Source organism: Hipposideros armiger, unplaced genomic scaffold (assembly GCF_001890085.2).
Source record: "Hipposideros armiger isolate ML-2016 unplaced genomic scaffold, ASM189008v1 scaffold_1059, whole genome shotgun sequence".
In the NCBI taxonomy this organism is placed as follows: domain Eukaryota; kingdom Metazoa; phylum Chordata; class Mammalia; order Chiroptera; family Hipposideridae; genus Hipposideros; species Hipposideros armiger.
In genome coordinates, this window is record NW_017732409.1 from 100,569 (window position 1) to 156,666 (window position 56,098).

A 56,098-nucleotide genomic window follows, 5' to 3' on the forward strand; every position below is an offset into this window, starting at 1 on the left:
ATATATATATATATATATATATAGTCATGGGACGTGGAGTATAGTGTGGGAGTGGAGTCAAGGGAATTGTAATAGATATGTATGATACTGGGGGGAAGTGGGGTGGCAGATTGGGGGAGAGGGGTTGTCACTTGGAGGGGTAAAAAGTATAACTATTGCACTGTGTTGTACAGCTGAAACTAATTTTAAAAAACGTGTATTTCACAATAAAAAAATATAATAAAAAATTCATGAAAGAAAAAAAATAAAATAAAATAACATATACCAAATAAATGACCAATTAATCACACTATTGTCCCAGGTAAGGGGAGAGGGAGAAATAAAGCCCAAATTTAACATGAGGTGTATTTTTTAAGATGAGTGTGGACCCCGAGAAAGAGGATACCTACTAAGAAGGGCTCCAGGCAGCTAACTAGGCTCATCTTAAAATAAAATAAAATTCAGTCTAGCAGTCATTTCTACAGAGAGGTCTCTTCTGCAGGCTGCACTCTGGGTAGAGACCTTCACTAAGCAGCCTGCCTCCTGCACTAAACTGCCTTCCCACACTGTGTCCCAGCCATCTGAGCCAGCCCTTAGAAAGGAGTTCCTGGAATAGTATTTCAACTAATAGGACTGAGGCTTTCCCCATCCAACTAGAGCCAGACAGCTACATCACATTAGCAACTTACTGACCACAGTGGCTCCATTCTGACCAATTAAGACAGTGCCTTCAGAACCAATCAAACTGAGAATTTCAAGTCTCCATTTGAATTAGGATGGACCAACAGGGATCAGGGGAAGGAATTTCTATCTATATAAGGCAGCTCCCCTCTAGCTCAGGGTGGACACTCTCTTTCCAAGGAAGACTGAAGGCTGCATATCCCCAGCTGGAGCTGAAACACCAAAAGACCTCTCCAGAGCAGAGCAGAGGGGAGTGGACCGGCTCAGAACAGAGTGGAGTTAACAGGACCAGAGAAGAGCAGAGCTGTCTAGCCAGAGAGGGGCCACCTCACAGCTATGCTGTTTTCCAGTTGAGCTAGAACACTATTGAGCTTTGCTTGCTCAATATTCAGTTTGCACTGAATAAAGTTTTCCGCTTCACTGCACCCCAAATTGGGGATTCCTGTTGGTGTTGAAATGGCACCAGTGACCATCAGTTGACAAGAGGCACTCCTGACAATCAGCAACCAGGACCTGATTTCCATCATCCAGCACAAAAGTAAATGTCCCCTGCTGCTAGAACAGGTTGCTAGGGAACAAAGTGGCCAGTGTTTGTAGGCTGGCTGACCTCTTTCACAGGGCTGCTCTGAGGTTTAGCACCACTAAGAGGGGTTTTTCAACAAGACAGGAAGGAATGCCCCAAGGGTCTCCAGAGTTTTTACAATAGGTTACTAGTGAAGAGTCACCTCCTCCAAACTGAAACTCTCAAAAAACTGCTCACAAACTCAATATTCATACTTTAAATGTCCCCTTGTCATATGTGCTTCTCCACAGGCTCTAGCTGATAAGCTCCCAGGGGGGGGCCCTCTTTTACCAAAGGAAACCACATGTAGAAGGATGACATCAAGAAATGATTTATTTCAGTGATATAGGAATTTTTTTTGTCTTTGCCATAAACAACTGGGTTAAAACTTCACTTATATGACAAAGAAGTGGATTTCAAATCATATTAAACCAATACACCTAATGTACTGAGAAAACTGGTTAAAAAAAAAGAAGAAGAAGAAGGAATGCCTACGGGGTGCTGTATAGTATCCAATGCTGTATCATAGTGAGGCCAGGAAAAGCCTCTTTTAATTGTGAAACTGACACCAATGCCTCCATCAGAGTTAGAAGTAGCCTTGGGGTGTGATAGCAAAGACTATTCCAAGAGAGGACAAAGTGGGGAGAAAGTGCAAAGGTGCTGAGGTGGGAACACATTTGGCAGCTTCTGTGAACAGCCAGAGGCCAACGTGCCTACAATAGAGTGTGCATGGGACAAAGTGACAGGACAGAGGTTGCCAGGGGTCTGTCCACTTTCAAAACGCAAAATTCAACCCAGTAAATTTTAAGGTATAATTAGCTATACTGAGCAATTCATGAATCAGGCAGCATCTGATCAGGAACTACAAGGACTGTCTGAGGAGTTGTACAAAATGGAAAGCTGTACAGAAAGGAGGGTGTGGCAGGGGACTTATTAGCAAAAAATATATATACATATTTAGACAAGGATATATTTTTCCAGCAAAGGAATGGCAAGGGTTTTATCATGCAGATTGCCTCTTCTCTACAAGATAAAACCCTTGCCATTAAGAGGGCCCAAGTAAGATTACCTCCTTGGTGTTGACCAGAAAATTCCACACTAGTTTTTCAACATTATATTCTGTAACTAGTTGAAATTTCAATTAAATCACATAGTAAAATTTAGGTGTGGCATCATGGGCATTTAGAAAGAATAATGCAATTTAAAGACTATGTAGGGTCCTGTAGGACAAAGAACAGATTTGGAATTCATTCTAAATGGGATGAGAAGTCAGATGGAAACTTTGAATAGGCGAGTCTCATAATCTAATATGTTTTTAAAAAATGATCATTCTGGCTACTGGGTTGACAATGACAATACAGGTATGAAAAGAACAGAAGCACAGGGATCAGTGAGGAGGTATTTCTCCGGCCATGAAACAATTCCTCTTTAAAACTTCAAAAGCATCATCCTAAAACTGCATTTTACCATCCAACTTATAATGACGAAAGAAAGTTCAAACCTACAGAAAAAATGTTCAAGGATTTATTTGAGCCAATAGCTGAGGACCGACTCAAAGCAAAATCTCAAGGAATGAGAAAATGTTACCGAGAATGGCAGTTTGGTAGTCCTTTTTATATATTTAGAATTTAAGGAGAAAACATAAGGAACGTTACATGAAATCTATTAGTGGTAGATTAAGGAGGGGGGAGAAAGCAAAAGTGGAGGTAGATGAGATCTCTCAGATTGGATACCAGGTAAAATGGAGAGATACAAACTTCTTTTGCATTGAAATACAGGATAGGTAATATTTAACATTTGTACTAAATAGAGATGGTATGTGAGCAACAAAACAGCAATGAGAAACTTGTGGTCATTGTGCTAGGGTGCCTACAGTTACACTTTTGAGGTGTCTGGAAAAGAAGTTATTCTGATATTCTAAAGGTAAGGTATCCTAGGTGTATAAAAACAATGGACATGCTCCCTTAAGGTAAAGATTAACCTATAGTCGGCCTGGGATGTGACTACTCACCAGGACTTGCACAGTTAGGAACTTATGATCAGATCAAGCTGCATGGTTATTTTTGGTCATTGAACTTGTCACGTCTGCTATGTAGATCCTTTTTCATTCACACTTATAGCCCTTAGAAGGGTTCTAGCATTTGCTCTGCTAAAATGACATAACTTTCCCAGATTATCTTCCTTCTTCACTTTATAAAATACTTGTCATCACAAAATTCCAATGTAAAAACCAGACCATTTATGAAGACCCAAATGAAAATAACTTCTGCAATTCTGTGACATTTATTTTGAAACATATGTATGAGACTTAAAAACCTTTCATGGGAATAATATGCTTAGGCAAATTAACTTCCTTTCAATGTTGGTGTCTTTTTGGTTTCTCCTTTAGATATAAAAAGAACGCCATGAAATTATCGAGAATTCACCATGATCAGCCAATGAAACCTCTAGATCGAGCAATCTTCTGGATCGAGTTTGTCATGCGTCACAAAGGAGCCAAACACCTGCGGCCAGCCTCCTATGACCTCAACTGGTTCCAGTACCACTCTTTGGATGTGATTGGGTTTCTGCTGGCCTGTGTGGCAACTGCTATATTTGTCATCACAAAATGTTGTCTGTTTTGTTGCCAGAAGTTTGCTAAAACAGGAAAGAGAGAAAAGAGGGAGTAGTTGTATCTGAACTGAGGCTGGTGTGCCTCACAGATGGGACTTCTCCAGAATAATCCAGCAAGAAGTTGTGAAGGAAGGATCCCTTCCTCCTGGGACAGAACAATGTTTCACCACTCAGCCTGTCAATTCAAAATCTGTTTTTGAGTGATTTACTACCGATTTAAGAGCTAGATAAATATGTCATGCCAGAGATACAAGCTGGCAAAAAAATAAAACAAAACTATACATATATTGAAATGTATTATTCTAAACAAATGTCACAACAACAAAAAAAATGAAGTACACTGTGTTTCAAACATTATACATGGACACGAGAACACATGTAATACGTAAGTCTATTTACATAGCAATACTATTTTGAAAATAATCAGAATATTTAAATTTCATTCTGGTGCAGAATTCTGTAGTTTCATCTTTTGCTAAAGAAATTATTCAATGGTTAGAATTATGTACAAAAATTCACCCTTCCATTTCATTTTGGGAGACTAGTATGCCCCTTGGTTTTACTGTGCATCCAGACTCAACATCATTCTTACCTAAAACCATGTCAAGCCATTTATCTTCATCCAGTTTAGGTCACTTCCCATCAAAATGTATGTAATTTAGAACTATAACAACAGCTATAGCTGCTTCTTATTATCTCCTGTGCTATTTACAGAAGACTTGGGTTTCAGTAGCTAATTCTCGTTACTTCAAGCCATTTAAAAACATTCACTTGACTGCCTTCACTCTCATCTGCCTTTGATAGAGGAAGTAAGGGAACCCCACTTGTAGGTTTGATAATGTACAACCCATACCCTAACGAAACTATTAAATTTTCATTCTCTCACTGTGTGTGTACATATATATGCCCACTTCTTCAAAATAGGCACAGCATCACTTAGCTACTTACACATATGTTTAGCAATTAAATGTTTTTGTTGAAGGCAGTTTGAAATAATGATTATTATTCTATATAACCATACCAGATCAGGTGTCTCATTTCTTCTCTCTTTCCTCAGAAACTTGCGGTCTCATCACTTCCATTAACCTAATATGAACACATTAAATCCTTTGGCACGACAAATATAATACAACCATCATTTTCTTTTAAACCTAGGCACACTATGAATGACCATAATCAATAACAATGCAAAGAATACAAAAATCATGCAAATTTTATGAAATAGACAAATAAAATCACAAGAACTCTCAAGGCCCTCCTAAAACATACACACCAGGATCCAAGTGGTCTAGGTGAGTAAAACCTTCCTGTCTTTAATGGTCAAGAAGTCCATCATCAGTTTCACCACAAACATTCTCCAACATAAGGCATGAACTCATTTTTTAAAAAAAGTTAAACTTTTGATGCTGAGGAAATTATAGAAAAAGTTTTCCACAGAATTTTCCATACAACTCCTGTAGAAAATTGAAACAATTTGAGAGAGGCCCAAGATGGCAGATTATGTAAACACTATGCCTACTTCATCCCAGAATCAAAAATTACAAACAAATTATACACCTACCAAAATTACAAACAAATTATACACCTACCAACCTTAAGAATCATCTGCAGAGTAGCTGAACAGAACTCCTTTAACAAAGGATATAAAGAAGAGGCCACATTGAGACTGGTAGGATGGATGGAGTTGCAAAGTGGACTGACGCAAGCCCACATATGGTAGTTAAACACTGGGAGGGACATATTGGTGACAGAGGTCCCCCATGAAGAGGAAGGGGTCCCAGTCCAACACAGAGCTTCGCAGCCCAGGGGTCATGTGCCAAGAAGAAATGGTCCCATGGCATATGGCAGTGAAAATCAGAGAAGACTCTGTTTGCCCCTCCCAGTGTAATTTAGGAAAGCTGGAAACACAGACAACGTCTTGTAGAGCCAGTACATGGATTCATCTGCTAGGAAACACTCACCTGGTCTCAAGAGGTGGGGTGGCAGCTCGGGAGGCTCAAACCTGTGAAACAGTTGTATAGCTTTGTTGCTATAGCTGGAGAGTCAGGAGCCATTGTTGTGCCTGTATCAAGCCTGACACACAACGCAGATGGGAAGGTGCCACATTTTCAATATTGAGCGCTTCCCCAAAGGGCCAAGTCTGAGACCACACTGGTCTGCTGGAATCTGTGCGTGCACACCACCTTGGTGACATCCTGGGTCTCCACACCCATGCACAGCTGGTGCTACATCTACCAGGACGCTCTTCACTACTGGGCTGCTGGCCCCACCCCTCAGGCAGTTGAAGCCTTTTTAAAGTAGTGAACATCCTATGATAACCCTCGCAGATTTTGGAGGACAGTGTCCCATTATCTGCGCATGGCAACTCTTCAACAGTTCTTCAGAATTTGTGGGCCTGAAAGCAGTGACTGGCTTTGGTGTTCTTAGGGTATTTCAGGAGATGGTCACAGGACAGTCACTGCCCTAAGGCGAGCAGTGACTGACGGCGGTTCTCAGGGCGCTAGGCGATGAGGTCACAGTATGGACACTGGTATAAGAACTGAATCTGCATTAACTTTGTGAAAACCACTGACCATATCGCATGACACCCTGGGATTCCACCTTGCCAGGAGTGCTGCGTTGCCGTGGGCACTCTCAACACCAGGTCACCTAGCCCAGCCTGTACTCCTAGGAGGCTCTTTCAACTGGAGTCCCAGGCTATTCACTGATATCCTAGCCCACATATCGCCTTTCCCAGTACATTAATGTTTTAGCTGATACCTTACCAGCTGGCATGGTGGTGGCCTCTCCTTTCTGGGCCCTGCCACAGATCAGACAGTTCTTGTGGCCTTTTTTCTCTTTGGAGGGGCAGGTTGCACTTTGGAAGTCAGGTTACTTCATTGCTTTGTCACTCTCTTTTCTGATGGGCTCAAGAAAAATTATTTTGTGATTTATCTGGCTTTTTCTCCTTATAATAGGAATGATATTTTTTTCAGCTTTCTATATCTTAGGTGTAAAGCCAGACTTATTTAAATAAAATTTCCTTTATTCCCCCAGACAGAGTTCTTCTTTTCTTTCTCTGAATGTCCACAGATCTTTACTAGGACCATTATTAGGCACTTATACCTTTTTACCTATAATATTTGTATATCTGTCTTATCTCCCCTACTAAATGTAAGCTTTGTGAGGCCTCATTTTAATAATTTTTATGTCCATAACAGTGCCTGGTACAGTGTCTTACACACACAGCACAAGCACTCAGTCAAGTGTATTAGTGGATAAAGGGTTTTGTTAAAAAGTGGGTGGGGAAGTCCCGAAGAGGGGAACGGTTGGGAAAATTAGGTTATTGTTCTAAGCACAGGGAGGCAAGAGTAGATGTAGCTTTTCTTTCTCTGCACACAGGCATTTGGTGTGGTAGCCCTGTCCAGAACTAGACTTTTGACTTGAGTTTACAAGAAATCATCAGCTATGGCCGAAGGAGACACTGTTCTTCGGTAAGCAGCTGAACCTAGGAAAACATACATGTCTCCAAACCAAGTTTTGACTTGACGCAAACACATTCTTGTAAAGCAAATTCCACTTTTTCTAGATTTTATTATGATGTTAAGGAAACACTTCCACAAGAGAAAATCCTCAGTAAAACAAGCAGGTATGAAAATGTTCAGCGAGTAACAACAAAGGTGGTTACACAGGTGTGTGGGCAACAAGCAGAAAATGATTTTAGTTTTACAGTTCTAGGAGTTTCTGTATGTCATCAGCTGTCTTGGCCTCCCAAGCCTTCCAAGGAATTTTCCTCATACCTGAGGATTCACAGAGTCCATACTGATGGACCCAGATCTCCTCTCTGCTCCTCTTGTCTGGGACAGTAGGACTCTGGCTGCATTATCACACCTCGCCAGCAGGTGCTACCATTTTTAGGTTGGAATAGACGATGCTTCCTGATGTAAAATGCCCTATCCTCTAGTTTTCCAATTATTAAGTTAATACACATATTTACCTAAATTTTGGAAGATACCTTTATTAATATGACCACATTTGTTTTATCACTGTTAGTATACCACATGAAGGTAAATATTTATCGGAGGTTTTTACCTTCCTTATTTCTAGGCAGAGTTAGCATCTTTCCTCTGTTGCTGACCAGGCAAAATTGGTATATGGTTTTGATTTTTGTCACTGTGCTACTTTGAGTCACTTAATTTCAAGGAGATGAATTGAGGTGTCTTTTGATTGGTAGGTCAGGAAAGTTTCATTACCCACACTAAATCACAGATACTGGAAAACAAAGCAAAATTCTTTTGTTCTTGTGTATATGTTGGCATTTGAATGCTCAATCAATTGCTGCTCTATTTAAAATTCTTCATTTGGGGAAAATAGGCTAATTAATCATCTGGCTGTTATTTTACTTGAGAAGTGGTCAGAAGGAACCACACAAGAGAAGGAACCAAAATGTGTAAAAAAACCAAGAGGAACATCTACAGTTTCCCAAGAAGCTACACGGATGGAAAAATCTACAGACACAGAGGAGGATAATACAACTGGACCACTGTTTAGCAGCAAAATCACTCAGTTCCCATCAGTTCGTGCAGAGCAGCTCCCAGAGCCTGAGGAGAACAGTGAAGCAGTTCGCGGTCCTTCAGAACCATCCACCCCTAAGATTACTACCCCACCCTCAGCAGCAGCTTCCTCACTCCCCTTGCAGGATGGACAAGAACTTCCTGCTTATGCTCAAGCTCTTGAGGTCCCTTTGTAGGCTGGTACTGAGGATATGTCAACCATTCATAAAACATCTATCTATAAAGATGAACTTATGACTGAAGGAATTACTTATGTCAAGAAAATTCCAGAACAAATAGTTATCCCTTTAACTGATCACATTGCTTTTCTAAAAGAACATGAGTTGTTACCACCAGGTAGTCTCATACCTGTAGGCAAGAGAGCCCCAGGCATGCCTGAAAAATGTGCAGGTTCTACTAAATTTGCACAGTTGGAGCCTGCAAACTATGATTCTTCAGTACATATGACAGGAAAAAGAATACTTCTGCTCTCTTTCGCCTCTGTGAAAGGTCCACCTGCACAAGCCCTGGACACAGATGCCTGTACCAAAGCAGAAGGCCATGAAAAATCTCTGCTCCTTGAAGTGGAGGTCACTTCCCTACTCCCTGAGCAGCAAGAGTCGGAAAAGCGCTGCATCCCAGGAGGCATATGTCCAACTGTGCTCCCTCGGGAAGCTGCTAAAGCTGTGCCCCCAGCTCTCTCTGTAAGACTGTCTAGTGGCCCCCCTCCTCCTGTTCCAGAAACCAAACCAGAATGGGAAGCAGCACCTGAGCGAGGTTTGGTGGAGCCAGGTAAGAAAATTAGACACTTACCAAATGAATACATTTCAGGTGACATCTGTACTTCAGGTCACCATCTAGGTAGGCTCTCTGAAGCTTGGTCAAAAGTCTTTATTTTCAAAAGTTTTTAAAATGCCAAGCCTATTTGAAGACTGATTTATTTGAGAGTTTACTCTTATGAGATAAGTGACTTTAAAGTGACCTCGTCAAAACTTGGACTCAGGTTTGCTCCTCTAGCACTTTTGTGTTATTCTTCTGAACATATTATGTAGTGAAAAGCATTAGAGCCTGATGTCAGGTACAAATATACGCATGTGATCTGAATGTTCCAACTGAAAAACTGTCATTAGGGGACGTTGTCTTGAAATTTCTCACTTGCGAATGTAAAGGCAAACTACAGCAATGCCTTTATCTGGCTGTGGCATTTTAAAAGTGAAAGAAACGGTGGTGTGTTCCTGCTTTCCCATGGAGTCAGGAGAGCTCTGCAGCCAGGTTTGGGGAGCTGGTCCAGCCCTGATTTCCTGCCTGTGAGCTTCCTGCAGCTGAGGGAGCAGCTTCATAGCTGCATGGGCAGAGGGCAGGTCAGGTTGCAGGTCTGTCTATCACACTGGAGCAGGGAGGTAGCAGCAGCGGAAAGGACAGGCAGGCACTTGAGCCATAATGGACACGGCTAAGATGACCGGCTTCCTTCATTAGTTCCCCCACAGGTGGGCACATCAAGCTGCCTTTTGGCTGCTGAACCTACCGCCATGGCTTCCAAATGACACAGATGTGGTTTGACCTCTACCTAGACCTAATTATGGCATTTGGTCTGTCCACCCTCCTCCCCCATCTTGATAAGTGCAGGGCCCTTGTCCCTTTAGGGATAGATGGGCCCAGAATGAGCCAATCCCTCCCATTCCAAAGGGAACTCTCTGAACTTTGACTCGTACTAGAGCCAGAAGAATAAAGAAATGTTACCAAAGCAGGTGTTTAGAGATCAAATTCTGTCTGGCAGTGTGACAGGGATTCTGCACAGCTGAAAAGGCAGAAGCCAGTGCTAGGAGTGTAATGTGTAGGACTGGCATCACATTTGTGGCTAAAACAGCACTCCCATACCAAGTGACTGTTCTCCAGTGCTTAACTATTTCTCAAGCAAGTGCAAAGAGGACATTTAACAAGAATCCTGAAGACATGGCTATGCATATTTATTTGTTAGCTTCAAGAAAGATCAACTGAAAGTATCTGAAGCTATTGAAAACACATTGCTCAACTGTGTGCATAGTGTTACCTTTTCTGGGGAAGATAAACAGCTGTACCAGGGATAGATGGTCCAGCCCATGTTCAACACAAGCACTGGGCACGTTTGGGCAAAGTACAGCTCTTCCATCAGGAACCTTTCGCCTCCATCACATCTTCCAGGACTCACTCCTCCAAGACAATCCTGCCTTCACTAGGAAGTCAAATTTGACATAATAGAGTCCTTGGAGTAAGGATATAGATGGCATGCCTAGACCTCTTTGTTCCTAACGGACCCCTGTGGGACCAACCCACCCTTACTGTCACCTAGGACATATGATTTCAAGCCTTGCCTAAAGAGGCTTTCTGTAGAGTTATGAGTCCTAGATTATGTGATGTTTTGTGTGTGGTGACAAATTAATGGGCGATAAGGGTAACTAAAGGGCCAAAGATACTTGATTCATTGATCAAAAGATGATACCTAGTGCGGATTTCTTTAGTAAAGAAAAAAATCACTGCGTATATGCATTAACCCTTTTTTCAATGGCTTAATACAGTCTTCCACTGATTTTTTGGTAAAGCCAAAAGTACTGATTTCCCATTTCTTCTTGAAGACCTTGTAGAAAACATGTCTAGGTTTAAGTACCTGGAAACAGCAACTTAGAACGAAACTGTTTCTTTGCCACAACTCTAGTGTCCCTGCCACTTGCTATCGCAGTGCTGTTTCATTCTCCAACTGTAGAGGATCTCTTTCCCATTGCCAAGCACGATTTACTTAGCTCTCTCTATACCATGCTTTATGGTGCATATTACTACAAAAGTTTATTTACATGTAAAAAAGTATACAAAGACATTTCTGTGCATAGCACCTGATGCAGAGACCAAACCTTCAATGCCTGCAAAAAATTTTTATAGCAATACCTACAAACAAAACAGGACAACCACCAACATAGTCTAACATGTGGACCCTTCATTGTCTAACTGATATGACTCAACAAAGTTGCCCATCACTGCCACCTGCACCTGGGCCTTTCCCCCAAGCAACCCTCTTTTTATCCAATCCTAAGGACCCACAGTTCCTGCAGCATCCACCTAATGTTACTTTTCCAACTTATGTGATGATGGATGACAGACAGCAAGAAGACCAGTGCCCCGCCTTTTATTCTAGTAGACTCGGATGTACAGGAAGCGCAGGATACGAAACCTCTTCCTGGACATACAGTGGTTTCCCAGGCAGATCCCTTGAAGAGATATGCTGCAGTCCAAGTACCCACTTTGTTCCTGTAGATCAGAAATTCCAGAAACACTCCCCACAGCCCTAAAATTCTAGTCCCCCTACAAGTGGACAAGATGTCCCCATTCCACAGAGCCCAGATTTTCCTTCTGTTGCTTTCCAGTAGAAGATGTAAACAAAAAGGTTCAGGGTCTGGTGACAAGCGTACTCCCTTTGGAAGTGATGGTGTTGCTTAAGAAATAACCATCACTACTGCCCATGTTTGCAAAGCAGAAACTTAAAACTAGCAGGTAAATCTTCCTACCATGATGAGTGGGCCTTAACACACTTCAGTTTTCAGCATTTTAATTTGTTGGCCTGGAATCTGAGGTATTTTTAAAATTAAATTGAACTGCGACATGCAGTAAGTTGGGGTATGCGCTAATTTGATGAGGTTGTTATCTCCAGCTTCCTTACCACCAATGAATGTACAGCTGTGCACTGCATGCATCGTGATGAGTTACACCAAGGATCTGCTGCCTAATACAGGAATCAATCAACTAACCACCTCTGAATGCCTAGTTCTGTGTCTAGCCATGGAAGATGCTGAAGGCGGAGGGATTTGAAAAAAAAAGAGACAGCTTGGCTCAAATAAGCTCCTATAAGTTCAAGAAAAAAAAAGAAAGAAAAAAAAAGAGACAGCCTTATGTGTGAATTTACAACCTAGCTGGCATGTTTAAGGGGTAGAGAGGAGCAGAGATAAGACATAAGAGCTGGGAACGACTGGAGAGCAGTGAAATAGATAAGAGGTTATATACGGACTACCCAATCAATGTAGTAAGAGTGCTCCCTCTTACACTGAGTACTTACAGCAGAAGGAACACATTGGAAACACATTAAAGAGCTAAGGGACAACTGGAATTAACCATAGATAAGTTTTATCACTTAATCTCTTTTAAAATTTTTGTTCAATCAGTACTGAATGCATTGTACCTTGCTAGCCCCTCGTCCCCACATTTGTATAGAAGAGTGAACAAAACATGGAGCCTACACCTCAATGGGGGAGATGGACAAAAAACTAAGTTACACTGTGTTAACTATTAAGTATTATGAAGAAAATAAACAAAATACTGATACAGCCCCTCCTTTTTCTAGGTGCAGATGTAAAATGAAACGTGAGTCTCAAAAGAGCCAGCCTTGCAAAGAGCCCAGAGACAGAGGCCTAGGGCAGGAAAGAGCACGGGAGTTCAAGACACTGCAAGTAGGCCAAATGGGACTGGCTGGAGGAGCTGGGAAGAGGGAAAGGAAGCGAGGTATGGAAGAGGAGGTTGGAGACGTGAAGAGGGGACCATAATTCTGCATCCCTGCATACCAAGGAAAGAGATGTGGACTGAAAGTTCAATGAGAAACAAGAAGAATGAGAGATCCTGCTGGCTGCTGTGTGGAGAAGAAGTCAGGAAGAGGTAGTGGGAAGATGTGCAAAGAGTATGTAACACAAGTGTATTAAGAGTATATAATAGCTACACACCAATAAGTTCAGTTCCTCAAAACAATGTGTGAGGATTTCAAGCTGAACATCTGATGGACAAAAGCTAGATTTCACTCACAGGCAGGTTCAAGTACTACAGTTACTGTATTTCAGGGGACAACTCTCAGTTATCAAAATGTCTTAAGGCTACGTGCATTTACTTCCTATCTCCCTTTTTAGACTTCTAGTGGAATTGTCAAAGTGGCTGTTTTCAGCATGAAATGCCAGGATACCTTAGTGCAAATACACAGGTAACTGATTAGATTAGTTAAGAACTTAGTGACAGCGCAGGAGGGGAGACCTTGCATTTCTGCTCTACTCCTTTCACATGTTGCTTCATGATTAAATTTAAACATTTCGCTCCTTACACTGCTCCTATCAGATGCTGAAAATGAGTCTGTTTCAGTCCACATTCAAGGTGGAATCTGCCACCAAGCGTTATGTATCAATAAACTTCATACAGGCATAAAACCTCGTATTCTTGCTTATTTTGTAATTTAGGAGGTATACAAACAACCAAATACAAAAACTCTTTACATCTTTTCAGAGTTGTGAAAATGCATTTTCCAACGCTTGTACACACTGTAAAAAATACATAAATAGGGCCGGCCGAGTGGCGCGATGATTAAGAACTGGCTTGGGATGCCAGAGGGCCCCGGTTCGGATCCCACATATGAGAGCCAGTGACACTGCCCTCTACAGCTAAGATGCTGAAAAACAGCTCAACCTGGAGCTGGGCTGCTGTGAGTCGCTGGCGATGGCGTAGGCGGCAGCCCCTGTGGCAGTGGGTTGCCATGGGCTACCGTATGTAGCCAGCAGTCAGCGTGAGCGGCCATCAGCTGCAGTGAGCAGCCGTCCAGGAGCCATCGACTGATCTGCCTCACCTGGGAAGAGCGCAATGATGGTGCCAACTTGGGCCAGTGAAGCAACGTCCTCCACAACTAGACTGAAGAACAAAAAACAACAGCAAATTTTCTGTTCCCCTTCCCCCACTTCCCCAGCACTGTTCCCATCCCCCCAATTCCCCAATAATATATATATATATATATATATATATATATATATATATATATACACATAAATAAATAACCATTCCCACTTTAGCATTTCTAGCCAGGTAGTCCCACTTGATAATCTGTATTTGGCATTCACAACCAATGAAGAGCAGGACCTTGCTACAATACTATACGTATTGGGCTGTAGGAAAAGTCATGACGTATTTTGTCTGGGCTTTTCAGAGGTCATTTATTTATATAAAGAATAAAGATGAATCAATGATATATTGCCCATTTTGTTCCATAACCTTTTGCTATCTTTCAGTGAGCATCATAATTCCTTGTTCATAGAAGGACATGTCTTTATTTGCGAAAAACTGAACAAGGTGCTGATTTACAGCCTCATCTGAATTGAACGTTATACCACACAAGGGGTTTTGAAGACAGCGAAACAAGTGGAAGTCTGATGGTGCAAGGTCAGGCAAGTATGGTGGGTGTGGCAACACATCCCTTAGAAGCTCCAATAATCCTTGAAACTTGTGTGTGGTCTCGCGTTGTCACGATGGAACACAACTCCTTTAATAACTCCTTTATTAAGCTCTGGATGTTCTGGATTATGGATTCATTTAAATTGTCCTCTTGCTGACAGTGCACATTCGAATTGATTGTTTGGTTCTTTGGTAGGAGCTCAAAAAACACAACACCTTTAAAATCCCACCACACTGAGAGCATAACCTTCTTCTGATGAATGTCTGCTTTTGATGTCGTTTGAGGAGAATCATCACATCAGGACAAAGACCATTTCTGCATCACATTGTTGTAAACAATCCACTTCTAATCACCAGTTATCAGACGCTTCAAAAAAGGATCGTTTTCCTCACCCTTAATGAGCATAGCATATTGCAGCTGTTTATATGTGCCGTCAAATGAACTTTTTTGAGTTCATGCATTACCCAAATATCGAGCTTGCTTATGTATCCCAGCTTCTGCAGGTGGTCGTGAATGCTTGAGTGATGGATATTCAATGTTTCTGCAATCTCTCGTGTCATGTAGCATGGGTTTGGCTCGATCAATGCCTTTATTTTGTCACCATCAACCTCGGTGGGCCTCAATGACCAAGGAGCATTGTTGAGATCAAAATCACCTGCACGCACGGAATTTTGTGAACCATCCTTGGCACTGACGTTCTTGTAAAGCATTGTCACCATAAACTTTATGCAGCTTTTCATAAGCTTGATGCACATGCTTCCTTTTATGAAAGTAAAACAGTAAAATATGGCAAAAATGTACACTTTGGTCTTCCATCTTCAACTTGTAAAATCTGTAAAACTCAACCAAATCGCTCAATTTTGTTTAAAGAATGAAGCTACAACTGTCAGCTGTCAAATGACATAGCAATAACATAGATGCGAATGACTCTAGTACTTCCAAAAATAAACTTGTGCCATCTGTCACAAACATGTGTCATGACTTTTCCGACAACCCAATATATCCCCAAAGAATACTTAACTAGGACCAACTGCCTACTGACAACTGTGCATGACAGGCAGATGGTGTCTCTTTGGCCCTGGGGTCGGCAGCACCACAAGGACTTCTTTATATGAACATTCTTGATGATTTAGAATAGTACAAAGTGGCAACATTAGTACATTTGAAAATTTGGTAGAAATAACACTTTTTAGTTGAAAATTCTGAAGCCTTTACTTAGCACCAAGTAGATTATTTCATTATAACACTTGTTAACTTCAAGGTAGCTTTTACTCTCATTTTAAGCCTTTGATAACGGATGTAAGGTCCCAAGAGCAGGTTTTATATTATAGAAACTGCACTCTAAAGGAATTTACTAAATTTTCATTCTCTCCAATGTTTGTGGACATATATATGTCCACTTCTTAAAAACACGCACAGCATCACTTAGCTACTTACAGATAGGGTGAGCAACTCAATGTCTTTGTTGAAGACAGTTTGAAATAATGATTAGTATTCATATAACCATACTAGATCAGCATGTCACATTCCTTCTCTGTCCTCAGAAACCTGTTGTCTCATCCCTCCCATCAACCTAATATGGAAACATTAAATCCTTTGGCATCTCACTCACACACACACACACACACACACACACACACACACACACACACATACATACACACACACAAAATAAACACACACACAAAATACAGTAATCATTTTCTTTTAAACCTAGGCACATTACGAATGACCATAATCAATAACAATTCAAAGAATACAAATATCATGTAAATTTTATGTACAAAAGGAAGTCAAATCACAAAGATGCCCAAGGCCCTCCTAAAACATACACACCAGGATCCAAGTGATCTAGGTGAGAAAAACATTCCTGTCTTTATTGGTCAAGAAGACCATCATCAGTCTCACAACAAACATTCTGAAGCGTAAGGCATGAATTCATTTTAGAAACAAGTTAAAACTTGGATACTGGGGAAATTATAGGAAAAGTTTACCACAGAATTTTCCCTAAAACTCCTCTAGATAATTGACACACATTTGAAGAAAAATAGGACTAATATAGCGCCATATTAGATTATGTTAAGTCATGACTATAGGCTTAATTTTCCTGAAATCTATCCTCCAACACCGATAACAGAAACATTAATTGGTATCCACCATATGGCGAGAAATCCTAACAAATCAAAACCAGAAATGTCCAATATGAAAATAGATGGAGGATATAAACAGGCAACCCAAGCAAGTAAAATGGCCTATAATGTATATAACACATGACAAAAGTCATATACTGAGGGAAACATACATTAAGCCACCAAATTATTTTCCCAAGCAAGATATATCAAACATAAGAATCTGAGAAACTATTCTTTAGGGTAGTATAATGTGGAATAACACTATCAAATAACATTAAACATACTGTTTAATCCTGCAATTCTACATCTAGGAAACTGGTATGCAGAAATATGTACTCATCCACACATTCTGTGCATGACATTCCCTCAAGCACTTAAATAGCTATTCATCAACAAACATACTTACCTCCAATGAAATTTATTAGTATATAGCACTTACAGAGAAGAGGTAGATCACAGGCAACATTCTTAAATTGCTCTTCACGTCATACTGCTAAACAAACAAGTTCCAGGTTAAAAAAAGAACAAAAAATGCACTGTAAGACAAACTCATAGATACACAGACCAATCTGATGGTTGCCTAAAGGGAGACCAGTGTGAGGATGGGCAAGGAAGGGGAAGGGGATTGACAAGTAGAAACTTCCCGTTTTAAAGTAAATCACTGGGATACAATATAAAGCATAGGAAGTACAGTCATTCATCTCATAATTATCTACAGTAATAAACACTTGATAGGTATAAAAATGTTGAATCACTGTTGTTCACCTGACCCTAATATAATATTGTATGTCAACTTCAGTTACAAATAATTTTTAAATAAAAAAATAAGTTTTTATCAATTAAGCATTACATTCTTATTTGGAAACAAAATTAAATTAATATATAAATTTGCAAAGGAAATCATTTGAAATAAAATAGAATTTACAATGATGGGAATTTAAAACTTTTGATAGGTCTTCACTGTTGACCTTTCATACTATTTTTTTCAGATATTATGTAGTTTAAAAAATTACTTAAGTGAATATATTAATTTAAGATAAAAAGTTCCAAGATTGTGATAAAATATTATCAATTATTTAGCATCATTCAGGATACCTGAGCTGACCAGAAATCTGGTATCAAATTAGGGATCTTTTTTCATAATAATAAAAAAATATTTCATTTAAAATATTTAGAAATAAAATATTTAGAAATAAATATATTACAATGTTTATTAAAAATTATAATGCATATGAAAAATCTAAACTCACAGCTCCTAATGATGTTACTGTGTTTTGACTGTCAATATTTCATGAATTTTACAGTAGCTTAAGTGTTCTCTGCTGGCTTATATTTTGTGGTGATTTTGAGAGATAATTACAAATACTTTCACAATCCTCCCATCATGTCTCCTCTCCTTGAACCTTGGCAGGCCTTGCAGCTGTCTCAACAAAGAGAATGCAGTGGAATTGACGCAGCTTAACATCCAAGGCTCTGATAGAAAAGGCTCTGATAGACACTGTCTCTGTCTCTTTCTCTCTCACTTTCTTTCCCTCCTTCTCTCTCTCTTCCTGTCCACTCATTCTGGATCCCTGTCCCATACCGGATGTACCCAAGAAAAGGAGATCATATGGCAGAGAGATTACAAAGATGTACCTGAGAGTCTCAGTTGCTCAAGCTCCCCAGCAGCTTGAGCTTCTCAAACCCATCACCAGAGGCATGAAGGAAGCACCTTTAGATGATTACAGCCCCAGCCACCATATGACTGTAACCACCTGAGAAACTGTACAAGAATCAACTAGCTGAGCCATCAACCAGCAGATTATGAAAGAGAAAAATCAGTATTATTGTTGTAAGTCCCATATTTGAGGACTGCTCGTTATGTAGTCATTGATAACTGAAACAATATTTGTACATATTTTAATTATACATTTGTAGCAATATTACAATAAGTTATAGCTGCATGAATGAGAAACTATATATGTTACATCGTGTAAATAGGCTAACTCAGAAAAACAGTGAGAGTAGCATGGTGGGTTAAGAGCATGCTCTCTGTGGACCCTGATACCCTGGATTCAAGTCTCTGAAAAACTGCTACGAAGTTATGTGGGGTTGGGTAAGTACTTAACCTCCCTATGCCTTACTTCCCCAGTGAAATGGAAATCACTGATAGTATTATCTTCATCTTGAGGTTGTTGTATGGATGAAAGCAAAACATGGTAAAGTGCTAACAACATTTGTTCTATATGCTTGCTCTATGCAGCAGAATTCAATTTAATTAACTATCACTTTACATGAAGAGACATATTTCCATAATTATCCTACTTTCTATATAAATTACCTAATATATTTTTAAATGTAACATATTTCACATGTAAATAATAAAAAATAATAACAATTCCTATTTCAACAAATTTGTCCCAACATCTAGCCAAATGTTTTTTGGGTTTTTTTTGTTTTGTTGTAGGTATATTGACATAACATAAAATTCATCATTTTAACCATTTTAAAGTGTGCAATTCAGGAGCATTTCAATTGCATACATTTACAATGTTGTGTGATATACCACAACTAAATCCAGAGCATTTTTATCACCTCAAAAAGAGACTCATTCATCAATCACTTCTCACATCTCTCTTCCCACAGTTTCTGCCAACCACTAATGTGCTTTCTGTATCTACAAACTGCTTATTCTGCACATTTAATATGAATGGAATGATAAAAACTGTGGCCTCTGGTGTCTGGTTTCTTTTATTTAGCATGTTTTAATATCCATCAATGTTGTAGCATGTACTATTACTTAATTCTTTTGATGGTGAATTCTATTCTATTGTACGAGTACAGACATACTATATTTGTTTTTCCATTCATTCACTGGTGGACATCTGAGTTGTTTCCACAAGTAGCCTACTGTGAATGATGCCTCTATGAACATTCATGTCAAGCTCTGAATTGAACTCCTATTTTCAACTGTTGTCATTATGCAGAAGCCTAAATGTAGAATGGCTGGGGTACCTGGTAATTCTGTTTAACCATTTGAGCTACTGCAAGACGGTCTTCCAAAATGGTTGTACCATTTACTTATCAGCAGCAATGCATAAGGTTTCTAATTTCTCCCCAACTTTGTCAAAACTTGTTTGTTTGTTTTTTCTATTTTTTTACTGTAGTCAAGCTAGTCATTACAGTGATATGCCATTGTGGTTTTAACTTACATGTCCTTGATGACTAATGATGTTAAGCACCTTTTCATGTTCTTGTTGACAACTTGTGTATCTTCCTTGGAGAAATGTCTATTATGAACCTCTGCCCATTTTTTTTGTTTTTATTAAATTGAGTTGTTTTGTCTTTTTGTTGTTGAGTTGTAGGAATTCCTTCCATATTCTTGATACAAGCCCCTTCTCAGACTCATGAGTTGTATGAGTTGTATATTTTCGAATTCTGTGGGTTGCTGTTTCACTTTTTGATGGTATCCTTTGATGTATAAAAGTTTTGAATTTTAATGAAGCCAAAGTATTTATTTCTAGTTTGGTTGCTTGTGTTTTCGTGTCATATTAAATAAACCACTGCTCAACCCAAGGACAAGAAATTCACTTCTATATTTCCAAGAGTTTTAGAGTTCTATCTCCTGCATTTGGTTTTGATCCACATTGAGTTAATTTTTCTATACAATATAAGAATCCAACTTCATTCTTTAGCATATGGATATCCAATTTTCCCAGCAGCATTTGTTTAAAGGGCTGTTCTTTCCCCCGTTGAATTGCTTTGGCACTCTTACCAAAAATCAATTGAATAAGGTAAAGGTATACTTCTGGATTCTTACATCTATTTTATTGATCTATATACAGTGCTATATTGTCTTGTCTAACGTGGATTTGTAATAGGTTCTGAAATCAGGAAGTGTGAGTCCAACAACTTTATTCTTCTTTTTCAAGATGGTTTGTGCTGTTTAGGTCCCCCTGCAACTCCACGTGAATTCCAGGATCAATTTTCCACTTAGCAATAAGGGCCAATGGGATTTTGATAGGGAATTGCACTGAATATGTAGATTGCATTGGGGGTTATAGCCATCTTTACAATTTATTGTCTTCCAGTCTGTGAACATAGGATGTCTTTCCATTTACTTAAGTCCTCTTAATTGCTTTTAGTAAAATTTTGTAAATTTGCCATACAAGACTTTCACATCCATGGGTAAATTCACTCCTAAGTTTTTTAAATTCTTTTTGATGCTATTATGAGTGGAATTATTTTCTTTTCAGAATTTTCATTGCCAGTGTAGAGAAATACACCTGATTTTGTGTGTTCACCTTGTATCTCAAAATTCTTCCAAATTTATTTATTAGCTCTAATAGTTTTTGTGAATTCCTTAGGATTTTCTATAGATAAGATCATATCATCTGTGAATAGAGGTAGTTTTACTCTTTCCTTTCCAATCTGAATGATTGTTATTCTCCCTCCTCTCTAATTTCTCTGGCTAGAACTTCCAGCACAATGTAGAGTAGATGTTATTTAATAAAAAGCCATCTTTGTTTTGTTCCTGGACTTAGGGGTAAAGCTTTCAGTCTTTCATCATTCGGTATAATGTTAGCTGTGGGCTTTCATAGATGCCCTTTATCATGGGAGAAAATTGCCCCTGATCCTAGTTTACTGACTGTTTTCACAAGAACAAGGTATTTGATTTTTTAATGTTTTTATGTGTTTACTGAGATGACCATATGATTTCTCCCCTTCATTCTATTATGTGGTGTACCTTAATTGCTTATTGTATATAAAAACACCCTTGCATATCTGGCACAAATCCCATTTGGAAATGCTGTATAATATTTTTTATATGCTACTGGATTCAGCTAATATTTTGTCGAAAAATTTTACATCTATTTTCACAAGGGACATTAAATCAACATCAGAAGTTCATTTATTGTGATGTTTTTCTGGATTTGGTTGTAGGGTAATGTTGGCCTCGTAAAATTAGTGTATACTTCAGACTGCATTAAAGCCTCTCAGCATTCAAACAAAGAGGCACCTAAGTCTGCTGGAGAGGAAGTGAAGGCTACATAAAAGATTGGTGTGTTTCTTGGGCCTTAAAAAATGAATACAAGTTGCCAGTGGACAAATTGAAAGAGTATTCTGGATAAAGAAAAAAAAAATGAGTATGGAAGAAAACTGGGGAGGCATGTTAGAATATATTCTTTTAATGAAATAATAAAGCCACTGAGTATGATAAGTAGTCTGTCAAGGCTGCAGGAAGTATGATGTACAGGCTCATGTACAACTAGTGGGTCAAAGAAGAAATCAAAAGAATAATTTTAAAATATCTCGAGAAAAATGAAAACACAACATACCAAAATTATGTGATGCAGCAAAAGCAGTATAAAAGAGGGAAGTTTATAATGAAAAATGCCTACATGAAAAAAAAAGAAAGATTTCAAAACGTCACTTAACTTTATACCTCAAAGTCCTCAAAAAAGAACATGCAAGCCCAAAATTAGCAGAAGGATATAATGATGATAACAACAGACATAAGTGAAATAGACAATAGAATAACAATAGAAAAAATCATCACAATTAAAAGTTGGGTTTTTTTAAAGATCAAAAAAAAATTGACAAGCCATAAGATAGACTAGCTATAGAAGAGGGCAGATCAAAACAAAAAAAAATCAGAAATGAAAGAGGATACATTACAACTAATGCCAGAGAAATAAAAGGATAGTAAAAGACTACCATGGACCATTATACACGAGAAATTGCATAACCTTTAAGAAATTGATATATTCCGAGAAATATAAAACCTACCAAAACTGTATCATGAAGAAAAGGAAAACTGAAGAAACCTGTAACTGGTAAGGTCATTGAATCAGTAATCAAAATCTTCCCAACAATGCAAAGCACAGGACCAGGTGACTTCACTGGAATTTTCCACCAAACATCTAAAGAAGAATCAATGCAAATCCTTCATGACCTCTTCCAAAAAAAACTGATGAGGAAAGAACATTTCTACTGAATTTATGCAGCCAGCATTATTACCCTGACACCAAAGTCAGAGAAAGACATATAAGAAAACTACAGATTGATATCTCAAATGAATAAAATGCAAAAATCCTCAACCAGGTACTATTAAAGTTCAATAGCATATTAAAAAGATCATACACCTTTCAATAGTGTGAATATTTGATTTCACTCTCTAAATTATGAGACAAGAATAATATATCCAGCAAAGATATCCTTTAGAAACGAAGGAGGAATAAAGACCTTTGCAGACATACAGAAGCTGAGGCAAATTTCTAACATACAACCTGCATATACTGAAGGAGGCTATTCGACCTGAAACTAAAAAGCAAAAGAATACAAAACCATGAGTAATATTATCAAGAGACAGACAGAAGCAGGAAATGGCAACCCCTACAATAAAAAAGATACTATACACTTAAAAATAACACACAGAGTAAAGAAGGGGGGAAAAAGCACTTAAAAAAAAACATCATACACCATAACCAAGTGGGATATATCTCTGGGATGCAAGACATGAAAATCATTTCATGTTATACACCACAATAACTGAAGAACAAAAAAAAAATTATGATCACCTCAACAGATGCAGAAAAACCATATGAGAAAATTCAACACCATTTCATGATAAAAATCCTCAACAAACTAAGAATAAAAAAAAAATGATCTGAGCATAATGAAGGTCATATATAAGAAGCTTACAGCTAACATCATAATTAATGGTGAAAAACTGTAACCATTTCCTCTAAGATCAAGAACAACGCAAAGGTACTTACTCTCACTCCTTTCTACTTAACATTTTACTAATGTTCTAGCCAGATGATTAAGAAATAGAATAAAATAAAATGAGATGAGAAGAGAAGATAAATAAAATAAAATAATAAAATATATCCAAATCGAAAAGAATGATGAAATAAAATGATTTCTGTTTGCACATGACCTGGTCTTAAAGGTAGAGAGACTTAAAGGCTCCAACAAAAAATATTAAAACTAACAAATACAGTAAATTTGAAAGATACAAATCAATATACAAAAATCAATTGTGTTTGTATATACTACATATAATGGATTATATCCAGAATATATACATTTTTTAAAAAACTCTTACAGTTCAGTAAGACAACAAATACACAATTAAAAGTAACAAAGTTTCTGAAAAGACAATTCTCCAAGGAAAATATAACAACTCATCAACAAGGTATGTACAGGTACTTAACATCATTAGGCATCAGGGAAATGTAAGTAAAAACCACAGTGAAATACGACTTCATCCCCACTAGCTTGGCCATAATCAGAAGCAAATAATAATGTGTTGGCATGGATATGAAGAAATAGAAACCATCATATATTGGCAGCTAGTTTGGAAAAGTCTACCAATAATTAAACAGAGTTACCATATGATGCAGCAGTTCCAATTCTAGGTATATAATCAAGAGAAAGAAAAATATGTTCGCTCATAATTTACACACAAATGTAAAAACAATGAACATTACTCATAATAGCCAAAAATTGGGGAGAAACTGTCTATCAAATGATGAATGAATAAACAAAATGTGCTTACAGCCATATTATGGAATATGATCTGGTAATAAAAAGGGATAAATCCTGAACATGCTACAATATAGATGACTCTAAAATTTGATGCTAAGTATATGAAGCCAGTTACCAAAGACCACATATTCCATGATTCCAGTTACAGAAAGTACTCTATTTCTATAGAGAGGCAAACTAGATTTGTGGTTGGATAGGCCTTGGGGAGTCAGAAGCTAGAGTACCATGTAAAGGGTAAAGGTTTCTATTGGGAAATGAACATGCTCTGCATATGTTCATCATGATGGCAGCACAATTCTGTGAATATACAATGAACCATGAATTGTACATTTTAAATTCATCAATTGAATGGTGTGTGGATTAGATGGCAACCAACTTTTATGAAAACAAAAAATTCTTAAACCATCATCCAGGAAATTCTGAGTCAGCTGTATAAGAGTTTTATCTCTAGTTCTTCAGGGAAAGAGATTACAGACATAGTCACCTCTCGCTTCTTACAGTACTAACACTTATATACAGTTAGTGCCAAAAGAAAAATATATATTTTAAAATGGAAAAAACTGTATTAAAGTTGTAACACTCAACATATACTGATAACAGAAGATGAATACAACTCACTTTTGACTTCTACAATTACAAGGGGTGCTCAAAGTGGTTACCATCAGTGTAATTTTAATACAGTCTTTTCCTTTCTTAAATACACTTTTTGGCACGTTCTGTATATTACATAATTCATGGGTATTGCACATGAAAGGTTAACTCTTAGCTAGATGATAGCACTTGTAGACATTAAACACATTTGTATAAAGAAAGAGATCATCTACTTCATGTGTTTGTCTACTTGCCATCAAAATGTTCTGTTTTATAATATTTACTTTGAGGTGTAAGGGTTATATTTTAACTTTCTGATTGATTTCTCCTTGTATATAAGCATGAGCAAGGACAGAAAGGATCAGTGATTTGAAAAGAACCATTACATCCACCAGGATGTCTATGAAGGGGATTTCAGTTCTGCTGCTGCTACAGCTGAGTTGTTACTTTAGCCCAGGGAATTGTGGAAAGGTGCTGGTGTGGCCCACAGAATACAGCCATTGGCTCAATATGAAGACAATCCTGGATGAACTTGTCCAGAGAGGCCATGAAGTGACTGTTCTGGCATCTTCTGCTTCCATTCTTATTGGTCCCAACCAATCCTCTGCTATTAAATTTGAGATTTACCCCACATCTTTAACACAAGAAGATTTTTTGTTATTTCTCAGGCGAATTCTTGACAAATGGATATATGATCAGCACAAAGATACAGTTTGGGCATATTTTTCACTAATGCAAGAAATCTTTGTGGAATACTCTGACTTTATTGAAAAGCTCTGTAAAGATGTCATTTCTAACAAGAAACTTATGACAAAACTACAACAATCAAAGTTTGATATCGTTCTTGCAGATGCTGTGATACCCTGTGGTGAGCTTCTGGCTGAGATATTTAAAATACCTTTAGTATACAGTCTCCGTTTCTTTCCAGGCTACACAGTGGAAAAGTATAGTGGAGGACTTCCAACCCCTCCATCCTACGTACCTATTGTTTTGTCAGGATTAAGTGATCAAATGACATTCGTAGAGAGGGTAAAAAATATGATATATGTGCTTTACTTTGACTTCTGGTTCCAAACATTTAATGAGAAGACGTGGGATCGGTTTTACAGCGAGGCACTAGGTAAGTCATGTTTTTAGTTGGTAGCATGAAGTTCTTACTTCCCTATTGCATTGAAGGTATTTGTATAAATGTTAAGTCACAGGAATTTGTCTTTTATATGCAAAATTATAAAACAAAATTATAAAATGATCTTTCAGTCTCACAAATACTATGGAAATGCTCAAATTATAGCGTCATTGAGGAAATATTGACTATTGTATAGTTTAGTTTCATTTAAAAAATACTGTTTTGCCATATTGCCTGAAGGATTCCTTCATAATAGAGAGATATAGTGGCTCTATCCTGACTCAGGAATTTATAATTTAAGGTTTCTAATGATTTTACATTCTTTCACCAAGAACTTACAAATCACATATTCAAAGACCTAAAATTTTGTCAAAAATGGACATATAAATTACTAACCCACACTTTTTGAAAACTCTCCCCTTATTAAAGACAAAATGACCAAAATTAAGAGTCTGCAAATCTATTACTATACTTCATGAAAATTTTCCAGCTGCTATTTAAAAATATTTTTATCAATGCACAATTATTATTAAGCTGCTAATATGAACTAAATGCAGTTATAGCCTTCACAGTTTACAAGGAAAATCTGGGATCAAGGAAATAGCTTGCATAATTGTATAAACTAGACTAAATAATCCAGGGAAAAGTGTTTCTTTCTATGGCTATGGTAGGGTTAGTTGATTGAGGGGTTGAAATCATCATTTACATTTGCATCTGTTAGTTTTGTACCTTACAGAGTACACACATGCACGTTTAATTCTATAGTGTGTTCAATTTAATCACATTTTTAAGGTTGTGAATGAACTGAAGTGAGGTTAGAGATGAAGGACTCATACTTTATCATAAGCCCATGACAAAGGTCTGACAATTAAGTTCACGAACTTGCTGAATGATGTTGCTACCTTTGATATCAGGGGGGTTATTCATTATGAATTTGTACCAACTAGACAAACAGTTAACCAAGTTTACTATTTGGAGGTGCTAAAAAGTCTGCGTGAAAAAGGTAGAGGACCTGAACTTTTCGCCAACAATTCAAGGCTCATGTATCATGACAATGAACCAGCTCACATGGTGCTGTCTGTGAGGGAGTTCTTAGCCAGTAAACAAATAACTGTATTGGAACACCCTCCCTACTCACCTGATCTGGTCCCCAGTGATGTCTTTCTTTACTCGAAGATAAAGAAAATATTTTTTAAAAAGGCATTTTGATGTCATTCAGGACATCAAGGGTAATAGGACAACAGCTCTGATGGTCATTCCATAAGAAGACTTCCAAATTACTTGGACGGGTAGACCGAAAGCTGGCATCGGTGCACAGGTTCCCTAGGGGAGTACTTCAAAGATGACCATAGTGATATTCTGCAATGAGGTATGTAGAACTTCTTCTAGATTGAGTTTGTGAACTTAATTGTCACACCACGTATACGTTGTTTGTACATATATATATATATGTTCATGTATATATGTATGAACAATACATATATATGTATATATATGACATGTTTATCCTATTATCAAAACACAGACAGTTTAAACATCTTGACTGCATAATCCTAAGCTATTTTTACAAAATTACGTAGTATGTTCACATTACAATATTCTCATTTCCTCAACCTTTTGTTTGCTTTATTCCCTTCAGGAAGACCCACCACATTATCTGAGTTAATGGGGAAAGCTGAAATGTGGCTCATTCGAACCTATTGGGATTTTGAATTTCCTCGCCCGCACTTGCCACATTTTGAATTTGTTGGAGGACTCCACTGCAAACCTGCCAAACCCCTTCCTAAGGTAATTCATGTATGTTTCGCTTTGTTCATTTTGCATTTTCAGTAGGAATGTATCTGTGTTCTTTATGTAGAATGCCTGGTCACACTGAGATACAGAGATGAGAATCTGGGTAGTGACCTGCCTATTCGATACTCACATATTTCTGTCTATGACAAGAATCTGAATTTCATTATCACTACAGAATAAACATGTGCTCAGAAGGCTTTGGAAATAGTCTCAGTTGAATTAAGACCTTCATTATTCAACACATAAGAGAGTCATCAATTAATTCAAAGAAAAACGTAAAAGTCACTAGCATAATGCAGGAGTTAAGTACTGGATATGCAGAAAAGCAGTGTGCACACAGTTTTTGCCACACACACCCACAGACACACACCAGTATTCTATTTGGAAAGATATGTGTAGAATATAAGCAAGTGTAAAAAGTATTACAGTAAGGAAAAAACAATGTTAGTATAATGCCAGAGAACATCCCATGGGAATGGATCATAATACCGCAGGAGGGACGATGTAATCTGGCATAAGTGAGCATAAACATCCCTTGTTTTTGTCCCCCTGCAAGTCAAAAATTTGGCATCTATCCATGAATTAAAGTGCCTCTGTGGGAGTTTTAGAATCCAGCATATGCCAAGGGACCTGGAAAAAGTCTTGCCAACCTGTGCATCAGGTAATAGGGAGAAAGACCCCAGTACCAGGAGTGATACCTACAGGCAATAATGAATTGGTTCAGCCCCTCATGCCTGTAGGCAAAGAGCAGCTACAGAACCCTTAGTTGGGCAGCCGTCTGTGGATTAGAGAGCCTTAGTGGAAGTCCAGAATTCCAGAGAAGTTCCAGCACTCTATCGGACCGCAAAATACTATATGAGTTTGAATGCGTTCTTGTGGGTGAGAAGAAAGTTTGACTTTTCCAGCATCACAAGAGCCTCCCTTAAGGCAGCATAACTTAGGGATAAAAGAAGGACTACAATTTCTCCCACAGGAGAAAGGAAGAGCAGTTGAGTGGATGCCCACCTTCCCCAGCTGTGCAGGATGCTTCCAAAGGCCTTATTTCTCACAGCATCCAGAGTATTAAATTAGGAGCTCAGAGGCTGGTCAGAAGGAGCAGATGAGGAGAGTGACATACAAGATTTCCAGAGGGCATTGAAGAGACATCATTCCTCCTGACTGCATTCTGGACTCCAACAGGAAGGCCTCTGGACACAAACCACAAAGAAAACCTCTCCTACAGATCCCTCCACTGGCCTGTGGGCACTTACAGCATACTGCGTTCCAAACACACACCTCCTCCCCTCTGTGACCAGCTCCCTGTACATGCGGCCAAGGACAGCCACAAGGAGATAGATTTGATAGGAGTCTAGGGAGCATGACCAGAAAGCAGGCAAGGGTTTTCTGGCAAGAGAAAAACTACAAACTTGAGCTGTAGTGCCACCTTCAGGAAAACAAAAGGGAGGCTGTCAGCATCTGACCTACTGCTGTATAAGACAGGAGTAGGCATACAGGCTTAAGAATTCTATCAAACAAAAGAGCAAGTAGCAATCAGAAGGTATGTTCACACAAGGTCTGAGAAAGCCTTATGTACAGCAGGACTGACAAAAGGCATTTCGACCCTGAAAGTAGATACCATAGTAGAGACACAAGTAGGTGACTGCTAATTCAAATGCAAAAAACAGCAACACAAAGCTCCAAAGAACATGAAAATGCAAGGGAACATAAGATCACCAAATTTGCTATAATCTTACAGTAACCAAATATAGACATGGAGATATGTGATTTGCCTGATAAAAAATTCAAATGGCTGTTTTAAGTTAACTCAGTGATCTACAAGAAAATATAGTACCCTTATGCAATGTTGGTAGAATGTAAATTTGGTGCAGCCATTATTGAAATTAGTTGCAAGGTTGTTCAAGAAATTAAAAATACAGCTACCATATGATCCAGCAATCCCACTTCTGGGTATATATTCAAGAAAAACAGTATATCAAAAATACATCCACAATACTATGTTTTTTGCAGTATTCACAATAGCCAATAAATAGAAACAACTTACTGTCTGTCAACAGATGAGTGGGTAAAGAAGTTGTGAAACACACACAAACACACACACACACACACACAAATATTAGTCAGCCATGAGAAAGAGGGACATTCTGCCATTGGGAAAATTTAGAAGGAACTTGAGGGCATTGTGCTCAGTCACATAAGTCACACTGAAAAATATACATAATGTATGATAACACTTATATGTGAAATCTGAAAAAGGCAAACTCATAGAAACAGAGGGTGGAATGGTGGTTACCATGTGCTGGTGAAAAGTGGGAATGGGGAAATTGAGAACATGTTGGTCAAAGGGTACAAACATACAACTCAAAGATGATTAAATTCTAAAAATATAATGTACACCATGGTGATTACAGTCAATAATACACTATTATATATATGAACGTTTCTAGAGACTAGATCCTAAATGTTCTCACAACAAATACAAACAAAAATTATGATTATATGATATGATAGCAGTTTGCTAATGCTAAATTGGTAACCTTACTGCAATATGAATCAATTCAACACAAACAACTTAAACTCAAAGAATGTTATATGTCAATTATATCTCAATTTTAAGGACAAACATGAAGCAATGATTAGGATGAGAAAACAAACATTTTTTAGGAGGGTTATGACATTATTTACCAAAAAGAAAAAATAAAGTTGAACAATAGAAAACACAAAGACCTAACTGAAAAAAAAAATAAACAAAAAACACTAGTATGAAGTTTGGACCGGATAGCCATGAAATTTTTGGTTCCTTACATATTTCTTTGGAGCTAGGGGGGCATTTAGGAAGCACACTGAGCAATCAGGAACTTTTCAAGTACAAAAAGACAAAAAGTAATAAAATTTGAAAACTGACAAGCATCAGAAACCAAAAGTCAGAATAATTCTGAAACAATTCCAGGTGAACATGACATCACCAGGACCTTTATATAATTTGAACTAAGCTACTCGAGAGGGTAACCACATCTCTGCTAAACAAAGCCAAGCTATAACACTCACACTGTGACTGAGGTCCTCCCTGGGGGTCTCAGTGAGGTGACGATGAGGGTCCCTACAGCCAGTTACACACAGCACATTCTACTAGGACATCCATTTTGCAATATGATTTCAGGGCAAAAGCTGTCATATGTAAACAAACCAGAAAGATACCTACTCAAATAAGTAACTATATAAGCACATTTCTGAATTATAAATAGGAATCTTGGGGCTATTTCTTGGAGGAGCCAGACAGTAATACCAGACTCATGAATTACAGTGATTCTCTAGCCTATAAAAACTGATTTAAGGAGAGGGTCCCAAGCTATCAGCATAGGAAACCCTGAACTCACATCCTTCCATGAACATACCAAATATACATCCACATATAGAGAAATTCCTCCAGAAGAACAACTAAGGGTTGAATGAACAGCTTCTGCACAGCAAATAAGAGAGACACTGCATAGAGATGGTTGGGGAATTACAAGAACTTTCCACTCTATGGGAACTCTGTGGGAATTCTGTGGGATTGAAAATGCCAGTGAGCATCAATCCTTATGTTCCCTCTCCACATAAACAGCATGGGCAGGAATGCAGTTCAAATGCTCTAGTCAACCTGCAAGGCCACCACAGTGTGACTTAGGCCACTCACCCCATGCCCACTGTAGGCTCAGACAGCCAGGCTGCCATAGGACCACTATAGTCGCATCCTCCTGGCTGCTCCAAACCAGGCCAGCCAGCCTAACAAGGTGCCCCCAGAGCCATGCTCCCTGGTAAACCTGGCCCTTGTTCTGTCCCAGCTCTGACTAGCCTGCCAGCTAGAGAACTGCTGGTTCCTCAAGTAAACACTTTGGCTCCAGCCAGCCTGCCAATGCCACCCAGCATGTGCAGCATACACACAGATCGTTCCTACACAAGGCCTCTCCATCAAGTTCGAGAGAGGTAGCTGTTCCATCTAATTTATGGAAACAAATACAGAAAGTAAGACAAATTAAGAGAAAAATGAAATATGTTCCAAATTAAAGTACAAATAAAAAACCCAGAATAGAAAAAAATCCTAAAAACAAAGATAATTTACCTGAGGGAATATTCCATGTAATAGTCATAAGGATGCTCACTAAATATAATACAGGGATACAAGAATGCAGTAAGATCTCTAAAGTGTTAGAGAAAACAACAACATCAAAAAAAACACAAAAACAATGAGAGCTGAAAAATACAATTAGTGAAGTGAAAAAAGTGTTAATCAATAGCTGGTTAAATAATAGCGAAGAATGAACTAGCGACTGGGAAGACAGAATAATGGAGATCACAAATCAGAGGAGCAAAAATAAAAAAAAGAGCTTTAAAAAACAAGAATAGTTTAAGGGTCCTTGAGAACAACATAAGACTATTAACATTTGCATTAAAGGGGTCTCAGAACGAAAAGAGAAAAAGAGAAAGAGAGAGAGAGAGAGAGAGAGAGAGAGAGAGAGAGAGAGAGATCCTATTTAAAGAAATAATGGCTGTCTTTTTTGCTAACCTAGGAAAGGACATCTAGATACAGGAAGATCAGAGAGCCCCAAACTAGATGAACCAAAAGAGAGCCACACAACGACATACTATAAGTAAAATGGCAAAAGATAAAGATAAAGAATCTTTTTTTTTATTTTTATTAAATTTACTGGGGTGACACTGGTTAGTAAAATCATATAGGTTTCAAGTATACATTTCTGTAATATATCATCTACATATGGCAGTGTGTATGCACCACCCAGTCAGTTCTCCTTCAATCACCACATAACTGACACCCTCTTCCCACTTCTACCACAACCCTACCCCCTGTTACCCTCTGGTAACCACTGAACTGTTCCCTGTGTTTATGAGTTTTTGTTTCTTGGTTTGTTTATCTTGTTCTTTTGTTGCTTTCAGTTTTATATCCCACATCTCAGTGAAAACACATAGTTCTTGAATTTTTCTGTCTGACCTAATTTGCTTATCATGATAATCTCAAGATCCACCCATGTTGTCAAAAATGGCAGTATTTCATCTTTCTTATGACCCAGTAGTATGCCATAGTATACATGTACCACATCTTCTTTATCCAGTCATCTACAGAAGAACACTTTGGTTGTTTTAGTGTCTTGGCAACCATGAATAATGCTGCAATGAACACAGGGGTACATATAACTTTATGGATAAATGTTACCAGATTTTTGGGATAGATACCCAGGAGATGGATTGCTGGGTAGTATGGTAATAATAGTCTTAATTTTTTGCGGAAACTCCATACTGTTTTCCATAGTGGTTGTACCAATTTGCATTCCTACAAGCAGTGAAGGAGGGTGCTTTCTTTCCACAACCTCTCCAACACATGTTATTACTTGTCTTGATGATAGCCATGCTAACAGATGTCAGGTGCTATCTCATTGTGCTTTGATTTGCATTTCCCTAATAGCTAGTAACATTGAGCATTTTTTCATATTATCTTTTGGCCGTTTGTATGTCTTCTTGGGAGAAATGTGTGTTCAGGTCCACTGTACATTTTGTAATTGAATTGTTTACTCTTTTGGTGTTCATTTATATGAGTTCTTTATATATTTTGGATATTAGCCCCTTAGTGGAGGTGTTGTTTGCAAATATCTTCTCACATCCAGTTGGTTGCCACTTTATTTTGTTGATGGTTTAAGGAGAGACTCGTTAAAGAAGCAAAAGAAAAACAACTAGTTACATAAAAAGGAACTTCATAATACTATCTGCTGATTTCTTGAGAGAAATGTTACAAAAGGTAGTACAGAATATGTTTAAAGTGCTAAACGGATAGAACCTACAACTTAGAATACTCTATGAGGCAAGATTCTTTCGGATGGAAGGGGAGATAAAGAATTTCCCTGACAAGCAAAGGTTAAAGGAGTTCATCACCAATAAGCCAGCTTTACGAGAAATGTTAAAGGGCCTTCTTTAAGCAGAACAGAAAGGCTATAACCAGAAATAACATGTACAATAAAAAAAATCTTACTGGGAAATCAAATATATAATAAACATACTGGATTAGTCACTTAAAAAACTAGTATGAATTTCAAAAGACAAAGTAGCAAATTAACTATAACTAAAATAAGTATGTAGGGGGCACACAACAATAAAAAAGATATAAAATTATGTCAAAACATAAAACATGGAGGGATGAGTATAAATGTAGCTCTCTGAGTGCTTTTGAACTTAAATGCATAACAGCAAAAACAGACTGCTATAGATAATAATTAGTATATATGAAACCTAGTCACCAGAACCCATAATCTACAAAAATTCCCCAAAAATAAAAAGAAACAAACACTAAGTAAAACCAGCATACCAAGAGGAGACATCAAGGAGTAAAGAACAGAGAACTACAAAAGCAACCAAAAAACAATCAACAAAATGGTAATATGTACATTCTTATCATATTTACTTTGAATGAAACTAGACTAAATGCTCCAAGAAAAAGACACAGGATAGCTGAATGGATTAAAAAAGACTCATCTATGTGGTAACTACAAGAGACTCACTTCAGATTGAAAAACACACACAGACTGAGAGTGAAGAGTCGAAAAAGATGTTCAATGCAAGAAGAGGCTATAAGATTTGTAAATATCTATCCAACCAAACTAGGAGCACCTAACTATATAAAGCAAATATTAACAGACATAAAGGGAGAAACTCATAGTATTATAATAATAAGAGTAGAGGACTTTAACACCCAATTTATATCAATGGCTAGATCATCCAGACAGAAAAGTCAATAAGGAAACCATGACCTTAAACATCACATTAGACCAGATGGATTAGAACACCTCATCTAAAAATTGCAGCACATGTAACCTTTTTAAGGGCACATGGAACATTCTTCAGAATAGATCACATGTTAGCTCACAATATAAGTCTGAACAAATTCAAGAAGATTGAAATGATATCAAGTATATTTTCTGACAGCAACAGTATAAATTTAGAAATCAATTACAAGAAGAAAAATGTAAAAATCACTAACGCATGGAGCCTAAACAAGACTTTATTTAACAACCACTGAGTCAAACAGGACACCAAAATCTACCTTATGGCAAATGAAAATTAAACCAGTATATTCCAACCTCTACAAAATGCAGAAATAGCAGTTCTAAGAGGGAAATTCATAACGATAGAGGCCTACCTCACAAAGAAAAAAAAAGAAAAAAGGAAGAAAAATCCCGAATCAATAATCTTAACATTACACCTAAAAAGACAAGATAAAATAAAACAAACATAAGCCTCAATACCTGGAAAGAAAAAAATAACAAAAATCAGAGTGAAAATAAGTAGACTAAAAATCAAATAGAAAAGACCAATGAAAGCAAGAGTTGCTTTTTGAAAAGATAAACAAAATCCATAAAACTTTAGCTAGACTCATCAAGGAAACAGAGAGAGCCCAAATAAATAAAATCATAAATGACAAAAGAGAAGTTACAACCAACACCATAGAACTATAAAGCAACATAAAAGAATACTATGAACAATTTTATGCCAACATACGGGACAACCTGGAACGAATAAATTTCAAGAAACATACAACTTTCCAAGACTGAACCAGGAATAAGCAAAAAATCTGAACAGGTCGGTTACTAGGAAGGAAATTGAAGCAGTAATGAAAAAAACTCCCAACAAACAAAAGCCCAAGACCACATGATTTCACAGGTGAAGTCAACAAACTTTTAGTTCTACCAAACAATTAATACCTATCCCTCTCAAAATGTTCCCAAAAAATTGAAAAGGAAATAACACTCCCAAAATCATTCTAAGAAGACAGCCAGCATTATCCTGATAGCAAAACCAGACAAGACACTATAAAGGAAGAAAATTACAAGCCTATATCCTTCATGAACATAGATGGAAATATTCTCAACAAAATATTAGCAAATCAAATCCAACAATATATTAAAAGGATTATGCATCATGCTCAAGTGGGATTTGTTTTAGTTTTACAAGAATGGTTCAATAATCACAAAAAAACGTAATACATAACATCAACAAAACCAATGATAAAAATCATATGATCATACCAATAGATGCAAAAAGAAAAAAAAAATTTGACAAACTCCAATATCTATTTAGGACAAAAAAAATCCCAACAAAGTGGGTATAGAGAGAACATACTTCAACATGATAAAGGCTATATATGATAAACCTACAGCTAATATCATACTCAATGGTGGAAATCTAAAATCTTTTCCACTAAGATCATGACAAGATAAAGATGCCCACTATCACCACTTTTATTCAACACAGGATTGCAGTTCCTAGCCATAGCTATTAAGCAAAAAACATGACAGCAATAACAAAGGCATTCATATTGGAAAGGAAGATATAAAACTGCACTATTTTCAGATGACATGATACTATATATATAAAACCATAAAAGCTCCACCAAAGAAAATAGAACTAATAAATTAATTCAGTAAAGTTCCAGATATAAAATTAATATATTTAAATAAGTTGTGTTTCTGTACACTAATACTGAACTATCACAAGAAAATATCACAAATTTTAAAATGTATCAAAAAGAATAACATACCTAGAAATGAGTTCAACCAAGGAGCTGAAAGACTTGCACTTTGAAAACTATAAAACATTGATGAAAGAAACTGAAGAGAAATAAATGGGAGGATATATTGTGCTCACAGATTAGAAGGGTTAATACTGTTAATATGTCCAATACTTCCCAAAGCAATCTACAGATTAAATGCAATCCCTATCAAATTCTACTGGCATTTTTTTCTCAGAACCAGGACAAATAATCATAAAAATTAGTTGACACCAAGAAAGATCTCAAATAGCCAAGATATCCTGAGACAGAACAAAGTTGGAAATATTGTGTTCCCAGTTTCAAAATATACTGCAAGGATGCAGTAATCAAAACATTATAATACAGGCATAAAAACAGACACATAGGTCAATGTAACAGAATTTAAAAATCCCTTGCTTATATGGGCAATTATCTATGACAAAGGAGGTAAGAAAATATAATAGGAAACTGACAGGCTCTTCAATAAGTGGTGTTGGAAAAACTGGATACATGAAAAAAAATGAAACTAGGTTACTTTTTTACACCATGTACAAATGTAAACTCAAAATGGAATAGTCTTAAATGTAAGACCTGAAACAATAAAACTCCTAGAAGAAAACATAGGCACTAAACTCTATGACATTGGTCTTAGCAATTCTATTTTGGATATATCTCTTCAGGCACAGGCAACAAAAGCAAAAAAATAAACAAATGGAAATACATCAAAGTACAAAGTTTTGGCTCAGCAAAGGAAACCATAAACTAAATGAAAAGATAACTACTGAATGGGAGAAGATATATGCAAATATATTTCCAATAAGGGGTTAATATCCAAAATATATATGGAATTCATACAACTCAATATTAAAAAACAAAGAACCCGATTAAAAGTGGGCACAGAACCTGAATAGACATATCTCCAAAGAAGACATACACATGGCCAACAGACATATGAAAAGATTCTTCATATCAGTAATCATCAGAGGAACACAAATCAAAACCACAGTGAAATATCACCTCACACCTGTCAAAAGGTTATCAATTAGTCAAAACGCAAATGCTGGCGAGGATGTGGGGAAAAGGGAGCTCTTGTGTACTGTTGCTGGCGCTGCAAATCAGTTACAGTCACTGTGGAAAACAGTTTGGAGTCTCCTCAAAAATTTGAAAATACAACTGCCTTATGGCCTAGCAATTCCACTTGTATTTTCCAAAGAAATCCAAAACACTAATTTGAAAAGATATATGCACTTCCATGGTTACTGCAGCACTATTTACAATAGCCAAGAGATGGAAGCAATCTAGGTTTCCATCAATAGATAAGTAGATAAAATAGAAGATACACACACACACACACACACACAATATATTACTCACCAATACAAACAAATGACATCTTACCAAATGTAAAAACATGGATTGACCTAGAAGCGATTTTGCCAAGGGAAATAAATCAGACAGAGAAAGACAAATAGATTGTATGATGTATATGTGTATTCTAAAGAGAACAAAAAAACAAAAACAAAAACAAACAAACACACTAGTAGATACAAAGAACAAGCTGAATGTTCCCAGAGGGAGAGGGAAGGGCGATGGGAGGATAACATGAGAGGAATAGAAGATAAAAATTCTAGTTGTAAAATAAATAAGTCATTGGAATGTAATGTACAGCATAGGGAATACAGTCGGTGATACTGTAATAACTTTGTACAGTATGATGATTAGTAGATTTATCATAGATATCACATGGTTAAGGTATATAAATGTCAAATCAATATGCTATACAACTGAAACTAATATAATATGCCAACAATACTTTAATGAACTTTATTAAGTGACGCAGGGGGAGATCTTGGGGAAATCTGACAAAGGTTAAGGTGAAGTGTAAATTATTAAGAGGCTAAAAGAAGAAAGATATAAAATCATCCTAATGATAACCTTTTCTTAGTACTCACAGTCAAAGAAATAAAATACTAATGAATGAGCTAAAATAATTCTCCAGAAAACCTGTCAGAAAATAAACACATATAGTAGAACTATAACAATAAAGAATTACATGAGTTAAGATCCTACTATGTAGCCTCATTCCAAGAATCTACTTTAGAAATTAACAGCATTATAAAGAGTATAGATATAATATCATCTAACAGCATTTCCTCTTCAATACTATGTACTGACCTTATTTCATTTCTTCTTATACACACACAGAGACACACACACACACACACACACACACACGCACATTAGCACAAATATACATAATAGAGGAATTCAACTATAATACTAAAAATTGTATACACCAAAGAAACTGAGGGAGTAGGTCTGTGAAAAATAGCCACTGGTAAAAACAGAATGGATGTTCCTCAAATAATTAAAAACAGGATTGCCATTTGCTCCACAACTATACTTCTGGGTATATTCAAAACAATGACATTAGGATGCTGATGAGATATTTCCACACCCATCTTCATAGCAACACAATTCACCAGAGCCACAAGACTGAAGCAACCCAAGGGTCCACTGGTGGATGGATCAATAAACAAAATAAGGTATTTACACACAATGCAATATTGTGTTATGTGCCATTGAGAAAGGTCCAACTCCAGGCAAACTTATGAATGATGTCCACAAAATCCGAGCCTCAACAGCCCTGCTCAGCTCCTTTACACTCAAGCCTACGGTTTCTTTGATGGAGTTAATCCATCTCATATCTGATCTTCCTGTTTCCTGTAGCCTTCTTTTTTTTTTTTTTAAGATTTTTTTTTATTGGGGAATTAGGGGGATGGGAACAGACAAGTTGCTGTCGTTTTGGTCTTCAGCCTAGTTGTGGAGGACGTTGCTTCTCTAGCCCAAGTAGGCACCATCATTGCGCTCTTCCTGGGTGAGGCAGATCAGTCGCCGACTTCTGGACGGCCGCTCACTGCGGCTGCTGGCCGCTCACGCTGGCTGCTGGCCACTCACGCTGGCTGCTGGCTGCACACGGTAGCCCATGGCAACCTATGCCAGTGCTGGTGACTCACGGGCAGCCCAGCTCCAGGTTGAGCTGTTGTTCAGAATCTTAGCTGTAGAGGGCAGTGTCACTGGCCCTCATATGTGGGATCCAAACCGGGGCGCTCTGGCGTCCCAAGCCAGTTCTTAACCATTGCGCCACTCGGCTGGCCCTGTAACCTTCTTTTTATCCTAGCGTTATTGTCTTCAAATAACCCTGCCTTCTCATGAAGTGCCTGAAAAATGAAAGTCTCAGTTTTGTCATTTTTGCCTCCAGCAATGTTTCAGGCTTCAGTTGCTCCAGGACTTACTTGTCTTTCTTGTGGGTCAAGGTACCTGTAGAAGAATATTACTCATCCTTAAATCTGAGGAAATTCTATGACATGCTATAAATTAGCAGAATCTTAAGGACATTGTGTTAAGTGAATTAAGCCACTCACAAAAAAACAAATACTGTATGATTCCACTTATGCAAGTTATCAAAACTACTAAAATTCATAGAAACAAAAAGTAGAATGATAGTTGTAAGGGACTAGTGAATGTGGGAAATGGGAGAATAACAGAATAATGAATACAGTTCCAATGAGCAAGATGAAAAGTTCCAGATGTGGTATACAAAACAATAAGAATATTACTTAAATGTACACTTAATGGGTTAAGATGGTAAATTTATGTTATGTGTATTTTCAATAAAAAAAAAACCAGGCACTATACTAATGATTCTTGATAATACTTGATTTTCTCTCATTAGCTGTTTGTAGCACTCCTTTCAATAAATAGTATTCACTGTACTGATATTCCTTTATGATGGACCAAATTCTTTCTTCACAGGAAATGGAAAAGTTTGCCCAGAGCTCTGAGGAAAATGGAATTGTGGTGTTCACTCTGGGGTCAATGGTCAGTAACATGACAGAAGAAAGGGCCAATGTGATTGCATCAGCTCTTGCCCAGATTCCACAAAAGGTTAAATAAAGTACAAATCTATTTAATGAGTGTATTAAACTCGGTATAGAGTCTGACTACAGAAATTTTCTTCATGAAAGGCAAACTACTATGATAGCCCCAATTCATCTCAGACAGCAATTTAAAAACCAAAATACGTATACACGGCAGGTGCTACAGAAATGCAGAGGATGTTTTTGGTTGACAATAACTTTGGCATTAAAATTGTGAGAAAAGACAGTTTGGGGAATATAATCAGTAATGTTTTTAATAGTTTTTAGGGGGCCAGATGGTATCATGTCTTGTTAGGGAGACCACTTCATGGATGGTGCAGGCGTGACCACTGCACTGGACTTCTGAACCTGCCGTTGAAAATTATTACATGTCAACTATAATTTAATACATATATAGTCATGGTATGTGAAGTATAGTGTAGGAATGAAGTCAATGGAATTGTAATAAATAAGTATGATATCGGGGGTGGGGGGTAGTGGATAGAGGAAGGGGGCATTGTCATTTTGTGAGGAGTGAAAATGATAACTATTGCATTTTCTGTACACCTGAAACTAATAAGAATAACAAAAAAATTGTGATAACAAAGAAGTGTATTTAAGAGGTACAGTGTGAAGTTTGGTATTATAATGGTATTGGAGCTAGGTACACATATCACCAAATTCTGTCCTGTCATTTGTCCCTTTTCCTTGCAGGATTCCTGAGTGCATTGTAGAGTCTACAGAAGTTATCAGAAGAGAGTTAAATTTTAACAGTAACACTAAACAGGAACTGGTAACAGTCAGATGCCTAGGCCCAGACATCTAGGCCTCTCTTGCTTTCCCTAAATTTTGGATTAGGTCTATGCCCTGTGTTTTTCAGGGTGCTATTCAGAGAAAGGATATCCGAGGCTCAGCAAGCTGCATTTAGGTGCCCAAACCAGCCATAGTGATTTAGATAAAGAGAAAAACTGGTCTGTAAAAAAAGAAAGAGAAAACTTCAATGGTGGGCTGGGCCTGCTCAAGTCTGAAGCAGGGAGACATAAAAGAAAAGGTGGAGGTGGGTCCAGCCCTTAAGGTGACCATGTATTTTATATAATGTGGCCCCACAACTCTGCTTCTAACCAATTGGAATAACTCCCCCTGACTGAAAAAGGAGAAATAAATATAAAATGGAGTAAACCAAAAGCAAGCCTAGTATGGGACAGTGTCAGATGCCCCTTCTTCATAAAATATGGTAGTAAATTATTTCTAATATATAAAATTGCAGTCTCTGGGTAGTTGGGAATGACTTTTTAACTTCCTAACTAATGTAGTTCTCCATATCACCCATGCTAGTTTGCAGAGAACCTGAAGTTACATGAACACTTATGCAGCAAATAGATGTAAACCACTTCTAAACTAGAATCCAGCTGTTGAGCGTTGCTTGGGAATTCCAAAATCTGGACATAATTTTGGTATCAAGCCTGTAAGTGGTTTGGCCCATTATGATTAAGTAACCATACTAATAATGCTGTCAGTGCTCATCATGAATTAACAGTTGGTTGAATAAAATTTAGCATCCTCATATTTGATTTTTTTTCACAGCTATACTTTTATGTATGAAGTGTCAGTGTTCTTCTTTCTATATCTTAAGAACTTTCAATCCTAGCCTCAGTGATAACACTATATCTATGTAAAAATGACCACTTGATTCTTCTTAGAAGCAATGGTTAATAATTAGTAAACTAAAAGAGGCTAAGCATCCTTATTAAGCAGAAAGTATTTATTATATAAAGTGTTAAAATTCAGAATTACACCTCACAATAGCTGATTGCATTGGTTTTGTAAATCAAAAGATGTAAAACTCAAATACAATAACTTACAGAACTAGTGGATATAAGTAAAGCATTTTCCTCATCACTCAGAAAGAAATAAACAGGTTAACATTAAATCTGGAAGATGAGAGCTAGTAAAATAAATAGTTAAAACAAAGTATATGGGCCAATTTGCACTAAAATTAAATGACTACTTTAAAAATTTTATATGCTTGAAATGGTATTGATAATCTCATTTGTCTAACCCCTAAGTGTGAAACATCATTGCATTCATACCAATTGAATACAAAAATAAGTACATGTCATATGAGTATTCCTCCTACATCAGTGTTTTATTCATTCTCATTATCTAACATCTCTTGTCCTCATCTCCTTATCTGTAATATATAAGGGAGTTAACTAGATGTCTCTTAATCTATTTAGAATCTAACATGCTATAAATCTGTAGTTTGACTAGTGGAATAAGTTATTTTTTCACCCTAACAGGTTATATGGAAATTTGATGGCAAAAAACCAGACACCTTAGGGACAAATACTCGGCTCTATAAATGGATCCCCCAGAACGACCTTCTTGGTAAGACTCTGGAAAACACTGAAATGAGAGTCAACCTGACCAGAGTGATAAACAATTCATCAGGAAAGAAATGTATTAATCATTGCTTATTGAAAACCTCAAAAACAAAAATTAACTTCCTTAGATAAAGTTCTCAGCCCTAGGGGAAAATGGTAAGATACAACAGATGGCATCTTATTATACACATTCAAATTCCTTATGACTATAAATGAATTACATTTATTTCATGTGTAATTACCTCTCACAGAGAATATTTCAACACTTTCTAGATTGTCACTGTGTCTCTTAATTCTCTCCTTCCACTAATCCTTGAACCCACTGTAAGGGTGGACAGGTGCCCCTGAAAAAGGTCCACTCATCTTTTATTACCATTAAGTTTCCTTTTTCCAGAGGAAAAATTCAAAACCTCTTTCCAAAATAATAACATATTTCATTATGATGTGCAGCTTTTCTTTCCTGTGACTCCTATGTTGTCATCACGACATTTCCTGCTGCTTTGACACCCTACACATCAGACTCGGTGACCTCACTATTTCATTAAGTACACATATTCTAACATGATTCCCTCCCTCTTTTTCCCCATGCATTTGTTTTCTTTTTTTTTTAGCCCAGTAGGTTCTTTTCAATTTTCCACCAGGTAATCTTACATTCATTTTAAGTCTCAAGTCACACACCAATCTTCTATGTATCTTTCATTTACTTTACCAGTTGATTTATGTGTTTCTTCCTTTGTGCACTGGGAGAAATTCTAATGCAGTTTCATGTGTATAATAATGTGTCATCTAGAATACACCACCTCTTTCAGTGCTTTATATTGCCCTACTCTCATTTTATTCTAAGATATAATTAATAATTTGCTGAAATTCAACCAATTCTAGGTCATCCGAAAACCAAAGCCTTTATAACTCATGGTGGAACCAATGGCATCTATGAGGCGATCTACCACGGGATCCCCATGGTGGGCATTCCTTTGTTTGCGGATCAACCTGATAACATCGCTCGTATGAAGGCCAAGGGAGCAGCTGTCAGTTTGGACTTCAACAAAATGTCAAGTTCAGATTTGCTCAATGCATTGAAGACAGTTATTAATGACCCTTTGTGAGTATCACAATTTTTTTTAATGGATGGTATTTCTACATAGTTTCTTTTGTCAATGGTGAATATGAGTTTCATCCCAATTTTAAGAGGCTAATTTTGATATTAACATAATTTAACCAATCTTAAATCTACTTTTCAACCACACATTGATTTCAAAGTTGCACTTTTAACCCCATATATTTAATTGGTAGCCAACTGCTGCAATAATTTTCTTCTCAAATAATTTTACACAGGTAATTGTAAAAAGAACACATTTAAAAAAATTTGGGGGGGGCCAGCCAAGTGGCACAATGGTTAAGAACTGGCTTGGGATGCCAGAGGGCCCCGGTTTGGATCCCACATGTGTGGGCCAGTGACACTGCCCTCCACAGCTAAGATGCTGAACAACAGCTCAACCTGGAGCTGGGCTGCCCGTGAGTCGCTGGCGATGGCTAGGCTGCAGCCCCTGCTGCAGTGGGTTGCCATGGGCTACTGTATGTAGCCAGCAGCCAGCGTGAGCGGCCAGCAGCCACAGTGAGCAGCGGTCCAGAAGCCGGTGACTGATCTGCCTCACCTGGGAAGAGCGCAATGATGGTGCCAACTTGGGCCAGTGAAGCAACGTCCTCCACAACTAGACTGAAGAACAAAAGGACAGCAACTTGTCTGTTCTCCTTCGCCCAATTCCTCAGCACTGTTTCCATCCCCCCAATTCCCCAATATAAAATCTTAAAAAAAAAAAAAAATTTAATTTTTTAAATAGAACCCAAGAAGGAAAGAATAATGAACTACAAGTAAAATCATAAATTCTTTCCATTCAGTATGTAACATTTCTGAAACTATAATCTCTAAACTCAAAAATTTCATTTTATTATAAACATTTAACAGATTTTATTATGAGATATAATTTATATAACATAAAATTCATAGTTAAAATTACAAAATTAAAATATATATAATATGTTTACACAGCTATGAAACCATCACCAGAATATAAACTTAGGACATTTTCATCACTGCAAAAAGAAATCTCATATGCCTTAGAAGTCACTTCCCATCCCCCTATGCCCAAGCAACCATTAATAAACTTTGTTTCTATTAGTCATTGTGGACATTTCATAATAACTGAATCATATAATATATGACTTTTTACAACTGGCTTCTTTCACATAGCATAATGTTTTTGAGTTTCTTACCAGCTTTGCACTGCTGAATAACATTCTATGATACGGATAAAGCACATTTTATTTATCCATTTATCAGTCCATGGACATTTTGGTTGTTTCCATGTTTGACTGTTATGAATATTTCTATCTCTGATTTTGTGTGAATGTAAGTAAAGAAGTCAGTACTTACAGCATGTGGAAACAGACTAAATCGTTTTTTTAAAATACCATCAGGCAAGATATATACTATTTTGAAACCATGCTTAAATAGGTGTGATAGAAGATTGTAAGTACAAAGGAAGAATAAAGGTCTATTTCAACAGTGACCATAAGAAGATGTAGCTATACCAGTATCAGATACCATAGACCAGTAGCACTACTAAAAATAAAGATGATGATAAGTAGGTTAATCTTTCAAAACACCACAAATTATTAATTGGACACACTTATTAATAAATCCCCAAGTTAAAAAAAGTAAAAGGAGACAAAATGAAAAACTAAAATAAATCTGTAGTCATAATAGGGTGTTTTAAAGCACTTTTTCTATAAAAGAATATGACAAAATAAGTTTGTACATAAAAGATCTGAAATGCAATTTTAAAGTGCAACCTATTTGAGATATATACAAGAGTGGAGAACATGTATATATCACAGCATAAGGAATAGTTAATGGAATTGAACAGACATGTTAGAGGAAAACCAAGACACAGTATTGGAAATTTTACAAATTGTAAAGAGTATATTGTCAGGGGGCCGGCCGAGTGGCTCAGTTGGTTAAGAGCTCACTCAAGAGTTTGAGCTCTGAGCAACAGCGGTTCGAGTCCAGCCCGAGCTGAGCAGCCGCTGAGCTGCCAACAGGTAGCAGGATGGCTCAGCTAAAAAAAAAGAGTATATTGTCAGACTAGACTAGAATTACATCAGGAAAAGAAAAAAAAAAAACCCTAAACTAAAAGAAAAAAATCTCTAAATTTTTTAAATTAAGCAATACATTTCTAAATAATTCAAAGTCAATACTGAAATCATAATCATACATGAACTATCTCCTAAGCAATTCCTCTTCTAGGTATATACAGAACAGAAATGTGTCAATATGTAAACCAAAAGACGTCTACGAGAACATTTACATCAGCATTAGTAAAAATGGCCTAAAAAAATTAACAATCCAAATGTCCACCGAACATTATGAAACAATAATCTTTAGTACTATAAGATGATACAGTATTGGATATAATAAAGCATTTGAATTAACCAACTACTTCAGAAAAGACGAGATCAAAGAAGTATTACTTCTTCATTCCAATACACAAATACGAAAAATTAGTCTGTGATGTTAAAAGTAATGACAGTAGTTAATTCATGGAAGTGATTAGTGACTAAAAGGTCCAAGAGAATGAGAGCTTCTAGGAGCTTGTGGTATTCTATATCAGTATCTAGGTAGTAGGTGCATAGTTATATTTACTTCATGATAATTTTGTAGGTAATCATAAAATTTTGAACTGTTTATATAGGATATGTCCATTTTTCTTATGTTTTTCACACTTATTAAGGGTATATTTTACAAAACATTTTGTTTCCTTTTGTTTTGTTTTCTTTTGTTTTGGAGAAGTAGCCAAAAAGGCTGATTTCTGTCTTGGCCAGGAATTTATACAGCACAGGTTCGCCATGGGAAATATAATACTTTCACAAGTCAATGCCATACAGGATAATCTCTTAATAAACCAAGTAAAGATATAAGCTATATCAAATAAATGACCAATTAATCACACTATTGTTCAGGCAAGAGGAGATGGATGAAAAAAGCCCAAATTTAACATGAGGTGTATTTTTTAAGATGAGTGTGAACTTCGAGAAAGGAGATACTGCCTAAGAAGGGCTCAAGGTAGCTAACTAGGCTCATCGAAATAAAATAAAATTCAGTATAGTAGCCATCTCTACAGAGAGGTCTCTTTTGCAAGCTGCACTTTGCATAGAGACCTACACTAAGCAGCCTGCCTCCTGCACTAAACTGCCTTCCTGCACTGTGTCCCTCCACCTGAGCCAGCCCTTAGAAAGGAGTTCCTGGAATAATATTTCAAATAGGACTCCAGCTTTCCCCATCCAACTAGAGCTGCGCAGCTATCGATACATCCCATCAGCATCTTCACTGCCCACAGTGGCTCCATTCTGACCAATTAAGAAAATGCCTTCAGAACCAATCAAACTGTGAGGATTTCAAGTCTCCATTTGAATTAGGATGGACCAACAGGGACCAGGGGAAGGAACTACTATCTATATAAGGCAGCTTCCCTCTAGCTCAGGGTGGACACTCTCTCTTTCCAAGGAAGACTGAAGGCCGCGTATCCCCAGCTGGAGCTGAAACACCAAAAGACCTCTCCAGAGCAGAGCAGAGGGGAGTAGACCGGCTCAGAACAGAGTGGAGTTAACAGGACCAGAGCAGAGCAGAGCTGTCTAGCCAGAGAGGGGCCTGGCCTCAGGGCCACCTCACAGCTATGCTGTTTCCCAGTTGAGCTAGAACACTATTGAGCTGTTTGCACTGAAAGAAGGTTTCCGCTTCACTGCACCCCAAATTGGGGATTCCTGTTGGTGTTGAAATGGCACCAGTGACCATCAGTTGACAGGAGGCACTCCTGACAGTCAGCAACCAGGACCTGATTTCCATCATCCAGCACAAAAGTAAATGTCCCCTGCTGCTAGAACAGGTTGCTAGGGAACAAAGTGGCCAGTGTTTGTAGGCTGGCTGACCTCTTTCACAGGGCTGCTCTGAGGTTTAGCACCACTAAGAGGGGTTTTTCAACAAGACAGGAAGGAATCCCCCAAGGGTCTCCAGAGTTTTTAAAATAGGTTACTAGTGAAGAGTCACCTCCTCCAAACTGAAACTCTCAAATACTGCTCACAAACTCAATATTCATACTCTAAATGTCCCCTTGTCAAAAGTGCTTTTCCACAGGCGCTAGCTGATAAGCCCCCAGGGAGGCCGCTCTGCTTACCAAAGAAAACCACATGTAGAAGGATGACAAAAAGAAATGATTTACTTCATTATTATAGGAACTTTTTTTGTCTTTGCCATAAACAAGTGAATTAAAACTTCACTTATATGATAAAGAAGTGGATTTGAAATCATATTAAACCAATACACCTCATGTACTGAGAAATATGGTAAATTAAAGAAAAGAAAAAAACAAACAAATAAGAAATGACTACGGGGTGCTGTATAGTATCCAATGCTGTATCATAGGTGGCCAGGAAAAGCCTCTCTTAGCTGTGACACTGACACCAATGCCTCCAGCAGAAGTTAGAAGTAGCCTTGGGGTGTGATAGCAAAGATTATTCCAAGAGAGGACAAAGTGGGGAGAAAGTGCAAAGGTGCTGAGGTGGGAACACATTTGGCAGCTTCTGTGAACAGCCAGAAGGCCAAGGTGCCTACAATAGAGTGTTCAGGACAAAGTGACAGGAGAGAGGTTCCAGGGGTCTGTCCACTTTCAAAACGCAAAATTCAACCCAGTAAATTTTAAGGTATAATTAGCCTTACTAAGCAATTCACGAATCAGGCAGCATCTGATCAGGAACTACAAGGACTCTCTGAGGAGTTGTACAAAATGGAAAGCTGTATAGAAAGGAGGGTGCGGCAGGGGACTTATTAGCAAAAAATATATATACATATTTAGACAAGGATATCTTTTCCCAGCAAAGGAATGGCAAGGGTTTTATCACGCAGATTGCCTCTTCTCTACAAGGTAAAACCCTTGTCATTAAGAGGGCCCAAGTAAGATTACCTCCTTGGTGTTGACCAGAAAATTCCAGACTGGTTCATTAATATTATATTCTAGTAGAGGTTGAAATTTCACTTAAATCACATATTAAAATTTAGGTTTGGCATCATGGGCTTTTAGTAGGAGTAATGCAATTTAGGGCCTATGGTTTTCTCTTAATACCATGTGGAGTCCTGTAATACAAAGAACACATTTGGAATTTATTCTAAATGGGATGAGAAGTCAGATGGAAATTTTGAGCAGGGCAGTCTTATAATCTGATGTGTTTCAAGAAAAATGATCATTCTTTTTTGCTCCTGGGTGGACAATGACAATACAATTATGTAAAGAAGAACAGAAGCACAGGGACTAGTGAGGAGGCATTTCTCCCGCCATGACACAATTCCTCTTTAAAACTTCAAAATCATCATCCTAAAACTGCACTTTACCATCTGACTTATGATGATGAAAAAAAGTTCAAACCTACAGAAAAAATGTTTAAGGATTTATTTGAGCCAATAGCTGAGGACCGACTCAAAGCAAAATCTCAAGGAATGAGAAAATGTTCCCGAGAATGGCGGTTTGACAGTCCTTTTTATACATTTAAAATTTAAGGAGAAAACATAAGGAAGGTTACATGAAATCTATTAGTGGTAGATTGGGGGGTGGGGGAAACAAAGTAGAGGTAGGAGAGATCTCTAGGACAAGGTAATAACAGAGAGATACAAACTTGTTTTGCATTGAGATACAGGATAGCTAATAGGTAACATTTACACAAAATAGAGATGGTATGTGGGCAACAAGACAACAATGAGAAATTTGTGGTCATTGTGCTCTGGTACCTACAGTTACGCTTTCGCGGTGTGTTAAAAAGAAATTATTCTGACTTTCAAAAGGAAAGGAATGCTAGGTGTATAAAAACAATGGACAGGTTCCCTTAAGGTAAAGATTAACCTTCTACTAGGCCAGGGATGTGACTACTCCCCAGGACTTGCACAGTTAGGAACGTATGATCAGATCAATCTGCGTGGTTATTTTTGGTCATTGAACTTGTCACATCTGCTATGTAGATCCTTTTTCATTCACACTTATAGCCCTTAGAAGGGTGCTAGCATTTGCTCTGCTAAAATGATGTAACTTTCCCAGATTATCTTCCTTCTTCACTTTATAAAATACTTGTCATCACAAAATTCAATGTAAAAACCAAACCATTTATGAAGACCCAAATGAAAATAACTTCTGCAATTCTGTGACATTTATTTTGAAACATATGCATGAGACTTAAAAACCTTTCATGGGAATAATACACTTAGGCAAATTAACTTCCTTTCAATGTTGTTATCTTTTTGGTTTCTCCTTTAGCTATAAAAAGAATGCTATGAAACTATCGAGAATTCACCATGATCAGCCAATGAAGCCCCTGGATCGAGCAATCTTCTGGATCGAGTTTGTCATGCGCCACAAAGGAGCCAAACACCTGCGGCCAGCCTCCTATGACCTCAACTGGTTCCAGTACCACTCTCTGGATGTGATTGGGTTTCTGCTGGCCTGTGTGGCAACTGCTATATTTGTCATCACAAAATGTTGTCTGTTTTGTTGCCAGAAGTTTGCTAAAACAGGAAAGAGAGAAAAGAGGGAGTAGTTGTATCTGAACTGAGGCTGGTGTGCCTCACAGATGGGACTCCTCCAGAATAATCCAGCAAGAAGTTGTGAAGGAAGGATCCCTTCCTCCTGGGACAGAACAATGTTTCACCACTCAGCTTGTCAAGTCAAAATTTGATTTCAAGTGATTTCTTACCTATTTATGAGTTAGAGAAATACGTCATGCCACAGATACAAACCAGCAAAAAAACAAAGTAAAAACCAAACTATATATATATTGAAATGTATTATTCTAATACAAATGTCACAACAAAATAAATGAGCTCCACTGTGTTTCAAACATTATATATGGACACGAGAACACATGTAATATGTAAGTCTATTTACATAGCAATACTATTTTGCAAATACTCACAATATTTTAATTTTATTCTGGTGAATTCTCTAGGTTCATCTTTTGCTAAAGAAATTATTCAGTGGTTAGAATTATGTGTAAAAATTCACCCTTCCATTTCATTTTGGGAGACCAGTAATGCTCCTTGGTTTGACTGTGCATCCAGACTCAACATCTTTCATATGTAAAAACATGTCAAGCCATTTACCTTCATCCAGCTTAAGTCACTTCCTATCAAAATGTATGTAATTTAGAAATATAACAACTACTATAGCTGCTTCTTCTTATAAAACTGAACTATTTATGAAAGATGTGGGTTTCAGTAGCTAATTATCTCACAGCTTTTTAAAAAGATTCACTTGATTGCATTCACTCTCATTTCTGCCTTTGCTAGTGGAAGTAAGGCACCCCTACTTGTAGGTTTGCTAATGTAGAACCCATACTCTAACAAAACTATTAAATTTTCATTCTCTCAATGTGTGTGTACATATACATGCCCACTTCTTCAAAACAGGCACAGCATCACTTAGCTACTTACAGATATGGTGAATAACCCAATGTCTTTGTTGAAGGCAGTTTGAAATAATGATTATTATTTTATATAACCATACCAGATCAGCATGTCTCATTCCTTTTCTCTTTCTTCAGTGACGAGACCCGCTTGTTAACTGAAGCTACCCAAGTGGACTGGGTGGGAGGTTAGAAAAGAAAGACACAGAGATAAAAGCTGGGATCGGGAGGTCCACTGACCGCTGATGGTGGAGCAATGGCCTCGTTTATTTTTTGCGGAAAGCTTATATAGTAGCAAGCAGCTGCATAGAGCAGTAAACAGCTGCAGGGGGTCTGTTTATTGGGTTAGACATAGTAATTTCCACCCTGTTATGCACTTCTCTAAGTGCAAAAGCAGGTTACATTTTGTTATGCACTTTGCAGAAGCTCCTGCAGCTTCAGCTACTCTTTTCTCTTCTTGGATCAGTGGGGATTGAACGTTCCCTGAACTGTTCCACAGGCTGTGAGGACCCTGTCAGCTCACAGCCTGCTCCCCACACCTCAGAAACCTGCTGTCTCATTGTTTCCATTAACCTAATATGAACACATTAAATCCTTTGGCATGACAAATATAATACAACTTTCATTTTCTTTTAAACCTAGGCACACTATGAATGACCATAATCAATAACAATGCAAAGAATACAAAAATCATGTAAATTTTATGAAATAGGAAAATAAAATCACAAGAACTCTCAAGGCCCTTCCTAAAACATACACACCAGAATCCAAGCGATCAAGCTGAGAAAAACATTCCTGTCTTTATTGGTCAAGAAGACCATCATCAGTTTTACCACAAACATTCTCCAACATAAGGCATGAATTCATTTTTAAAAACAAGTTAAAGTTTTGAATTATAGAAAAAAGGGAATTATAGAAAAAGCTTTCCACAGAATTTTCCATACAACTGCTCTAGAAAATGGAAATAATTTGAGAGAGGCCCAAGATGGCAGATTATATAAATGCTATGCCTACTTCATCCCAGAATCAAAAATTACAAATTATACACCTACCAAAATTACACCAAAATTACAAACAAATTATACACGTACCAACCTTAAGAATCATCTGCAGAGTAGCTGAACAGAACCGCTTTAACAAAGGATATCAAGAAGAGGCTACATTGAGACTGGTAGGATGGGTGGAGATGCAAAGTGGACTGACCCCCAAGCCCGCATTTGGTAGTTGAACACTAGGAAGGACATATTGTAGCACAGTTCCCCCCTGAAAAGGAAAAAGTCCAAGCCCCACACGGAGCTTCCCAGCCCAGAGGTTATGTGACGAGAAGAAAAGGTCCCACAGCATCTGGCAGTGAAAATCAGAGAGGACTCTGTTTGCCATTCCCAGTGTGATTTAAGGCAGCTGAAAACACAGACACCATCTTGTAGAGATAGCACATGGATTCATCTGCTAGCAAACACTCACCTGGTCTCAAGTAGAGGGGTGGCAGCTTGGGAGGCTCAAACCTGTAAAACAGTTGTATAGCTTTGTTGCTATAGCTGGAGAGTCAGGAGCCATTGTTGTGCCTGTATCAAGTCTGACACACAATGCAGATGGGAAGGTGCCACGTTTTCAATATTGAGCGCTTCCCCAAAGGGCCAAGTCTGAGACCACACTGGTCTGCTGGAATCTGTGCGTGCACACCACCTTGGTGACATCCTGGGTCTCCACACCCATGCACAGCTGGTGCTACATCTACCAGGATGCTCTTCACTACTGGGCTGCTGGCCCCACCCCTCAGGCAGTGAAGCCTTTTTAAAGCAGTGAACATCCTATGATAACCCTCGCAGATTTTGGAGGACAGTGCCCCAAAATCTGCGCATGGCAACTCTTCGACAGTTCTTCGGAATTTGTGGGCCTGAAAGCAGTAGCTGGCTTTGGTGTTCTTAGGGTATTTCAGGAGATGGTCACAGGACAGTCACTGCCCTAAGGCAAGCAGTGATTGACGGCGGTGTTCTCAGGCCGCTAGGCGATGAGGTCACAGTATGGACACCGGTGTAAGAACTGAATCTGCATTAACTTTGTGAAAACCACTGTCCATATCTCACGACACCCTGGGATTCCACCTTGCCAGGAGTGCTGCGTTGCCGTGGGCACTCTCAACACCAGGTCACCTAGCCCTGCCTGTACTCTTAGGAGGCTCTTTCAACTGGAGCCCCAGGCTATTCACTGATATCCTAGCCCACATATCGCCTTTCCCAGTACATTAATGTTTTAGCTGATACCTTACCAGCTGGCATGGTGGTGGCCTCTCCTTTCTGGGCCCTGCCACAGATCAGACAGTTCTTGTGGCCCTTCTTCTCTTTGGAGGGGCAGGTTGCACTTTGGAACTCAGGTTACTTCATTGCTTTGTCACTCTCTTTTCTGATGGGCTCAAGAAAAATTATTTTGTGATTTATCTGGCTTTTCCTTTTTTAATGGGAATGATATTTTTTCAGCTTTCTATATCTTAGGTGTAAAGCCAGACTTATTTAAATAAAATTTCCTTTATTCCCCCAGAAAGAGTTGTTCTTTTTTTCCTCTGAATGTCCACAGATCTTATTAGGACCATTATTAGGCACTTATACCTTTTTACCTATAATATTTGTATATCTGTCTTATCTCCCCTACTGAATGTAAGCTTTGTGAGGCCTCATTTTAATAATGTTTATGTCCATAACAGTGCCTGGTACAGTGTCTTACACACACAGCACAAGCACTCAGTCAAGTGTATTAGTGGATAAAGGGTTTTGTTAAAAAGTGGGTGGGGAAGTCCCGAAGAGGGGAACAGTTGGGAAAATTAGGTTATTGTTCTAAGCACAGGGAGGCAAGAGTAGATGTAGCTTTTCTTTCTCTGCATGCAGGCATTTGGTGTGGTAGCCGTGTCCAGAACTAGACTTCTGACTTGAGTTTACAAGAAATCAGCAGCTATGGCTGAAGGAGACACTGTTCTTCAGTAAGCAGCTGAACCTAGGAAAACATACATGTCTCCAAACCAAGTCTTGACTTGACGCAAACACATTTTGTAAAGCAAATTCCACTTTTTCTACAGATTTTATTATGATGTTAAGGAAACGTTTCCACAAGAGAAAATCCTCAGTAAAACGAGCAGGTATGAAAATGTTCAGCGAGTAACAACGAAGGTGGTTACACAGGTGTGTGGGCAACAAGCAGAAAATGATTTTAGTTTTATAGTTCTAGGAGTTTCTGTATGTCATCAGCTGTCTTGGCCTCCCAAGCCTTCCAAGGAATTTTCCTCATGCCTGAGGATTCACAGAGTCCATACTGATGGACCCAGATCTCGTCTCTGCTCCTCTTGTCTGGGAGAGTAGGACTCTGGCTGCATTATCACACCTCGCCAGCAGGTGCTACCATTTTTAGGTTGGAATACATGATGTTTCCTAACATAAAAAAACCCTATCATCCTCTAGTTTTCAATTATTAAGCTAAACTTAATATACCAAGTTACCTAAATTGAGGAAAATACCTTTATTAATATGACAGCATTTGTCTCATCATTATTATACCACCTGAAGATTAATTAGATATTAATCGGAGGTTTTTACCTTCCTTATTTCTAGGCAGAGTTAAGATCTTTCCTCTGTTGCTGACCAGGCAAAAGTGGCATATGGTTATGAGTTTTGTCACTGTGCTACTTGGATTTTCTGATTTCTAAGGAGATTAATTGAGGTGTCTTTTGATTGGATAGGTCAGGAAAGTTTCATTACCCACACTAAATCACAGATATTGGAAAATAAAGCAAAACTATTTTGTACTTGTGTATATATTGACATTTGAATGCTCAGTCTATTGCTGCTCTCTTTAAAATTCTTCATTTGGGGAAAATAGGCTCATTAATCATTGGCTGTTATTTTACCTGAGAAGTAGTCAGAAGGAACCACACAAGAGAATAAATGAAAATGTGTAAAAGAACCAAGAGAAACATCTATAGTTTCACAAGAAGCTACACGGATGGAAAAATCTACAGACACAGAGGAGGACAATATAGCTGGACCACTGTTTAGCAACAAAATCGCTCAGTTCCCATCAGTTCGTGCAGAGCAGCTCCCAGAGCCTGAGGAGACAAGTGAAGCAGTCCACGGTCCTTCAGAACCATCCACCCCTAAGATTACTACCCCACCCTCAGCAGCAGCTTCCTCAATCCCCTTGCAGGATGGACAAGAACTTCCTGCTTATGATCAAGCTCTTGAGGTCCCTTTGCAGGCTGGTACTGACGTTATGTCAACCATTCCTAAAACACGTATCTATAAAGATGAACTTATGACTAAAGGAATTATTTATGTTGAGAAAATAACAGAACAAACAGCCATCCCTTTAACTGATCACATTGCTTGTCTAAAAGAAAATAAGCTGTTACCACCAGGTAGTCTCATACCTGTAGGCAAGAGAGCCCCAGGCATGTCTGAAAAAAACATGCAGGTTCTACTAAATTTGCACAGTTGGAGCCTGCAAACTATGATTCTTCAGTACATATGACAGGAAAAGGAACACTTCTGCTCTCTTTCGCCTCTGTGAAAGGTCGACCTGCACAAGCCCTGGACACAGATGCCTGTACCAAAGCAGAAGGCCATGAAAAATCTCTGCTCCTTGAAGTGGAAGTCACTTCCCTACTCCCTGAGCAACAAGAGTCAGGAAAGCTCTGCATCCCAGAAGGCTGAGGTCACACCTGTGCTCCCTGGGGAAGTTGCTAAAGCTGTGCCCCCAGCTCTCTCTGTAAGACCGTCTAGTGGTCCCCCTCCTCCTGTTCCAGAAACCAAACCAGAATGGGAAGCAGCACCTGAGCGAGTTTGGTGGACCCAGGTAAGAAAATTCGATACTTACCAAATGAGTACATTTCAGGTGACATCTGTACTTCAGGTCACCATCTAGGTAGGCTCTCTGAAGCTTGGTCAAAAGTCTTTATTTTCAAAAGTTTTTA

At 37.9% G+C, this 56,098-nt stretch overlaps 2 protein-coding genes and 2 pseudogenes across 3 annotated transcripts in view; all 4 read left to right on the plus strand.

Moving 5' to 3' along the window:
* The window catches only part of LOC109376175 (UDP-glucuronosyltransferase 2B31-like), a 30,978-nt gene extending 26,128 nt beyond the window's left edge, over positions 1-4,850 (plus strand). For both annotated transcript variants that reach the window (XM_019631978.1, XM_019631979.1), the window contains exon 6: positions 3,612-4,850. In XM_019631978.1, the coding sequence (XP_019487523.1) occupies positions 3,612-3,891 (280 nt within the window). In that variant the 3' untranslated portion in view covers positions 3,892-4,850. The remainder of the gene's footprint in view (positions 1-3,611) is intronic.
* A 2,432-nt stretch (positions 4,851-7,282) lies between these two features.
* LOC109376182 (calcium-binding tyrosine phosphorylation-regulated protein-like) lies at positions 7,283-11,880 on the plus strand (annotated as a pseudogene).
* A 13,324-nt stretch (positions 11,881-25,204) lies between these two features.
* Positions 25,205-51,107, plus strand: LOC109376179 (UDP-glucuronosyltransferase 2B31-like). The gene is made up of 6 exons (XM_019631983.1): positions 25,205-25,966; positions 27,612-27,760; positions 40,155-40,286; positions 42,559-42,646; positions 43,525-43,744; positions 49,998-51,107. The coding sequence occupies exons 1-6, from the start codon at positions 25,243-25,245 to the stop codon at positions 50,275-50,277; spliced, it is 1,593 nt and encodes a 530-aa protein (XP_019487528.1). The 5' UTR covers positions 25,205-25,242; the 3' UTR covers positions 50,278-51,107.
* A 4,024-nt stretch (positions 51,108-55,131) lies between these two features.
* Positions 55,132-56,049, plus strand: LOC109376183 (calcium-binding tyrosine phosphorylation-regulated protein-like; annotated as a pseudogene).
* The last annotated feature ends 49 nt before the right edge of the window (positions 56,050-56,098 follow it).

Bases quoted from the DNA above. Each gene is read 5' to 3' on its own strand.
- LOC109376179 (XM_019631983.1), top strand. From the start codon at position 25,243: ATGTCTATGAAGGGGATTTCAGTTCTGCTGCTGCTACAGCTGAGTTGT. The intron at 27,761-40,154 runs GTAATTCATGTA...CTTTCTTCACAG, and splicing joins CTGCCAAACCCCTTCCTAAG to GAAATGGAAAAGTTTGCCCA. The intron at 40,287-42,558 runs GTTAAATAAAGT...TCACCCTAACAG, and splicing joins TTGCCCAGATTCCACAAAAG to GTTATATGGAAATTTGATGG.